The 61214-nt window shown below is 39.5% G+C and overlaps 8 protein-coding genes across 11 annotated transcripts in view; 6 read left to right on the top strand and 2 right to left on the bottom strand.

The window, feature by feature from the left end:
• Positions 1–1303: 1303 nt before the first annotated feature.
• On the top strand, positions 1304–4854 carry LOC147163111 (tubulin beta-4B chain-like). The gene is made up of 5 exons (XM_086094770.1): positions 1304–1449; positions 2395–2503; positions 2587–2697; positions 3533–3777; positions 3887–4854. The coding sequence occupies exons 1-5, from the start codon at positions 1393–1395 to the stop codon at positions 4694–4696; spliced, it is 1332 nt and encodes a 443-aa protein (XP_085950896.1). The 5' UTR covers positions 1304–1392; the 3' UTR covers positions 4697–4854.
• Positions 4855–5893: 1039 nt separating this feature from the next.
• On the top strand, positions 5894–10176 carry zpcx (zona pellucida protein C). The gene is made up of 9 exons (XM_086094769.1): positions 5894–6271; positions 6341–6459; positions 7768–7841; positions 7918–8089; positions 8165–8267; positions 8921–9006; positions 9213–9298; positions 9379–9991; positions 10155–10176. The coding sequence occupies exons 1-9, from the start codon at positions 5894–5896 to the stop codon at positions 10174–10176; spliced, it is 1653 nt and encodes a 550-aa protein (XP_085950895.1).
• Positions 10177–11272: 1096 nt separating this feature from the next.
• pabpc4 (poly(A) binding protein, cytoplasmic 4 (inducible form)) lies at positions 11273–24606 on the top strand. Its single transcript, XM_086095456.1, has 15 exons — positions 11273–11810; positions 15345–15538; positions 16997–17112; positions 17920–18059; positions 19826–19920; positions 20000–20137; positions 20212–20307; positions 20375–20644; positions 21881–21968; positions 22082–22177; positions 23447–23577; positions 23671–23761; positions 23849–23979; positions 24058–24176; positions 24258–24606. The coding sequence occupies exons 1-14, from the start codon at positions 11618–11620 to the stop codon at positions 24157–24159; spliced, it is 1881 nt and encodes a 626-aa protein (XP_085951582.1). The 5' UTR covers positions 11273–11617; the 3' UTR covers positions 24160–24176; positions 24258–24606.
• Positions 24607–25932: 1326 nt separating this feature from the next.
• ppie (peptidylprolyl isomerase E (cyclophilin E)) lies at positions 25933–30679 on the top strand. The gene is made up of 10 exons (XM_086094210.1): positions 25933–26007; positions 26308–26406; positions 26511–26554; positions 26690–26716; positions 26812–26893; positions 27136–27236; positions 27321–27444; positions 29771–29956; positions 30059–30201; positions 30478–30679. The coding sequence occupies exons 1-10, from the start codon at positions 25962–25964 to the stop codon at positions 30544–30546; spliced, it is 921 nt and encodes a 306-aa protein (XP_085950336.1). The 5' UTR covers positions 25933–25961; the 3' UTR covers positions 30547–30679.
• An 845-nt stretch (positions 30680–31524) lies between these two features.
• On the top strand, positions 31525–35376 carry gjb10 (gap junction protein beta 10). 2 transcript variants are annotated; one of them, XM_086095309.1, is made up of 2 exons: positions 31525–31691; positions 32193–35376. In XM_086095309.1, exon 2 carries the CDS (start codon positions 32226–32228, stop codon positions 33003–33005), a length of 780 nt encoding a protein of 259 aa, XP_085951435.1. In that variant the 5' UTR covers positions 31525–31691; positions 32193–32225; the 3' UTR covers positions 33006–35376. The 2 variants fall into 2 exon arrangements, with proteins under 2 accessions (XP_085951435.1, XP_085951436.1); XM_086095310.1 differs by having other exon boundaries at positions 31526–31691; positions 32196–35376.
• A 2343-nt stretch (positions 35377–37719) lies between these two features.
• On the top strand, positions 37720–43036 carry gjb3 (gap junction protein beta 3). Its single transcript, XM_086094583.1, has 2 exons — positions 37720–38115; positions 41352–43036. The coding sequence occupies exon 2, from the start codon at positions 41412–41414 to the stop codon at positions 42273–42275; it is 864 nt and encodes a 287-aa protein (XP_085950709.1). The 5' UTR covers positions 37720–38115; positions 41352–41411; the 3' UTR covers positions 42276–43036.
• Positions 43037–43797: 761 nt separating this feature from the next.
• hmgcl (3-hydroxy-3-methylglutaryl-CoA lyase) lies at positions 43798–49890 on the bottom strand. 3 transcript variants are annotated; one of them, XM_086094582.1, is made up of 11 exons: positions 49600–49890; positions 49384–49486; positions 49157–49320; positions 48379–48462; positions 48184–48291; positions 48000–48095; positions 47765–47913; positions 47610–47673; positions 45881–46069; positions 44894–45019; positions 43798–44616 (listed from the first exon to the last, which is right to left on the bottom strand). In XM_086094582.1, exons 3-11 carry the CDS (start codon positions 49244–49246, stop codon positions 44515–44517), a joined length of 1008 nt encoding a protein of 335 aa, XP_085950708.1. In that variant the 5' UTR covers positions 49247–49320; positions 49384–49486; positions 49600–49890; the 3' UTR covers positions 43798–44514. The 3 variants fall into 3 exon arrangements, with proteins under 3 accessions (XP_085950708.1, XP_085950707.1, XP_085950706.1); XM_086094581.1 differs by having other exon boundaries at positions 49384–49890; XM_086094580.1 differs by having other exon boundaries at positions 49157–49486.
• Positions 49891–58714: 8824 nt separating this feature from the next.
• Positions 58715–61214, bottom strand: part of zbtb8a (zinc finger and BTB domain containing 8A) — a 5262-nt gene continuing 2762 nt past the window's right edge. The window contains exon 4 of the mRNA XM_086095051.1: positions 58715–60227. Within this exon, the coding sequence (XP_085951177.1) occupies positions 59913–60227 (315 nt within the window). The 3' untranslated portion in view covers positions 58715–59912. The remainder of the gene's footprint in view (positions 60228–61214) is intronic.

Below are 61214 nucleotides of genomic sequence, written 5' to 3'. Positions count from 1 at the left end.
AAACACATTGTTGACTTACATCAGGGGACAACAATATTAGAAATAGCTGTGGCGTAGGCTACGTGATGTATTCAATGTCGACGTAAAGAACAGCTACTACATGCCCCTAATACATCATTCACTAAAAACTTTTTTTTAAAAAAAAAAACAAGTTATAACATAAACAGAACAGAACATAAATTATTAAGATATTGACTTACTTAGATGAGAAGACCGACAGAATATAGGAAATATATGTATCGTAAAACAGCTGCACAAACTAGAGCTCAGTATACTGTGCAGATGTACCTAATGTTGTGACCATTAAATGTTCGTCAATGTTTCAGGATGACCATTAAATTATTAACTGGGTTATGCATTATAGTGTAAAAAATGCAATTATATTTAAAATGCCTACTCAGATATTCATATATAACATAATCAATACAGTCAAATAATACATTTTTTTTAAATTAAAATGTGTGTGTTTTTTGTTTTGTTTTGCAATGTGTGTATTAAATAAATAACTTGTAGATCAGGGCTCACCAACATGCATGGCGCCCGCACGACGACCTGAGCAGTCCTCAGGTCTGTCTGTTCGAAAAATAGCTTATGCGGTGGGAGTCGTATAGGACGTGATTGGATAGGAATGTTGAACTGATCATTTCAGAATGTAAAGATTGGCATGCAGCATGATATATAAATAAAATGTTGCATATTGATAAACATGACAAATCATTAACATGATCTGTGTCTCACATAAATTGATGTATTGTTACTAATAGGGCTAATGACATGATTTTAAAAAAACAATACGAGCAAATATATTATTTCACAAGTGTGTATGTGCATTAATCGGGACCCAAGAAGTAGGCTAGCTAGTTTCAAGCAGGTTGGTGGTAAACCAGAATATTGTGCAGTACTGTGGTGCAGTTCACAGTTCAGATATTGTACAGCTACTATATGCAAAATGCTCCCACATGAGCCTTATTCATGCAGCAATTTTTTTAAACGAAAAATGTAGTCATTGATTAAAACATCAGTACGCCATATGTGATGTGTAATTGATGTTGTTATTATTTTATAAGACCGACGTTGTCTTACGCACGATGACTAATTGCATGCTGTAATGATTAATGTTGTCATGCGTGAGTCTCTGTATTCATTACTTTGCGAGAAAAACATCGCTGAAGTGCCTTCTTACAATAGGTCGACGTGAAGGCGTCACCTGCGTGCAAGCTCATACGTGCCCGCGTGCACCTCTGTGACAGGGCCAAGTGCGCGGGTCTGTGTGGTGCTGCTCGGGGGTACTGAAGTTACTTAGAGAAGCTCTGCAACAATCGGGGGGGAAAATAATAGACAGAGATACTGACGAGACGAAAACGTCGTTCATTTCTCGTTTTTGTATCCACAATGAGAGAAATCGTACACATCCAGGCGGGCCAGTGTGGTAACCAGATTGGTGCCAAGGTAACTCGAAAATATTTTAATGATCAGAATTGACCTCAATCGTGAGGACCGAATTATAAATCAAATATATATATTTTAAAAATCGATAAAATACCGGTCATCATGCATTTTTCTGTGTCGTAGCCAATCACCACTCTCCCAAACGTTTATTTATTTATTATTATTATTATTATTATTATTAAACAATTTTTTTAAAATGTTTTATTTATTTTTGTAAATTTTTTTATTAATTTTTTTATTTTATTCCTTGCAAAATTGCTTTTCATTTTAGCAGAAAATATATTAAATTCACAGATCGTACATGCATACCAAGTAATCCATTGAAAGTTATTTGTATATTTACTGATAATATTTGCACATTTTCCACAACTTGTGATTTACAAATTGAATTTGTTAACATGTAAGAAGCTCATTTTTTCATTTTATTTCATATTTCACAGCATCCAGGTTTATTATCGTAGGCGTAGTATTGTATAGAACCAATGCAGCGCATGCAGACAAATTTATCAAATACGTAGTTCTACACTTATTAGCAATTTTGAATATTCATTAGTTCGAGGGGAAAAGGTCAAAGCCTACAAACCCTGAACCTCAGAACTGTGAAGCAGACCTGCTAACCACTTGGCCTATGTGCTCAACCATGTTCATGCTATGTAGTGCTCAATGTCCAGAAATTGAAGGGAATATTGGAAAACAATCTATGTTACGATATTTCAGACTTAATATCGCCAGAATAATAATTTCAATGACAATTCCAAAAAGCAACTCACTTTTTTTCCCTTTCAATTCTCTAGTTACTAAGATTGGTGCCATGTTTAGCTAAAGCAAGAAGGTTGTTCTTCTTCTTGTTCAAGAAGGTTCTGGATCCAATGGTTTTGATGACAAATTACTAATCTTGAGTTTTTGTTAAAGGAGTAACTTTGTGATCCAATTTTGTGTTTGCAGTTCTGGGAAGTTATCAGTGACGAACATGGCGTTGATCCTACAGGGACGTACCATGGAGACAGTGACCTGCAACTGGACAGGATCAATGTTTATTACAATGAGGCAACAGGTTCGTGATAAACAAACACACATATATGGATTTTCTAACTCGTATTATTATTTTTTTAACCTTGTTATCCTTTTTCCGTGTAGGAGGTAAATATGTGCCACGTGCTGTTCTTGTGGACTTGGAACCAGGCACCATGGACTCTGTGAGAGCCGGACCCTTTGGACAGATATTCAGACCTGACAATTTTGTGTTTGGTGAGTAATTTAAAATGATCTATGCTGTATATCATGTTTCTCTAGACACATTTAAGTTCCCAAAGCAAATATTGATGCTCAAGTAGTGGTGTAATCGTGATGATGTGAGGGTTTTTGTAGACTCAAATATGAACGATGTCAGGGTGTTATTGCAAAATATTTGTATAGGATTTACTACTGCATGCAAAAGTGTTCCAGTTTAGATTTGAAAGAAGAATTTGCAAGTGTCAATTGGTGGAAGTCAACACAAAAATGTGCTCTCCAATAAAATGTATAGTCTAGTCTAAATATTGCATTCTAATATCGCGTTTGTGGAATTTGAATAAAGCAGCAAAATCCACCCATTTTTATCCATCTCAGGAGGCAGCCATTTTGCCACTTGCTGTTGAGTGAAAATGACATCACACCAATCATGGCTCAGCTTTAGAAACAGGCGAGTCGTGATTGGTTGTTACTTCAGCCCTGATCTTAGTGTGATGTCAAACATAGCAAGTGGACAAACAAGACAAAATGGCTGCCCCTTGAGATGGAATAAAAACAGATGGATATTCCACAAATGCAATATTCATCAGAATACCGTGTTTAGACTAGTGGCTCTGCGTAGAACATATTGTAAAGAAGTCTGTAGTTTATTAAAGGCAGGTTAAGTTGACAATATGAATGAATGGTTGCATGTCTCAATATGTATCGTGATGACGAGCATCCAGTTGAGGATGTACTTGCTGGGACAGCACCCTGTGACACTGACAGGATAAGCAGTATCTATAGAAAATAGATAAATGGATGTTTATGACTGTTAAATTGGCTAAACCAGGTGTCGCTGCTTCCTCTGTAGGTCAGAGCGGTGCTGGCAACAACTGGGCGAAAGGTCACTACACTGAGGGAGCTGAGGTGGTCGACTCGGTCCTGGATGTGGTGCGCAAAGAATCGGAGAATTGTGACTGCCTGCAAGGGTACCAGCTAACGCACGCTCTCGGGGGTGGAACTGGATCGGGCATGGGAACCCTGCTCATCAGCAAAATTCGTGAAGAGTACCCTGATAGGATCATGAATACGTTTAGCGTGGTGCCCTCTCCCAAGGTAAGCACTCCTTGTAATGCTTTAAAACAAAACAAAAAAAAATATATATATATATATATATATATATATTTGTCTTGGCTAACGATGTTAAAAAAAAATTTGTCATCAGGTGTCAGACACAGTAGTGGAACCCTACAACGCAACTCTCTCTATCCACCAGCTTGTTGAGAACACAGATGAAACCTACTGCATTGACAATGAGGCTCTGTACGACATCTGCTTCCGCACACTCAAACTGACCACGCCCACTTACGGAGACCTGAACCATCTTGTGTCCTCAACCATGAGCGGAGTCACAACCTGCTTGCGCTTCCCAGGCCAGCTCAACGCTGACCTCCGAAAACTGGCTGTCAACATGGTACCTTTCCCTCGATTGCACTTCTTCATGCCCGGTTTTGCCCCCCTGACCAGCAGGGGGAGCCAGCAGTACCGAGCGCTCACGGTACCCGAGCTCACCCAGCAAGCGTTCGATGCCAAGAATATGATGGCGGCGTGCGACCCCCGTCAGGGCCGCTACCTCACAGTTGCCACTGTGTTTCGCGGGCGAATGTCCATGAAGGAAGTGGACGAGCAGATGCTCAATGTCCAGAACAAGAACAGCAGCTACTTTGTCGAATGGATCCCCAACAACGTCAAGACCGCCGTCTGTGACATTCCGCCCCGTGGCCTCAAAATGGCCGTCACCTTCATTGGCAACACCACAGCCATCCAGGAGATGTTCAAACGTATCTCTGAGCAGTTCACAGCCATGCTGCGCCGAAAGGCCTTTCTGCACTGGTACACGGGTGAAGGTATGGATGAGATGGAGTTCACAGAAGCCGAGAGCAACATGAATGATTTGGTGTCCGAGTACCAGCAGTACCAGGACGCTACTGCTGAGGATGAAGGGGAAGGTGAGGAGGAGGCTGAAGAAGACTAAAGCTTGAAGATAATAATGACAATTGGCAAATGAAGAAACCAGCATTGACTGGTCTCCAATGGGACAGGGGACGTTTTGTAAATAAAAAAAGTAACGCTTGTCACATGAAGCAATGTTGATCAAAAAAGTGTCTACATTAAAAAGAGACTTAAGCCCTTTTTCAGAAAACCGTATGCTGTCAGACCTTCATTGTGTACGTGGTGAGGGGCAGGGACCACAAAAGGGAGTAGAAAATGTTCTACAGTATTTGAAAGCGGGATAAGTAATTAAGCGAATGTTATCTCTTCTGTTTGGATTACAACGAACGAACCGGACCGACGACGCACCTCTGCTTCAAGGTATGATGGCGTGTTATGACTTTCGTGCGTAACTTTTTTTGGCATAAATTATCAGAACAACTTATCCTCATTTATATAAATCATTTGACGAAGTCCGGGTTTTTAAAACAGGTGCTCAAGATGCGGCGATAGCTAGCAGCTAGGCTAAAAACACTCCCTATTTACAATGCATGTTGTCTAATTATTTCCGTGCACTTGTGCTGAACCTAGAGACATCAAGGAGGCAAAATCGTCAAAATTAATCCTTCCGACTTTCATACCTTTTTGCGCTAGGTATATTGCATAGGCGAAGTTTCGCCATAGGAGATTGAACTTTGCGAGCATTGTAATTGGTGGTAGGGTTGTGAAGTGTGGTCCCTCTGAGGCACCGTAGTGCGCGTGTTTCAAACTTACGTTGTTGCATTCTAGTAGTTCACCACTAGACGGCACAAGATTTGTTACTGTAAAAGTCCAAATTAGGAGTTCTGTTTTAGACAAGTAGATTGCGTTAAATATATACTTAGCAACTATCATCTAAATTTTGTTTTGAAAAATTGTGTCTGCATGCATAAAATAAACAAGGATAAGCAATATCCTTTAAAAAAAAAAAAAATTCTAGAGAGCAGTTGAATATTTGCAATGACATTACTCATCCATTTTGCAAAAATATGAGTGAATAAATATCACCATGTGTCAAATGAAATTTACTGCAAAATACCATCCAGGTGGTCACTAACATCCATTGGATCGTCATCTTGAATGCCAGCACTGCAGCTTCATTAGTGTAACTGGTAGCAGCTGCCACCACACTGCTTGAGACTATTAGTGGCACATGGGCTCGCACAATCACTAGAGTGGTTGATCCACTTTGAGCTTAGCAATGGCTGTGCTGGAGGTAGTTTTGTGTGTATTTGTAAGTCATCTTATGCTGGTTCAGTCGACAAAAGCTACCTTCTTCCAGAACGTTCTTCCTTTTTCGTATGAAATGAACAATGATCTCACGAGCATCCTCAACCCCTGGAGAGCACGAGTCCCTCCATTTGCGCTGTTCGCTGAGCTCTCTCCTATCGTGAAGGTTCCCACCGTGCAGGTTTACTGTGATGAAAGTGAACTGATTGTACTTGTGGACAAGAAACTGGGTGACGTCACCCTCAACCGAGACGAGATCCAGTTGGGTGATGGTTGCTATAGCAACAGCGAGCTACCAAGGCAGCTGATGTTCACTTACGGATATGATCAATGTGGAACAAGTCATGAAGTGAGTTGACCGAAGCGTGACTGGATAGATTTGGTTTAAATGAGTTTCTGAATCAATATTCTCGAACAGGTGGCGAAGGGCTCGGATATGTTCTCCAATGTTCTCCATTTCAGTCCGAGGAAAGTCTTGAACATGCGGCTCATAGCGTCTACTGTGCATGTTTCCTGTATTCCAAATAGGTACAGTATGTGGACATACTTGAGACTTGAGTGGACATTTTTAGTCAACGCTTTCTTGTAAAATCGAGTAACTCCAATACGGGACTGTAACTGATGTGCGCGTGTGGACAGAAAATGTTTTTATGTTGCAGTTTGTAGGGATGTTCGAATCCAGCACAAATGCACAATTCTTGAGTAGTCACCGATACCAAGTATCGATACTTCTAGTACTTTTGAAACATAAAAATTTCCGCAAAAAAAAAAAAAAGTTAAACACCTGCAGCAAATATACCATTTATCTTTAAAATTGCACGAAATTAATCACAATTTTATTTGTTAAAATTGTAGCGGCTAGCATCATCATCGTGAGTCCCGATGCGTGCCTTGAAATAAGGCCTGGTATCGGTACATGCCCCCATCCCTATCAGTAAGTGATTTAGTGGTGTAGTAGTGTTAATTTTGTCCGCCATTTTTAAATTTAGTCTGTTTTAGTCCAGTTCCTGCTTGTTAGTTTTTATCATAGTTAGTCATCCCGTTTTTATTTAGTCCATTTTTAGTCTACTATAAATCTAGAATTTTGGGCTTTATTTTAATCCAAGAAAACACAATTTTATTCATCTAGTTTTAGTCAGGGTAATCATTTAATCCCTGTATTTTTGTTGTCAGATTTATGTTGAACATTTCGGATCAAAAATTATTTCACGTAAAATGTTCTCATCTTTTTGATGAAAAACAACTCAAAGTATATCAACAAGTGGATACTATGGCTCCATGCTATGAGCTAGTAAATTAGCCAGCATTAGTTTGCGGTCGGATTAACATTATTGTTGGAATGTTTTAGCGGTTGGATTAATGTTTCGTTATAACTATAATTTGCTATTTCTTTTTAACCTTTCACCGGGAATCCACTTTAGCAAAGACAAGATTTTACAAAATCATATAATTTCCGTCTCGTTTTTGTTCATGAACTAAAATGTCCAGTTTTTATTAAGTGAAGTAAATTTTCGTCTCATCTTCATTAGTCGACGAAAATGCATACTGGTTTTGTCTCAATTGTTTTGTTAATGAAGGTTTTAATCTAGTCTCGTTTTAGTCCGGTGAAAAATGTGTGATGACTAAATGTTTGTTTTGTTTTCGTTGACAAAATGAACACCATTTCCTAGGTTTACTCAATCACCCGTTCACTTATGTGGATCTGGTTATTGTTTTCATTTTTTTCAGTGAAAGTACTCTCATAAAAATATAATTGAGGCACCCCAAACTCTAGAGAAATTGAAACCCAGCAGATGTATATAAAAATACAAAGTAGTTCTTGTACGTAATAAATGTGTCTTCCAGGTCAAAAGAACCAAACTTGCCCTATCAAACATTTCCTGATAAAAGCAGTGAATTCAGCATACAAGCAATGAATCGTGAGTACAACACAAATTGGGAATGGCTGGTGTAATCCACGTGCAACGCTAAAAGCCCATCATGTTTGTCCTTCAGCCTCATGGACAAGTGCAGCAGAGTCTAACATCTACATGCGAGGCCAAATCATCAATGTTCAGGTATCTGCTCAAATCAGTCCTCATGAGCAGCTCTTCATCCAGTCCTGCTTCATCTCGTCATCTCCCGAGTCTCGCCATAAACCCCGGCATGTAATCATCATGAATAAAGGGTGAGCAGCCATTGAATGTCAGTTGCACATTATCATTATGATGATTTGTTTAATTGATGCTATTCCTCCTTACAGGTGCGCAGCCCCATCTAGTTCTCCAAATACAGTCATACAATTCCTTGACTCTGACTACTCGCAAGTGAAGTTTGCTCTAAATTCTACTTATTTAATTTCAGAGGTGAGTTGTATTCAAATTAGAAGTGTCAAAATGAGTGTGTTAATTTAAACGCCATTAATATGTTTTAATGTGCGGTCAATGATCGCCACCTGGAAGCCTGTGCTGGGGGAATTCCAGTTGTAACACTGCAGATTTTTAAATTTAGCTGTAATAATAATGCATATGCTTGTGGAGACTGGGGTCAAGTTGTATTTTACAATTTAAAAAATTTGCAGAATTTCACAAGTTACTTTGTTAAAGATTAGATAGCTCTTAATATAAAAAGGAAAAATGCACTGAGCTGTCACCAACGTCTTACAAATGCAATTATGCCATCTAGTGTCAGAAAAATACCAACACAAATCAATATCACTCATTTTTTTACAGTACATCTTTTTTTTTTAAACTAAATTTTATGAATTATTTAAAAATTATTGTATCAATGACTAAAATATGCAGCCATTTTTCCACTTTAATGTTAATATCAAGAGTATGAAACTTACAAATAAAATATTTTATTGTACATTTAGAACTGATAGAAAGTTTCAGATTAATTGCGAGTTAACTATTGAAATCATGCAATTAATTACGGTTACAAGTTTTAATAACCTGACACTCTCCATTTTTTTCCAGTTTACTTATTGACCCTGTGATCTTTTTTCCCCCTCTTGAAGATGTACATCCACTGCAGTGTGCTCATCTCAGACATTGGAATAACAAGTGGCTCTAAATCCTGCAACTTTGACTCTGTCAATTTAAGGTGTTTGCTAAATTATTGTATTTTAATAAATTGGCAGGGTGAATAAATTATGTTGCTTTTTTTATGCCTCACACAGACTTGTTCCACGAGGTAGCTGAAATAAGTTCTGTCTCACAATGCACTGCATTAATCTCAGAGGAAATATGTTAATTGCGCAATCTCTGCTTGTATCCCCCCACATGTGCTTAATTTTGGTTATGTTTCAGATGGGAGGAGCTAAGTGGCAATGTGGAGGTGTGCCGCTGCTGCAACTCGAAGTGTAAAGGCCTGTCTGTCAAGCACCTTCCTCGGGGTCTGTTTATCTAATAATAATAATTATAAAAAATAAATAAATCATTCAACATTCATTGTAAATCCAACTTTTCTCTACAGATTCTAAGGCAGTTGTCAGCACTGGTCCATTAGTCATAGTGCAAAGGCCAGCATCCTCTTTCCCCAAACTAGCCTTGGACTCGATGCAGTCAGATGCTGCCATGCCAGAAGAAGAGAGTGTGATTGACACTTCAGTCGCAAATGAATTCCAGTGGCCCTCTCCACCAGGCGCGGTTGTGGTTGTGAAGCAAGATCCGGTTTCCAGCCTGACGCTCGTGCTACCGACACGGAATGAACGAAGCAACGCCGCAAGCGACGGAGCGTTCAATGAGCTTCAGGTTCCCACCTTGGAACTAGAGTCAAACGCGAATTCTATCAAAGGTCAAAGTGCAAACTTGGCCCCGGACAGGCCTCCACACATAGAAGTGGGAAATGAATTGTGGCAAGATGACAATGTTGTGAAAGGCCAAGAGTGGACAAAGGATGCACAGCCAATACTTAGCTCTAAAATTCAGTTGTCCAAAAATGCTGATGGCTCCAAAACTCTAAGTTATGAGGAAGAAGTGGTGGGACAAGATGGAGGTGCTTTTGGAACACGTGGAATGGATGAACCGGAGTGTAAACTGAGGCGAGCATGGAGAGGACTACGATCTGTTTTTCTGGATTTGTTGAGGTAACTGAGCCTGATGGGCGACACCTGCTCCCATTTTCAACACTCACACGTGCAATCGGCCAACACAATACTGGGCATATACATAATCTAATCAATACGACTGTATATTATTGCTGCTAAACTGTGGTTTTATCTCCCCCCCCCCCCCCCCCACCATTTCCAGGAGGATGGATAAAGTGGAGTAACTGCAACTCTCCAGGCATATTAAAAATATTTATCATTCATTCTTGGTATATTTTTGTTCATTTGTCTACGTATAATTTCCAACATTCAGTTGTAGCAAGACTAATCTCATCACACACAAACATAAAAAAAATGTGTAAACAATTAGTGAGTCGTTAAATGTTCCTTACGACAGGGGACACAAATATGGTTCATATCACTTTTTTTCCAGACTGATCAAATTTCCCAAAAAAAAAAAAAAAGACAGATCATTTTAAAGCACGATCGCTTTATCTTAATCAAGCACCCCCGCCCTAACGTTGATGCAAATAATGGATTTTTTTTATTTTTTTTTATTGTAACTTCTAGTGCCTGATTGTAAAATGGCCACAAGAGGGTGGCCAATACCAGTATCATCTGTTTTAGGCTTAGAAATCGGGCCTGTTATCGGCCGATGTGATACCTGGTACTCTCCCAACACTAGATTTGATTAAATTTGGAGTACAAACCATTTAAAGCACTCAAGGAGAACATTCAAATGTTTGTAAATAGTTTGTACCACTTGTGTGGGCGCTATGAGGTTGTTTTTTTTTCTACACATTTAGTTCAAAGCAATTGTTTAGACTTTTTAGTGAGGAAAATACTTGAATTGGACTCCATTAGACTATACAGTCCGTGTCTATTCTGACCTGTGAAATCCCCTCAAAAATACTTTGATTTGTTTGTTTGTGTTTTTTAATACACGCCAACCACTGTGTGGTAGTATGCCGCTAGCACCTGAAGATGTCGCTATTGGGAGATGGGACGAGGTGAGGATCACATGTCCAGTACCTAGATGCCGTCTAGGGTGCTGACTTGTACGTCAACGCCGCTACCTTGTTGGGTGTGGAAAAGTGTAGCAATCAGCAAAGACTCCTCATTTACTGATGGAGATGTAACAAGTATGGGTTTACAAAATCTTCAGCAACAGAGATAAAAAGGCTCAATGAGGCATCTAGGTATATGTCTATGGTTGGGCCGCACTAGACTACGCATGCGCCGAGGCGTGTTTTCCCCTCCTACCCCATGTTTGACCCTGTAGCCATTTCCCCCGCACATTGCGCACGGTGTATAAAGTACCCACGCTGCCCCCATTCAGTCTCTTTCCACGGCCACAAAACCACCGTGAGTGTCTCACTCACTGTTCTCGAAAAACTTTGAAAAATACATAAAAAATATAAAAATTAAAAAACCATAAAAAGAAACGAAGTGTTTAAATTAAGAAAATATAAGAGTTAAAAAAAAATAGCAAAATTAAAAAAATAGACCTCCGGTCTTAAAAAGAAACACCTTTCTTTTTATTTATTTATTTTTTTGGTTGATCTTTTTTTTAATTTATTTTTTTGAAGCTGTTCCCTTTTTTTGGATCAATAGCCCTCACATCAACGTTTTGAAAGCAAGTTGGCTAAATTAGAGGCTGGAGATATGAACACAGCGACGGGGAGTTATCCGATGGCTTCTCTTTACGTTGGCGACTTGCACCCCGACATCACCGAGGCGATGTTGTACGAAAAATTCAGTCCAGCCGGACCGGTGCTGTCCATTCGGGTCTGCCGAGACATGATCACCCGGCGGTCCTTGGGGTACGCTTATGTCAACTTCTCCCAGCCAGCTGACGGTAAGAATTAAGCCGCTATGTTCTGTTTGCATCACAAATTGAACGCGTAGCTTCAATGTCAACCCGTACATTTAAATTTCCCATTCATGGAACAAGAGCCAGAACTGCTATTTTGCTCAGTATAAAACGCATAATCTTCAAGACAAGTCCTAAAAGTCATTTGACCCACATTAACATGCCTCATTTTTCTATATAAGGTCTGTTTTGACCCCCAAAAGACTGACTTAAGTCATTTAAACTTAGCCACCACATTGCTTGTGTGTTCTGTTCATAGATGGAGATTTTCATTCACAGCCCTATAGTAAAGATTTATGACTCCATGTGCCCAAGATGTGATCAAGTAGCCCAAGCTTGGAGAGTCATCCCTGTTCCTCATATTCATAACGTGTAGAATGCATCTTTTATTATTTTGACACTAACAGTCATGACTGTGGACTGAGCAGTAATGTCAGGTGGCTATATTGTGCGTGGGGGCAGTTTTAAGATTCTTTGTATCAGGCTTCATTGAAACACCTGTCCCAACATATCTCAGCTCCAGTGGGTAACCAAAAGGCGGTAGAGCGATCACTCACAACTGGCTCACTTCCAGAAGTTTTGGTGTCATTGGTTTGAAAGTGTAAAATGAGCCTCTGATGAGATGACACCATTTGTTGTCAGGCCGTACGAGGGGGGGATGGTAGCTTTTGGGCCATCGCACGTAGTCCCGGCACGTGCCTGTGTGACATGTGTTTGCTGCTTTTAAAGAACAGCCAGCGCGTCTGACTTGTTGACAAAAGACTGTCGAGCGGTTTTAGTGGATGGTGGTTTTCTTGGGATCAAGGCTTGCAAAACAAGTTGTCATAAAAAAAATCCTGGACTGTCGCAAAATATATATTTCAAACAAGGAGTGTGCCAAAAAATCGATTCTCATTTAGTACAATTCAGAATCAATTTTAAATGTCCCAAAATCGATTTTATTTTAATTATTTTATACTGTCTTCCCTTTTGTTTATGTGTGCCTTTTATTGGGAGCACTGTTCATGTTGTACCCGATTTGGCCACTTAGGGGCAGTGTGGTTCCACGCGGTCTGATACACTGTTAAGTTGTAGCCACGTTAGATAGAAGGAAAAATTCACGATCAAGTTATTCCAATAAAAGTTCTTTTTTTTTTTCAGCATGGAGCTGTTCCTTTGAGTGATAAAAGTGCCGCGAGTAGCGCACTAATTAGCATTAGCGAGTCAGATTGGAAAAATCACTACGACTCCTTGAACATCTATAAATTGAAGTAAAAATCAGTCAATCAAATCATTTTGAATCAAAAATCGTTCTAATCGAAAATCGATTCTGAATCGAATCGCAGGCCCATAAATCGGAATCGAATCGTGAGACATTCAAAGATTCCCACCCCTGTTTCAAACTCCCCTGGAGACTCTTCTTCCACGCCTTAATGCCCTCCTAGAAGGATTCTTTCGAGGTTATCTATGCAGCTCCATCATCACAGCCATCTTGACGTCATCCACTTCTTCAAACCAGTTCCCCTCGATGACCCCGTCGAGCTTGGGAAACAAAACAAAAATCAGTTCGGAGGTTGCTCCAGCTCAGCAATGTTCGCCCATTGTGATCAGGTGTGTTGTCATGGTGAAGCAGAGACACGTTGTCCGTCCTCTTCTCGCACACTGAATGAAGCGAGCGCCACAAGATCTCTTTGCAGACGTGCTGGTTGATCGCCTGGGAAAGCTCGTAGTTTGGCTTTAAAAACTTTATTTATAAACCAGCCCTGGATCTTTTCTGACACACTTTGTATGTCTCTCCCCATCAATGGTGGAGAATTCTCCACACACACACACACCATGCCAGCACATACCTCTGAGGACCCCTCTCTAAATATAGAACATCTCTCCGAGCTGCAAAAAATCTGCCGGCGCGTTAACATGTTCTTGGAAACGAAGAGACAAAATAAGAGAGAAGTTGTTGTCTTGTTTCACTCAAAGGGGGCGACAAGTACTGTCAGCATACTAAATAATATTTTCCCTTTAAAAGCCAAGACTGAAGTGTCAAAGGCGGGCATGTTTGACAGCTATCACCTCTGAATATACGGTGTGCGAAGTACAATTGCCAGCCAAACTGCTGATGCCAGCAGACGCAAGGCAGCTCTGTTTTGTTTACCAGACACTTTTTTTCTTTTTCTTTTTTGCACCCAGCCTGGCCTCTGCGTGTGTTAATGTGGAGTGAGCGAACAAAAGCATGTTAGGCCTATATAACCACATGGACTTTGGAGCCCTGTCCTATGTTAAGAGTCAGATTATGTGTCGAATGTCAGTGAGCTGAGCTCCATGCAGCAGAAAGTGATTTCAGCTGACGTAACCAAAGGTGCTGTTTAATGCAAACAGATGTCGTCTTCACAGAAGCTGCTGGTGTTATCAGAGGCCCAGTGTGCAAGTATTGTGCCACTGTGAGGCTAACAGCATGTGTTGTGGCAGAGTAGAGGGCCATGTGTTACCAGCTTGATCATTACAGCAGTACCGCCAGCTGCCCCCCCCCCCCCCCCCCGCCCTTAACCCTCCTTTGCACACACACTTTTCCCTGCTGTTTGTACACTGTGTGTCAAAACCTCTGTCCACTGCCAACTGTGAGTGTACAGCAATGGTCAAATGATATTATAAACACTATTTCGTAATAAGGCAACGTGGATGGCTTGATCGTAAAAATAGTTGTCAATGGGGATGCTGTTGACTAAATGTCCTTGATCAACACTGTTGTTACAGTTAGTTATCGACTAATCTGTATTTTAAAAAATATATATAAACGTTAACTCATTCACTGCCATTGACGACTTTAGACGTCAAAAAATCATTTTAACAATTTCTGTTAGTTTAACATTTTTTCCACTTTTAACGAGAGTATGAAAACCTAGAAATAAGTTGTTATTGTATATGTAGAACAGATATAAAATTTGTGATTAATCGTGAGTTAACTATTGAAGTAATGTGATTAATTACAATTTTAAAAAAGTAATCACCCGACGACCTAATTTCTAATCTTTTATTTTATTTTTTTCAAAAACCAAATTTTTAATCTTTTCTTTTCGTTTTAAAAATAATATTTTTTCAAAAAAAGAAAAAATTATTATAATTAGGGCGTCAGGTGATAATTTTTTTTAATTGTAATTAATCGCCTGACTTCAATAGTTCGCTCATGATTAATCACACATTTTATATCTGGTCTAAATGTACAATATATAATAAGCGGAAAAAAATGTTAATCTATCTCTGATATAGAGAATAACTTCTTCAGACTAGCATTTTTTTTGCTGGGCAATTTTATTTTAATTTTATTTTTTATATTTACATCATAATGCATTTTTTTTTGCACTGACTCAATATGTACCTTTGTCTTGATTTAGAAATGATTTACATGATTCAGTACCTCCAACAAGGTTAAGGATCACTGCTTTAAACTATTTGTTTACACTAACATGCTGGCAACAGCACAAAACCACTATTTCTATGTAAACAAGCACCCTTATCCCATCTGTGTGCTTCCCCTCAAACCAGCCGAGCGAGCCTTGGACACCATGAACTTTGATGTGGTGAAAGGAAAGCCAATCAGAATCATGTGGTCCCAGAGAGATCCCTCCCTCAGGAAGTCGGGAGTGGGCAACGTCTTTATCAAGAACCTTGACAAGTCCATTGATAACAAAGCGCTGTATGACACCTTCTCTGCCTTTGGAAACATCCTGTCCTGCAAGGTAGAGTTGCTGTTGTATGTGTGAATATACAGTACTTGTCGATTAAAGTCATCCAAACTATGGCCCGGGGGCCATTTGTGGCCGCCATCCATTTCTAAGTGCAGCATATTCTAAAAATGACATCTGCTACTAACAAATTTATTTATTTATATCCAAATTGCGAAAATATCACATTAATAATTTCCAAGTAGCTGCTTTGAAATTGATCATCTTACGTCAGATTGCTCCTGATTTAGTTCTGAGGATACCACAAATTTAAAAGTGTTAATTCGACCCGTAACTCATTCAAACCCAAAAACGTGTAAATATGTTTTTTAATACTTTGTCCTTCACTCCCAAAAACGTTTTTATATGTTTTTTAAAGTTTTTTTATGCAAGAGCATATAGAAGGTTTTGATGCAGAATCTGACATGAAGAGGTCGCTTAAAGCAATGGTAGTTATTACAGCAACAACAACAAAATGGCCAGCAGGTGGCAGCAGAGTATAAGAGATCAGTTAGGGCTATGTTGCAACAAGCTCTTTTTGCCAGTGTTTTCAACAGAAATATGAATAATGATTAAACTTGGCTATATTCTAATGCTAATTTCTGAAAAACGGAACCAGATACAAATATATATTTTTTCCTGATGAAAGAAGAGACTAATCTTTCTTTTGACAGGTTCCATGTTTTTTATAGCAATAGAACAAAATACTCTGTGGGACTTGCAAAATCAGTCAAAATCCAGTAAAACAGCCAGGAGCGAAGGGGGTTGCTTCAGTGAAAATGGCTGGGAGTCAATGAGTTAAATAGTCAAATTTAACACTGTGACCGAGTGTATTTGGTCCTTATCGAGAATCTTTCCACAGTGTTAAAATATCAGTGTATAATTAACTTAATTAAAAAAAATAATAATAACGCTAATGATATTTTCTGGGGGGTTACTGGGTCTCAACCACCCAAAAATCTTGTAAAATCCTAAACAATTTGCCTTCTAGAAAGGTAACAGTTTTTCAACCCAAAAAAAAACAACACTTGAGTTTGGTATGCTAGATTTAAAGTATTTTGTCTGTTTGTGGTCCGAGCCTTTGAGTAAAAAAAGGTTTGGACACACCTGACGCAGATAGATACAACTGCAGGTGTAAATCAGATGGTAAAATCCAGGTCCAGAAAGTAAATGGTGGACTTGGACACTAATAACGGACTAAAATGACAATCCAAAACAAGAACTGTATCAAAATGTCTGCCATTACAGCACTTTTGACACTATTAGTCTGCATTGTCGTGTACTAGTATTCTGTGACTAACTACAGAAGTCCTAGAATCAAAGGATCAGTCCAATTTTATCAAACCAATTTTTTACCACCGCCAAGCACAAGCATGCAAGTAATGTAACTTTTGAAGTAAATCAAAACCATAAAGTATTTGTCACTTTTTCAAGCATCTGACCATGTACGTACATTCCCTGACTATCTTCTAGGTGGTGTGTGACGAGAATGGCTCCAAGGGCTACGCTTTTGTCCACTTTGAGACGCAGGATGCCGCTGACCGCGCCATAGAGAAAATGAACGGCATGCTTTTGAATGACCGCAAGGTGTGAGTGTTTGATCATTTTATGACTCATCAATCCGTGTATCGTAAAAGAGGAATGTAACGCCAAAAGCTCCGGTGTGTCCGCCTGATTTGTTTCCGTGCGTAACTTGCGAGCCTCAACTTGTTCCGTTGTGCGCCTGTGTGTAGTAAGTTGGTGACGACATAACCTGACTAATGAGCTCATCTCTTGCTTTCGCCAGTGTGAAGATAACCTGTGAATTGATAAATAACCAACTAAAAACGCTGATTTGTTTTTTTCTAGCAGAAGCAATTTCTTGCAGCCTTATTAGTGCAACTCGCTGGTCACCCGTCTGAGTGTGTTTGTGTGTATGACCACGCTTGTGTGTTTTAGTGATGGATCGAATGCAGGAATGCAATACTGGATGGCAGAATGGGAGAGGTCAACATAGCAAGGTATATATGAGAACCTTTGGTCCTCCTCAGCTTTCCTTTGTACTGTGAGACCCTGTTCCACAACCCCTCTGCATCCACTTCATCATCATCATCGTCATCCTCACGATGGACCAACCAAGATGGCACTTGATGGTTGTCACTGTCAAGCATGCCAACATGTCTGCCTGCCTTTGGTGGTATTAACAGCACTGTCATGTATTTTTCATGTTTGGCCCGACGGCGATGATGAAATCTATCTGTGTTTTGTGAATGATTTGATGGTCGGTGTTGATCTCCGACTGGTACATCTGTATGGAAGAAAAAAAAAGACTATCAAGTGTTGGATCCTGGTGAGATTTGCCAAATTAGTCAGGGCTGTTTTAAAAGTGCGTGTCGTTGCTCTTTCTCCATCTTCAGGTTTGTAGGTCGCTTCAAATCCCGCAAGGAGCGGGAGGCCGAGCTTGGCGCCAAAGCCAAAGAGTTCACAAATGTCTACATCAAGAACTTTGGTGACGATATGAATGATGAGCATCTTAAGGAGCTTTTCGACAAATATGGTAAGCAGTTTTTGATGTTTATTGCTTATTTGGCCATCAACCGTTGGGTGCGCTCACGCTCCACCTGGAAGCAAGTGCCTTCAATTCCGTGTCGTATCATTGACGTCATACACACATTTAACTCTTTTACTGCTACACGTTATGCAAAAAACAACCCAGACAGTGCCAGCCGATTTTCAGCATTTTAACTCAGATTTTAACGCAAACAGAATATTGTGTGCTGTGACTACATAAACATGAAAGATCGTGTTCCATTCTTTCATTAGAAAAAAAAAAGTATCTTTCTACCTTATTCTGTTCTGTAGTAATCACCATAGATATAGATAAAGAGAAAACAAGCTATTTGTGAAAAAATAAATTTTCTGCACATCAGTGACTTTGACCCAAATATATATTTTTAGTGACTTTCTGTGAATAAGATTTTATGCGACAAAAGCTTTGATCATTCACGTCATCATTAAAAACGTTCTATTTCATCAGATTTGCCATGTTTCATTGTAATTTCATGCTATTGGGAGCCCATTGAAAAGAGATACAAAGCTGCCATCTGCTGGCCATAGTGTTTTTGATTACACAAGCCCAGTGTGCGCTGCGCAACAAGTTGCACTGCTCATTGAGAGAGAAAAACGTAGTAAACGTCAAGTAACGTTTTTGGCGGCATTCATTTAGATTTTATTATACGTCATTAAACGTTTTTGGCGGTAAACCATAAACTGTATACGTACCAAATCAATTAATATAAAATTAAGAATATTGAATAGGTGAGGTGGCAAGGAAAAAGTAGATATTGTTTTGTAACAAAAAATGGAAAATCGAACATCAACTTTCAGAACCTATTTTGTGCGTAACAGTCATAAACAGTTACTTGGTGAGGAGACCTTATTTTGCCCAGTGCAAGTCTAGCAAAAAGTTCAGTCTAACTGTGCGCATGGGTGAAATTTTCTTACTACATTACTTGTTCCGCATGACGTAGTTACCCCCGCCACCCACCAGCTCATTCTCGTACACGCCTCCTTAAATGGCTTCTTAGTGAACTGCTGCCTTCACGTGCTTTGGGAAAGATGGACCTTACCACTCGTAAACTCCTAATTACGACCGAGTTCTGTTCATGTGATTTTGTTGTTATAGAAAAATTGTGTATGCTACGTAATTGACGGGACACTGACTTGCTATGAATTAAAAGAAGACATTTTTCCCCAAAAAATTCAGATGATCATGTTTCTTAATTTACAGAATATTCTATATATATATATTTTAAATGTAATTAATTGTGTTGAATAAAGAAAGTGCTGTTTATACTTACTCAAATATTACAAAACAAGGACAAAAATAGCAGCATAAATAAAGTATTTTATGGTGTTCTCACTATTGAAAATGGGTGGGGGAATGCAAATCTGCGATAGAATGAATCCGCAAAAGTTGAACCACTGTATTTTGCTAGACTAGCACAGATAGAAGATGGTATTTGCCCCTTTGTGTGCCGTTGGGGGATGGAATGCAGCCAACTCCTGGCCAATCGAAGTGGCTCCTCTCATCCTCTTGAAAATCAGGGCGGTCGAGGCGCCCACAGTTTGACATTGTGAAAGCGGAAATTGACTCATTGGGGTCTAGGCATGAGATTTGCACGCACAACACAAGTTCATATAGTAGGTAGACAGCAAGATTATAATAAATCAAAAACGTCCATGGCATTGAATGAGTTCATTGTTGCAGAGTTGTGTCCGGTCATTCTACTGCCTTTCACTAATTGTGTTTCAATTCTGCAGGCAAAACACTCAGTGTGAAAGTGATGATAGACCCTACTGGCAAATCCAGAGGCTTTGGATTTGTTAGCTATGAAAAGCATGAGGATGCTAACAAGGTAATTTGGTCTCGTGGAATTGTATCAAATGTATTGATTCATCATGTGTTTCCTCTGATGATGATAACTGAATCATTAGGCTGTGGAGGACATGAACGGCACAGACCTCAACGGCAAGACTGTGTTTGTGGGACGAGCTCAGAAGAAAATGGAGCGTCAGGCAGAGCTAAAGCGCAAATTTGAGATGCTAAAACAGGAGCGGATCAGCCGCTATCAGGTCTGCAGGACTCAGTGGTACGATAAGCACGGCTGAGTTCAAGTTTGCTCATGACTGCAATTCTTTGTATTTAGGGAGTTAATCTGTACATCAAGAATCTAGACGACACCATAGATGATGAAAAACTGCGTAAGGAGTTTTCACCTTTCGGGTCCATTACGAGTGCCAAGGTGAGGGATTCCAAAGAGATGAGCTGTGGTTGCTCTGTAGTTAACCACACTGTCACTTTCTTGCCAGGTGATGCTGGAGGAAGGTCGCTCCAAGGGTTTTGGCTTTGTTTGCTTCTCATCCCCCGAGGAGGCCACCAAAGCAGTGACTGAGATGAACGGACGCATCGTCGGCTCCAAACCGCTCTATGTGGCTCTAGCGCAGCGCAAAGAGGAGCGTAAAGCCCATCTCACCAACCAGTACATGCAACGCATCGCTGGCATGAGGGCCATGCCGGCCAACGCCATCATTAATCAGTTCCAACCCACCAGCGGCTACTTCATGCCAACCGTGCCACAGGTACTGTTGTTTATAACAATACTTCACATTTCAACCTTGGACAAAAACATCATCTCCTTTAATTATAACCTATTTGTGACCAACAGTGGTTGGTATGAATGGTTGAAGAAAGCAATTACTTTGTAGAATTACACAGAAATTATAGAAAGAAATGTATTTGGACTTTTCACCCTTAAGCTAGCGGGCCTGCTATTCATTTCTCGCAATCAGTATTGAAATTGATTTCAGGAGAGAAGATTCGATTTTTGTTCGGCATCTTTTAAACAGCAAGCTAGCACAGTTAGCAACAGGCCAAATGAAGAAACTGGCAACATAAACAAAGGGTGGGAATATTGGACTAACCAAGAAGAAAAAGGGGAAACACGGTTTGCTACAAAGCTATTATAAGTTTTAACTCATTGACTGTATTTGACGGCTATAGAAATAATTTAAACTATTTCTAGTAATTTTCCCCCCCCACTTTTGTTAACAAGAGTATGAAAACCGAGAGAGAAAAAATATTGTACATTTCAAACAGATATAAAATGTGTGATTAATCGTGAGTTAACTATTGAAGTCTTGCGATTAATTACAATTTTAAAAAAGTAACCACCTGACGCGATAAAAAATTTTTTTTTTTTTTTGAGGCGTCAGGTGATTACAATTTTTAATCTTAATTAATTGCATGACTTCACTAGTTAACCCACGATTACTCACACATTTTATATCTGTTCTAAATGTACAATAAAAAAAATTATAGGTTTTCATACTCTTGTTAACAAAAGTGGGAAAAAATGTTGAACTAATAATAATAGATCAAATACATTTTTGACGTCTATAGCCGTCAATGGCAGTGAATGAGTCAACCCCCCAAAAAGTTATTGACAATAATATACCAACCAATCATAGCTCAGCTTCAGAAAACATGTGAGCTGTGATTGGTCGTTGTCTGAGAGCTGAGCAACATTGATGTCATCATCAGTCGACAGCAAGTGGCAAAATGGCCGCCGACTAAAATAGATAAAAACGGCTGGATTTTGCTGCTTAACTCTGTAATATTAATCAGAATGTCATGTTTAGACTAGTGAGGTCACATATAACATATTATTGTCAAGAAATGTTTAAGGTTGACTTCCATTTTAACATGTAGTGAAGTTAAATAATGCAGAATGTCTTGAAAACCATGCCGTATTTTCAGCTTTTTTCAGGATTCATCACGATGCGTTTTTTTCTTCTTCATTTTTTCTTACTCATCAGGCACAGAATCGAACGACTTACTACGCACCCAATCAGATGGCCCAAATGCGACCAAATCCTCGGTGGCAACAAGGTGGTAGGGGTCAAGGTGGGCATGTGCAGTAACAACACTAAGTCTAAGAACTTGAAGTTGACTTAAATCAACTTTTTTAGATATGATTATGCTTGCGCCAATCTCATTGTTGATATTTGTGCTCTCAGGCGGTTTCCAGGGGATGCCCAGCTCACTGCGGCAACCAGGTCCACGCACCAACATGAGACATATGTCTCCCAACAGCAACACGCAGGGACCGAGAGGTGGGTTCACAGTGATCCTCACTGGCAGACGGACTGAACATAACATCACTGCGCGTAGACCTGGCTGATTTACAAAAAATAATAATAATAATAAATTAGCGTGTGCTCACTCTGTTATAATACATGTAACAATGTATGAATCCACGGTCTTAACTCATTCACTGCCATTGACGGCTATAAATGGCAAAAATTCATTTGAACTATTTCTATTAGTTTACATTTTTTCTCCACTTTTGTCAACAAGAGTATGAAAACCTAGATTTTTTTTATTGTACATGTAGAACAGATATGAAATTTATGATTTATCGTGAGTTAACTAGTGAAGTCATGCGATTAATTGCGATTAAAAACTTTAATCGCTTGATGCCCCCAATTTGTTTTTTTGTTGTTTTTATTCATTCACTGCCATTGACGTCAAAAATTAATTTTAACTATTTCTATTAGTTTAACATTTCCCCCCACTTTTGTTAACAAGAGTATGAAAACCTAGAATTTTTTATTGTGCATTTAGAACCGATGTAAAATTTGTGATTAATCGTGAGTTAACGACTGAAGTCATGCGATTAATTACAATTAAAAAATGTAATCGCCTCTTGCCCCCAATTTGTAATAATCTTTTTATAAAAATGAATTTATGGCAGTGAATGAGTTAATGGGGAAGTCAACCCAAAAATTGTCTTTACAATAATATGTTGTATGCGTCCCCACTAGTATAAACACGGCATTCTGCTTTATATTTTGTTTGTGGAATATGAATTAAGCAACAGAAGCCACCTGCTTATATCCATCTCACGGGGTGGCCATTTTGTCACTTGCTGTCGACTGAAAATCACATCACAGTTGTTCAGGGATCAGGTGAAAGGCCAATCACGCCTCACCTGTTTTCTGAGTTTGGTCATGTGACGTTTGTCTACACTTTGCGCAATGTTCTCCCAGCTGTCTCTCATTTTGGCTGCATTATGCTGATTGCACAGTTCGTTTCAGTTTTGATCAATCACATCGAGGTTGCTAAATTCATCCAGTTACGTATAGTCCTCACACAAATCACAAAATAAACTGTGTGGTCATTTGACCCGTTTGCCAATCCTGGTTTCTCCCAGTTGGATCTGGTAGATCAGCTTCCACGTCTTGTTTGATTGAACAATCAAGTTTGTGACCGTCTCTGAATGTGTGAGCCCTTCGTAAATAAATTCTTCAGTTACAAATGACACGAGATGGATGGCTATAGTATTCATACTGTACTTTTTTTGTTTTTGTTTTTGTGGGTAGGTTCTGGCCAGACTCTTGGTCCTCGTCCCTCAATGGGTGTACCAGGTCCCCGCACCATGCCGCCTTACAAATATGCCACAGGTGTGCGCAACCCTAATCCACAAGGGGTGCAACCTATTGCCTTACAGCAGGTATTGTCGAAGCAGCAATAATCAATATGCTGTGTTTAAATGTCAAGAGCTATAAAAAAAAATTATTTTTTGTCTTTAATTCGTCCCCTCCAGACTCAGCCAGCTGTGCATGTTCAGGGTCAGGAGCCGCTGACGGCTTCCATGCTGGCTTCTGCACCACCACAGGAGCAGAAGCAGATGCTCGGTAACAATCTGTAGCCTTAGAGTATCAAAGCTTTCAAGTTCAGGATGTTGATTATTCTCCTTCATGCGGTTTTATTGTTCCAAATAGGGGAACGTCTATTCCCGTTGATTCAGGCCATGCACGCCAACCTGGCGGGAAAGATCACAGGCATGCTGCTTGAGATCGACAACTCGGAACTTCTACATATGCTGGAATCTCATGAGTCATTGCGTTCAAAGGTGCGTCACTTGTTGTTGTTGTTTTTTTTCACTCTGGAAGTTTGCGCTCGATGATTGTTGTTGCTTTTCTTGATACAGGTGGAAGAAGCTGTTGCGGTGCTGCAGGCCCACCAAGCAAAGAAAGATGCCACTCAGAAAGTAGGCGGCATGACTAATACCGGTGCCGCTACCACATCCTGAATGGTTAATTCAAACCAGTATGTACAACACATTCGGAATATATTAACAGATACTGTACATCACAAAGTATTGACTAATTGGGTCACTGTGTGTTGCAGATCAGCTTGAACTGTGGAGAGAAACGCTACACTGAAACCAAACAAGTTTAGAACTATTCTGAAGGAAAAAAATCTGGAAAAAAATGTAAAATGTAATTTGAAAACATAATTAAATATTTCAAGAGAAAGTGACAGGTAATTATTTTCTTTATCTAATAGACTGCACAGCAAACACTATGCAGTCATGAAGTAAGACCTTAAGAAACAACTTCTAAAAAGGAAAATGACCCTTGAACTTTTTCTTTGCTTGAAAGTGTTATGTTTAATTTGAAATGGTGGGTTTCTGCATCCCATTTTATTGCTGTATGATGGGTTTGTGGTATTCTCAATAAAGGGGTGATATATGGTTTTAAAAGCCTTGTTTTGTTTGATGTTGTGGAGTGTTTGTTTTGATTCAAATGACACATCACACAACAGGAATGCACTGGACACCCGGTATTTACAGGGGATATGCTAAACTGCAAGTATGCAGGGGTTCACTGTATTAATTTCCCACCGCAAAAATAAAATAAAAAATCACTACAAATGGTTCTACATTTGTAACATTGCAGGTATTTATAAAAGAATACACCTGAATCTCTATACAACATTAATTCATCCATCCATTCAACAATTCATTCATCCGTTTTCTGCATAGCATTCATTTTAAGGGGTGAGCTGGAACCTATTCCTGCTGCCTTTCAGAGGAGAGGCAGGGTGCACCCTGGACTTGTCGCCATAAATTGCAGGGCATTCAGAATAAAAATACCATAGTCATTGCACTATACTTGGCAGTGGAAGACCACATAAATCACATACTGTGCTTAATTAACAAATGTTTGAAGGTATGTAACATGACGGAATAGTGGGGGAGAAGGGAGGTTCAAAATAAACCTACCTAGTACTGTATATGTGGCATTTGATAAACACTTTATACCAGGAGTCTCCAAGTGCGGGGCGAGGCCGGCACCAATTATCACAGTACTGTATATTGAAATTTGGCAGGAAGGAGTTTGGTCGGGTGACAGGCCTACAGTTTGACTCTCTCTGGTGACTGGCTTCGAGTCTCCAAAATTGTATTGTCTTTGTCTTCATTAGTAGGTATGCGGAAAAAAAGCAACATTTGGTTTACTCCTTTGTCTGTCTGTACAACCGACCGCACAGTAAGATGTGACTATTTTATAAGATAATTGATTAGATAAAGGACTTTACGCTGTATGAGATTCAATGGTTACAATACAGGCAAGTGGCTCTTTTGCCGTCCAGCGTCATGTAGGGGGCACGAGGGCTGTGACGTCACGTGCAAAAGGTCAATACAGTAGTAAGGTCAGAATTACAGTTAATATTTGAAAAACAGAGCGTGTCCTAGGCCGCCTGATAACCACAAACACCGCTGTGTAAACTTGTTCATTGTGCTTTGCTGGCTGTGGCGACCCCTGATGGGACAACGTGAAAGTTGCAACAGCATGTATCGTTCTCAGTCTAGGCCAGGAAAAGTGTTGAAAAATGGTAAATAGATTGGTGAATAAACAGAAAAATGTTGGATTCGTTATTGAGGTGAAAAGGGGATACAATTATAGTCATCTTAGTTGTAATTTTTATTTTGAACCGATCGGGGTGTACGACGGTGACGTACTGTAACGTGGTTGGATGATAATTAAAGGCAAGGAGACCGAAGGCGGGCTTTAGTTTTGATCTACCAATCAGGGCGGGGGTCAAAGTTGAATGATACCTTCCAATATGGCGGCCACCAAACGCGTTTTGTATGTTGGTGAGTTGTTCTTCTTATGTCAGCAATATAGTAATAACAAAACGTATTTAGCCGCCTTGAATAAGCGTGCGTGTAAAATATGGAAACCGGCTTGCGTGCGATTAAAACAAAAAACGAATGATTGGGATCAGCACGTAGAAACTTGTTCAGAGCTTCGCAGTTGTTGGGCATTCCCTCGTTTTTCTTTTTGGGGGCATTCCCTAGTTCTGTGACAAATTGAGGGACTTTAAAACAACAACAACAACAACAACAACCTGTTAAATGTGTGCAGTCGTCATTTACCCGCCTCTTTGTTTTTAGGTGGGCTAGCAGAAGAAGTGGACGAGAAAGTGTTGCATGCTGCTTTTATCCCCTTTGGAGACATCACTGATATCCAAATACCATTAGACTATGAGACAGGTACACTTATTCCGCTATCATCTTCTGTGCAATATCTACTGGTTCACATCAATAGTTGTGAACAAACTACAGTCTGTTAATAAATCATTTTGCTCAATTTTCAGAAAAGCACAGGGGATTTGCATTTGTTGAGTTTGAGCTGGCAGAGGTATGTCTGAGTTTACACTTGGATACAAACTGTGATATCGTTACTAAAGTTTTAACTTTTGATGAATACTCGTAATGTGCTTAGTGAACATTCATGATAACCATTGTTTATGTGCCACTTTGTCGCGTTATGCAGGATGCTGCTGCAGCTATTGATAACATGGTGAGTGTGTTGTATTATTGTAGAAGTGGACAGCAATGTGTGAAGGATAAGTCACCATGTAATGATAATTTGTTGTTTTTCAATACCTGTTTCAGAATGAATCTGAGCTTTTTGGTCGGACAGTTCGTGTTAACATTGCCAAGCCAATGAGAATTAAAGAAGGATCCTCTCGACCAGGTGAGTACATGATCACATTATTTGACTTTATATTTCAAAGATATTTTGAAGTTATATTAAGGTAATACAGTATGATATACAATACAATACAAACATAATTAAATGATATTGCGTACAAGTTGTCTGCAATGCAATGATGTATAAGATCCAGCAGGTGTCTGTATTGAGCAACAGAGTGTTTTCCCAATGCTCCGCAACACTTCACGAGGCCTCGTGTAACCAACACTACTCTCTTTCTTCAGTGTGGTCGGATGACGACTGGCTGAAGAAGTTCTCCGGGAAGACTCTAGAAGAAGCTGAGGTGGAGGCGACGGGAGAAGCAGCCAACACTGCTGGACAAGAGGTTGGATGACTTCCTTTCGACAGTGCGGAATTGCGCGACATATGCTTGGAAGCCTCTTGTGATGGGTATCATTTGTCTCTGTAGGCTGAGCCCCCTACTAAAAAGGGCAGAATTAATCCGCAGGTCTACATGGACATCAAGATCGGCAACAAGCCTGCAGGGAGACTTCGCTTCCTCCTTCGGGCAGACATTGTTCCCATGACAGCAGGTCTGTGCATTGCAATAAACAATCCATTCCGGGACACAATTAGGTTCTTCTTCAAGAAACTTTTCCCGTTAGAAATGATGGAGTATTAACCAATCCATTACAGCGCATATTCGCCACAAGTTTGTGTGCCATTGTCCCCCATTAGCCCAAAATCAGTTACTTTTTTATATCAAGAATCAATTTATTTAGTTATGATTGCCATATTTTAAAAGGAAGATGTAAAGTTTGCAACCATAGCTGATAAAGTTAACTTGTAATGAGAATCTTTAACTACAAAGTGTGGGGTATAATGTCAAATGTTTCAACGCTATGGTGGGTGATCACTGCTTTTGATTGATATTTGTATTAGTGCTGTCACGCGATAAAAAAAAAAGAGTCATCTAATTAATAACAGGATTTTTAATTAATTAATTAATCTATTTTAATCTCATATCTGCTAAAGGTCCCCAAATAAAGAATTTGAATTCTAGGACATTACAAAATTGTAGTGTATGACTAATCTACTGAATTCACCAAAAAGAGAAGATTTGAAATCCACATTTTTATTGTTGAAGTGTGCTTTATAAATGAAATTCTAAAGAATAAATTCAAGCACATCAACAAACCAATTAGGCCAGGCATTGTTTTAAAAGATAAGCTAAAATTTGAACAAAATTGAATCTGAACTTCCACAAGCTGAGATTCGGTGTATGGATGGCATGAGATGAATGGATAATAGCTGTGGTGTTTTTTGAGCTAAACTAACAAACTGGTAATCAGGAAAAGTTAGAGGTTAGAAGGAGAGGTTAAAAAAATCTACAGTTACAATATCTGGGTCATTGCCATTTAAAGGCTAGCACTACCAGAATTTTAAAACAACTAGAACGTCCAGAGCCGTCATTTTGAGCCCAATAAGGTTATTACTCACTGTTTTGAGTAGCTAATAAAGCCGCTAATAAATGAAGACAGGTGGTGTTCCTTTATTGATTTCAATTATCAGGCTTTTACTGCCCAAAATGTCATGACTCCATTACATCTAGCAGCCTTTTTTTTTATTATTATTATTATTATTTTACTATAAGCTTTTACTATACCTTGAACGGCGTCGCCACTTCCAGTGGAGCAGTACACGGCTCCTTTTAGCCTGGGGTGGGCTGGCCTCGTTCGGACTGGCTGTCTGAAATTCCCGAGCGATCCAGCGACAGCGACCACTCCTCATGATTCGTCATTGACTTGCCACTTGCGATCAATTGCTTTATTTTTGTTAACACACTAATTTGCACGTGATTAATTAATCTAGGTCAGGGGTGGCCATGTTCGGTCCTTGAGAGCCCCCATCCTGCCTGTTTTCTATGTCTCCCTCCTTCAGTGCAGCTGAATTTAATAATCGTCTCATCAGCACGCTCTCGATTAACGCGTTAAACTGACAACCTTAATTTCTATCAATAACAAGTTGTATTTTTTTTTAAAAATAAATATTGGAACTAATATTTGGTCTAGTAAATAAATGATCCCAGACTGTACAGTGTAAGCTACACCATAAATACAGTTATCGACATACTCAAATCAATTTAAACACATAGGAAGTTTTTATATTGAAAATACGTGTTCCTATTATCAATAACACATTGTATTTTTTGATGTATCGAAGTGTACTTTATCATTGGTCTAATGCTAACAAATGATAGAGATTAATCAAGTACAATTGAAAATTGGTCTAACCAGTTAGATAGATAGATAGGAAGGTAGATAGAATAGGAAATGTGTAATAAAAGCAAAATAATCTACTGATGAAGAGAGCTCCTATTTGAGTACATCTTTATTTCTTTTTCATTAAAAAAAGCAAAACACAATTCAAATTTCACTTACCTACCGGGAGTTGTGAATGTGATTCTCTTTACTACATGGAGGCAAAGGTTCCAGCTGAATTGAACGAACAAATGGAAATAATAAACGAGCACCTCAGACTCTCATTTCATGGGGCGTAATGTCCGCATCCGCAATGTTTGTCCGATTGGAGTTGCTGTAACGTGACGTCATCGGCCACTGGAGGTCTTCCTTCTGCCCAGAGGCTGAACAATTTGCATGTGCTCGCTAACAGCCAATCAGAGTGATCAGCATTTTGCATACTGCAATTGAAGGCACATTCATACAAATCATATCTAAAAAGCAAAATGACTCTTGCTTCTTCATTCACACTTTTAAATGATGCTTTTTATTTCCTGCTTGTATTATGAATATATTTGGCTTTTTTTTTTTTCATGTAACCATGAACCACATTGCCGTTGAGTTGAAATGGTATATCATGAATGCAAACTAACCTGGACGGGATTCATTTATTTCACAGACAATTTCCGCTGCTTATGCACACATGAAAAAGGATTTGGCTACAAAGGGAGCAGCTTTCATCGCATCATTCCTCAGTTCATGTGCCAAGGAGGTGACTTCACCAACCACAACGGCACCGGTGGCAAGTCCATATATGGCAAGAAGTTCGATGATGAAAACTTCGTCCTCAAGCATACCGCTCCAGGTGAAGGGCTCACCTTAGAATATGTTGTCTCGTTATTAATACCGTACACTTTTTAAGCATCACTGGGGACAAGTATCTTAAGTTTGTTTCTGGTGACCACAGGGCAGCTCTCCATGGCCAACTCTGGAACCAACACCAACGGGTCCCAGTTCTTCCTCACCACAGATAAAACAGACTGGCTGGACGGCAAACATGTAGTGTTTGGAGAGCTGGTGGAGGGGATGGACGTGCTTCGGGCAATGGAGGTAAGGGCTAAATGACGAACGCTCACTGAAAAGGAAAGAGTTTTTATGAAAGCATTTTGTGATGCCGGATGGTCTATGAGATAAGTAGGTACGAGAAAGGACATGAGGGAGGGAGAGAGGGTGTGAGAGATGTGCATATGCTAAACACTAATACTATTGACTGCTGTTTTATAAAGGTAGCACTAAAGAACACCAATCACAATTTCACCTGATAATTAAAAAAATTTTTTTATCATTCTCTCTGTTGACAAAAAATCTACAATTTTTATTGTGCAGGCTCTGGGGACAAAAGAAGGCAAGCCGAAGCAGAAAGTCATCATCTCAGACTGTGGAGAATGTGTGTAAATGAAACCGAACCTAATGTGCTCGTTTGAGTTTGCGTGTGAAGGGTGCCATCCTTTACACCTTGAGCCCAAATCTTTTGCTATGTAAATATTTCAATCACCTTTTTTAAAATAAAGAAACTGCAACATTTTGACTCAGTGGTGCATCATGATAAAAATATTCAGTGACAACTGTTTCTCTGTGGCTACATACCAGATTAGCTACATGTTATGTGCAGAATGTTTAAAAAAACAACAGTAAAATCCTCAAAATTGTTGATTTTTTTTAATGCACTCAAATGAATATATATTTTAAAAAGTAAACATTTCTTACTCCTTTGCAGAAAGTAAAGAAAACAATTATGTATCTTTGTTGGTCATTATTTGATCAACTGAAAAATGTTTGAGGATTTTAGCTTCCCTGTGAATCACTAATGCTTAGTTGTATGACAAATGTTTCTGAGAACTTTTTCACCTCTGTGGCACAAAAGGGACTAACATCTGGCACCAGAGAACTGGTTTTCTGACCCATGACCTGTTTTTATGATATAAAAAAAAAGAAAATATTAATCTCCAAACTAATTCCACAAATTATAATTTCTTTTTATACTCAAAATGCCAACTTTCCCCACTAGGTAGAGCAATTTTACTGCAATTGTGCCCATAACATCTGTTTGTGTGTTGGAGTGCATGGGGGGAGAGTATATTTTATAGTTAAATTACTACAACTATTACAGTATATATATATAAAAAAATCACGTTTGTAATTTGATTAATTGTTTTTATAGGCAGCATTTATTCCATAACTTAAATTTGTGAACGTAACGGTATGTTTTTTTTGTTTTTTAAAGTTGAAAGCAATCTTTCTAGGAAAGCCCCTCAAACCTCTTGTTGCTTACTTCCCCCCCCTCCCTACGCGCATTGCTGCAGACTTACGGGGGAAAAGGAATAACAAAAACACGAAATAAGTAAACGCGTCTTGTAGCTTGGATGAACGAACAGTGTTGGAATGGTTGCCGCTGCCACACCTGGACAGGCAGGTTGCATTTTGCAAAGACGTGGTAAAGGAACAGCTCCACCCTCCCCGCAGTCGTCGGTCCTGTTGACAACTGCTCAGATTCCCTTGTTGGCGAGCTTCATCCGACTTCTACTCCGCCGCGCTGCTCTGTAAGTAGCCAAGTCAGATTACTAAAATAATGTTGTTTGGGTTTTGACGTCTTTTCGAACATTTCTGTGAAGATCGTTAAGCAAGTGCTGACGTTTGAAAGCAGCTAATTTGCGTGTCTTGCTTAATACCCACGTTACAGACGACTGAACGGGTTCCGTGAACGCAACTTGACTGAAAGTGTTTCCACTCGAGAACGATTCTTCCAATATTTATGATCGGTTCCCGGTTATAGTGTCATTTTCACCCATTTTGTGACTTTGTTTAAAAAAAAAAAGTTAGGCTGCCTACATGAGACCACGGTTTCCCAATCTTGTTCAGCTGTAGGCCTCTGATTCATCGTGGAGACACGTACATACAGATGTGGCATAATGTTAAAAATCGAATGAATTAATAATAAAACATGTGAAAATGCGGCTTTCTTGATCAACAAAAAATAAATTGACATGGATTTTTGGTGCCAGTGTTTTGTTCCCCTTCTTAAACTTTTCCACTTTCATCAGCAGGAAGAAAGAAACAGCAAAAAGTTCTTTACCATGAACTGGGGTTTCCTCCAGGGCCTCCTGAGCGGGGTCAACAAGTACTCCACCGCTTTCGGGCGAGTATGGCTGTCCATCGTGTTCGTTTTCAGAGTGCTGGTGTTCGTGGTGGCGGCCGAGAAGGTTTGGGGTGACGAGCAGAAGGATTTCAAATGTAACACGGCCCAGCCGGGTTGCCACAACGTCTGCTACGACCACTTCTTCCCCGTGTCCCACGTGAGGCTGTGGGCCTTGCAGCTCATCTTCGTCACCTGCCCCTCGTTCCTGGTGGTGATGCACGTGGCCTACCGGGAAGACCGCGAGCGCAAGAACCGCCTCAAGTACCCTAGTAGCCCTCGCCTCTACCAGAACACGGGCAAGAAGCGCGGCGGCCTGTGGTGGACCTACGTCATGACTCTGGTCTTCAAAGTCGTCGTGGACACCACCTTCGTCTACCTCCTTTACCACATCTACGAGGGCTATGACTTCCCCTCGCTCATCAAGTGCGAACAGAAGCCGTGTCCCAACACGGTGGACTGCTTCATCGCCCGGCCCACCGAGAAAAAAATCTTCACCATCTTCATGGTGGTCACCAGCCTGGTTTGCATCCTCCTCTCCGTTATAGAGATCGTCTACCTGGTGGGCAAACGCTGCTACGAGATCTTCACCGGCGTCCATCACACTCGCCACATTATGGCCACCAGTGGCAGCAACTTGATGAAGGCAAACGCTCTGAATATGCCCAAAAAGAACACGCCGCAAACCCCTGCTCCAGCGTATAGCGTGGCAGTATCTTGAAATATCGTTTTGTTTTTTTCAGACAGACTTCATAAGGCAGACGCTTTTTTTTTTTGTCGTCTTAAGACAATCTGCAGTCTGTCTGGAATTTTTAGGTTCTTGCCCTGCGATGGCAGACGGTCACGATAGTGTTTTTAGTGGCAGTTTGAGAGACAAAGGAAGTCAAGAAGCGGGCTTTGAGACCATTACTTGAGTCAGTCTGTGATTTGGAGACACACGCATTACACATCCACGTGGTTTGTGTGTAAGATTTTCCTCTCTGTCTAGTGCCAAACCTACAAATGTTTTCATTCCATTTGTACAGTTTTTTTCAATTCACGCATACACTGCATGGACACATCTCTTGGGACACCTCTCTTAATCCAGTTAATCGGAGATTGGGCTCTCCTCCTCCTTTTGCGTCGCTGAATCTTAATTCTTCTAAATTAATGAATACATGATGTTCTTCAAACAGAGTGGGAGCAAATCAAAAGCACATGGTTGGGGGAGAACTTCAAAGCACTGAGCTGAGAACGGCTTTGGACTTCCATTTTCTTGATCAGCTTTGGGTAAAATTAGCAATCAGGTGAAGGGGAAGTCAACCCCCCTCCCAAAATTCTTGACACTTAATATGTTCTATGCAGCCCCACTAGTTTAAGTAAGTTGTTCTGGTTAATATTGAAACAGTAGAATATGAGTTAAGCAGCAAAATCCAGCCGTTTTTTATTAATGTCAAAAGACGGTCATTTTACCACTTCAAGTGAAAATGAAATCACAGTTGCTCAGGTAACAACCAATCACAGCTCAGCTACAGAAAACAGGTGAGCTGTGATTGGTTATTGCCTGAACCCTGAGCAACTGCGATGTCATCTTCAGTGATGAGATGGATAAAAACTGTTAGATTTTGCTTTATGACTAATATTCCACAAATGTAATATTAATCAGAATGTCGTGTTTAGACTAGTGAGGTCACATATATAAGAAATTATTGTCAAGAAATGTTAAAGGTTGGCTTCCCCTTTTGATGGTTTTGAGGTTGGAGGTTTGAATCTCGTTCCTGGCCTTCATGTGTGAAGATTGCACGGGTTTTCTCCAGCTTCCTCCCAAATCCCCAAAACATGTGTGTTTGCTAAGTGAAGACTCTAAATTCCGTAGTTGATGAACAATCAGTTTAGGTTGTAGCCTGCAAAAAGTCGGCTCCGATAGACTCCAGATCTTTGAATTTTCAGAACCTTGTTTCTATGCTAGTGTTGTCCTACTCAACTTCTCAAAGCTGATTTAATTTACTAGTTGAGATAAAACCAACTGCTGTTTGCACCCAAGTAGTGTACTTTACTCCATTTTGCATCAGTTGCTGTAATTAATCGCTCAACAATCTGTGATTTCCCAACGATAATTTAATTGTGAAACTCTCATGCTAACCACCATCAAACACCCTCTGATGAACTAAAACAGAGACTGTGAGCCAAGAGTAATTATTGAAGTATCTAAGTCAGTGGTTTTCAACCTGAGTTGGTTGGAACCCAGGGTATTTGGCAAAGGTCAAGACACACACCTGACTCCGATGATTTGTGATGACACACCCCACTTGGCCATTATTGGCTGCAAGAGATCACACTACATTGCTTGGCCTATCTGTGCTGCAGGGAATAAAGTGCGCTCAGTAGTCAACTTATGGCTTTTGTGATGGTATGTCGTGTAATTGCTTTAGTATTGTAATAGCTTATATTAACTATGTTGAGAAACAAAAAAAAGAAAGTGGTCGGACAAATATATGTAATATGAATTCACACTAAATGGAACGTATGGTGTTCCACAGGGTTCAATTCTGGGGCTGCTGCTGTTTTAATTGTTTCTGCTTACCCCTGGGTTCCATCTTTAAAAAAAACAAAACAAAAAAAACCCAATGGTGGTTGTTTTGAAGTGCCCTATAAATAATAGAGTTGAGTGATGGGAGTCAATGTCCTAACTGCATGATTTGCAATGCCAAGTTGAGCAATTATAGTCCAGCACAACTCGCTATCTAGCGAAAACTAAAGGTAAGAACTGAATTCAAGCTGAAGAGAGTCCGATTCGACGAAAAGGCAACCATCCCTGTTCATTTTGTTAACCAATAAATCCTATATCTATTTCTGGAATTTGGAAAAAACAAAAAACATTTTCCTTCTCAATAAAATTCACACAGGAAACTGGTGGGGTTAATAATTTTAAGAACCACTGATCTAAGTGTTTGTGTCCCAAAACTTTACACATATAATGTTTATATGTGTACATTTGCTTACACTGTTTTACACTGTTTGTAATTTATCACCACTTTTGTATGAAAGATGCAAGTTTTTACTCTTAAGATGTTCAGGATGTCTTTATTTTCATTAAATAAGATTGTTTTCCACTTTTTGAGTCTCATCCTGCTTTGTTGGTAGAAAAACACTTTTGGGGGTTCTGCTCATGTTGTGCCATTTTTATCCGCTCTGTTGGCTGGAGTAACATCCTTGTTATTTAGGCAGATTGGTACCATGAGTCGGAAAAAAGGGAGGAGCTTTGTGCTCCTTGGTTTGAGTCATCCCACTGACGTGCAGGCCCACCCAATGTAGGAATTCTATGCCTGTCGATTGATTATTTCTTTATTTGCACTGGGAAGTTGCTTGAGACTGAGTGTAAAAGTAAATGTTATATCACAAAAATGCTCACACTTCACTACATGCTATGTTTATGTATTGCTCAACGCTTGATGTAAAAATACAAGCAAACGCTAGTAAATGTTTGCACTTGTTTAGCTAAAAATCTCAACAATCTTCTCACTTCCCGGCGTAAGCTTCTTTTCATCCTGGTTTTATATTTCCTGGCTCCTCCAATTCAACATGTTGTGACTTTGTGTGGGTTGATCTTGTCGAAACAAGTTGGAAGAAGTTGAATAAATTGGTGCATTCCTCTAGGTGTGTCCAAACAGACTGACTAGACCAGTTCTTCAATTGGAGCCAAAAAGCAAGCTCTCTCGACTTCATATAAAGATCACTGTTTGTTTAGTTGTAATAAAGCGACTGTATTCGCTCGCGCAAGCGTCACAAGTCACTTTGGATTTCTGGTGATCTTCTGTGAGTTTTAGCTCACGGCTGCTAGACCTTGAGGGGGGGGGGGGGGGTGTTTGATCTTTCAGAATTCCTCATTTGGCTGACAGGACGCACATTATTGTTTACTTAACCTGAAACCTTTGAGCAACTCCTCCCCCAATTTCAAAAGCCTCAATGTTTTATGCAGACAGGAAGTGTGCCATGTTTTTTCAAAGTGTGTGAGAAGGATGTAAAAATATTTTCAGTCTTGGCACGCTCATGCAGGCTTCCTGGTAACATTGGACCAGTTTCCGTATTGTATCACTGTCCTCCCCCATCTTTGGATGTATGGGGTTGCTTGAAAGTTTTTGTCAGCTTAGAGAATCCTTTGTGGCACTTGACTGAATTTGAAATGAATAGTGAGCAAATAAAAGTAATTTTTGCTACATTAATACCAGACTATTATGATAAACATGTCTGAAAACAAGCTCCAGTGTACAAGTGTTGACATGCTCACGAAATCAAGTTTGCACATTGTATTAATTTACCCTTTACTGATGACACGGATGATGATGAAGCTCCATAGACAAGACAACACTTGCTGCCTTTTGACATGTTTAGTGATCTTTTCACACTTCAGAAGTATTTGGACAATGGAAGCGTTATTAAGATTTTGCCTTTATACTGTAGACTTTCAACTTTAATTTGACAGGATTCACAAAAAAATGGTATTTATTATACCATTTAGGAACAAGGACCATTTTATGCCGATTGCCTACATGTCCAGGGACTCATATTTGACAAAATTGTAAATGTAACCTACTGTATATACCTTTGACATAATTGCAACTATCTATCTATCTATCTATCTATGTATGTATCTATCTATCTATCTATCTATCTATCTATCTATCTATCTATCTATCTAAACCTCCTTAACTTGAAACTTTTATCTGATTTATATGTCATTTTAAATTGTATGTATGGGGCCTAATCTCAAAGATTCCACTGAAAAAAAGAGGAAAGGAAAATACAGTGATGGGTCACAAAAACGCACTCAAGTGGATACCCTTGGAAATTTTCATCAAACACCTGTTGTGAAATTTGCCATTCTGCTCCTAAAGTGATGAATCATTCAACAGTAGGACTTGAGTTAAAAAATGAAGCGTCATCTTGATGTTTCATCCAAAAGCCAAATGCCCCTAATGACAATTCCGAGTTTACGTCAAGAGTCAAAATGGCGGACAATTTGGTGAAAAGCATTGGCCGTCGGATCATTGTAATTTGATTTGTGAGGATTATTTTGATTTCAAAATGTGATTAGACGTCGTTTGACTACTGCAACAATTTACTTGGTTTGTATGCTAGTCACAGGCAAAAGCAATACAATGCGCTGTTTGCTTTCTCCTGGTAAAGGAAACATTACATTGCGTTTCATCGCGGAAATATCAGAAATACCCGGATGTTCGAAATTGTCAATATCATACACTATTGTGAGTAACTTGATGACGCACAGCCAGACTCACAGAGGGAACACAAAACCAACCTGCTGTTCAATGCCAGCTCTTTTGGATAGGTAAAAAAAAAAGAAAAAAGTATTCATTGGAGGGTGTGTCCGTCTCGGTGAGTGCATGAAGCAAGTGGAAACAAGTCAGGACAAAAGAAGACTTTGGTTGCTGGTACACAGAGAGCAAACAATACATGATTACAAACACATACCTTTGCTTAAGCGCAAGCATTTCCAACCTGAAAAGATAAAAGTGGAAATTGGTGTTAAGGGTCATAATGTAATTAACATCTTCTAAATAATATTCTTAGTCTGAAGTGTGCGCTGTGTATTGTGAACAGGAGTGTGAGCGAAGAGGGAGGAACATCTGGGCTTGCTGCAGTCTGTCTTCTTCTTTTTGGGTTTTTTAACCACACCCACGGACGCATTTCTCAAGCCTGCGCTCCTCTACCTGCCCGCATTGCCGCTCTTTGTGTTTCACGGCGAAAAAGGACCGTCAAATATTCAACAAATGTGCTGGCAACACGTTTAATCGATCGTCTTCTTCGCCACAAATGGACTGAGACGACTTTGGGTAAGACGAGAGTTCAATTTAATCCTCCCCTGGTGCGTTTGTGTCCGCCATGTAAAGTCGCGAATCTCACAAATCCTGTTGTTGCGTTACACGTTTTTCTACGTTTTATGCGACCTGTGTTATAAACTAGAATCGATCGGACCAAGAAAACGAGAGTTAGGTTCAAGTAGGAGTCGTTTATGGATTCTGAATACATTTTAGTGACAGCATTAGATGAATATGGGCTATAGGCCTACTTTACGAAATATGAATTTAGACTTTAAGTCAATATTATATAAGGCTTGTCTGTGTGAGTTAAAGATACTTAGACTAAAGTGACTTTAAGTCAAGTTATTAGGGAAAAAAAGTGGGGTTGAGAAAAAAAAACGTAAATAGAAACTAAGTGTGCCTCCAATGCCAGGCCTGAGAGTAATGAACGTTTCTCATGTAATGTAAATGTATTCTAAATTACGCAATTACATAGATGAAATTTACTGTACGGCAACAGAAGGCCAAATTTACCTGATGTTATGTAAATGTAAGTTTTTGAATCTTTGTTATTGTTATTGTTGTTATTTTTTGTTTAAATAATGTCCACTCTAATTAATGTCTGTGACATGTACTTTATGTGTCAACACACACAAAAAACACATAACTTTTTGTTATATAGGCTAACTTTTGGTTAAATAAGGGTTTCATTTCAAGGTGAGCTGGTTTTGACTAGCATAGCCTATTAATGTTCTTGTAACATTGCTTAATGTCAGGAAACTGATCAACTGTCACCAAAATGTATATAGCCACTCATGCCCACTTCAACCTCTGGAAATATCACATTGATCACCCCAATAATTTGGATTTTATGGACGTTAAGCCCTTCCCCTTCATTTTCACTAACTATAAAGAAAAAGCTTAAAGTTGAAGCCAACCTTAAACATTTCTTCATATATTATATGTGACCTCACTAGTCTAACTATGACATTGTGATTAATATTACATTTGCGGAATAAGAGTTATGAAGAAAAATCCAGCCGTTTTTTAAATCCATATCAGGGGGCGGCCATTTTGCCACTTGCTGTCAAAGATAACATCACAGTTGCTCACGGCTCAGGCAACGGCCAATCACAGCTCACCTGTTTTCTGAAGCTGAGCTGTGATTGGTTGTTACCGGAAACCTGAGCAACTGTTACGTCAAAATGGCCACCCCCTGAGATTGATAAAAATGACTCCGTTTTGCTGCTTAACTCATATTCCACTAACACAATCTTAACCAGATTACCATATTTAGACTAGTGGGGCTGCATAGAACACATTTGGGGGGTTGACTTCCCCTTTAACACTGCTTAACATCAGAAAACAGTGATTAATCATCTCCAAAATAAATGTGGACATATGTACTTATGCCCACTTAAACCTCTGAAATACAATGATCGCCTCAATATTAGAATTTTATGGACGTTAAGCATTTTTCTATTAAGCCACATGAAGCTTCTGTATGAGTGCTTGTAGAAAACAAGACGATAACGTACATAAAACCTCAATTATTGGGGCGATTATTGTAACATTTTCAGAGGTTTAAGTGGGTATGAGTTCTCATGAATTAATGAATTTTGGTAACAATTGATCGTAGTTTATAGGGCTGGTATTGATTATAATTTACTCAATTGATTCTATTTAGATTCACAAAAGATTGATTTAGATTTTTTTCTGATTTGATTCGCTTCAATTCAGTCCAATATGGATTAATTATGGAACATGAATTCTTCTTAAATACCAGGGACATGATTAAAAACTCCACAAACTTAAAATTCCAAATAAAATTTTGCGAAGGCAGTAACTGGTTAAATTATTTTATTTACATTTTTTTATGAAAATAATCACTTAAGTGTTACACAAACATTGACATCAGCAAGGATGAGATGAAAATATTTTCATAATTCTAATTCAATAATTGTAAATATAAATGAAAACAATTTTGAAATGTCTGAAAGTGCATAAATGTAAGAAAATACTTTTAAATTAATGTGAACAGTAAATTTCAAGAAAATAGTTAGATACAAAAAAATGGCGTTTAAAATTCTTATGAATGTGGAGATACAAGATATGTTAAATTAATTGCTTCACGGTTTTATGAATCAATTTCAGGCTTGAAAAGGAAAATCGATTGTTTGATTTATTTTTTTAACCCGGCCCTAGTAGTTTTAAGACATGAACTCATTCACTGCCATTGACGGCTATAGACGTAAAAAATCAATTTGAACAATTTCTATTAGTTTCACATTTTTTCCACTATTGTTAACAAGAGTATGAAAACCTAGGAAAAAAATGTATTGTACATTAAGAACAGATATAAAATTCGTGATTAATCTTGAGTTAACTACTGAAGTCATGTGATTAATTACAATTTAAAAAATGATGCCCCTAATAAAAAAAAGAAAAGTAAAGATTATTAAAAATTAGAGGCATCAGACAATTACATTTTTTAATTGTAATTCATCGCATGACTTCAATAGTTAACTCACGATTAATCACAAATTTTATATCCGTTCTAAATGTACAATAAAAAAATTCTAGATTGTCACACTCAAAAAAATGTGAAACTAATATGAATGAGTTAAGCTTTGGCGTTTTAGGCTGTCCCTTGTTTTGTTGCTACATGGGGTTGGATTAATGATGCATTCGAGGATGGTCGGAAGTTGGACTTGTCAGAGTTCAAACTAGGAAGTGTACGGGAACGCCCCTTTGAACTCGGAAATTCCACTTGCGAAGTCGGGGGGAAAAAAGCTCACCGAAGAACTACAAGTGACGTCACTCTACAATGGCACAAACTGTGAATGGTAAAACACAATTTACTCGAGTATAAAACTAGATCATTCGTAAATATTCGACGTAACTCCACGTACGTGACAATACGCCGCTATCTCCCTGCATGAAATGATACGATGAAATACTGAACTGTATGGAATGCTTGTGAAATAAGATAAAAACAATAAATGAAGCAAAATTGCGAGAAGGTAAGTTTGCTGGTGGTCAAAATGAGTTTTGAGGACCAAAATATAAAACAATTGATCACTATCCGCCATTTTGGTTGTTTACTTTCGCCTCGAACGCTTTCAGGTCGGAACTGGGAAAGAACAACTCGGATATAACCGACTTCCGACCATCCTCGAACGCAGCATATGTTACCGAGTTGCAACGTATGTTCGCAGTGGTCCTTGCTGAATTAATTATTCTAACGTGTCCTCTGGTTGCCCTTCAAGCCAGAACCTTGCAAAGAATAAGAACTTCAACGTAGACACATCTGCCCAACTGCCCAAGTCATGGACTGGAAGACTTTCCAAGCCCTCCTGAGTGGGGTGAACAAATACTCCACAGCCTTTGGGCGCATCTGGCTCTCGGTGGTGTTTGTGTTCCGAGTGATGGTGTACGTGGTGGCGGCCGAACGGGTGTGGGGCGACGAGCAGAAGGACTTCGACTGCAACACCAAGCAGCCGGGATGCGCCAACGTCTGCTACGACCACTACTTCCCCATCTCCCACATCCGCCTGTGGGCGCTGCAGCTGATATTCATCAGCTGCCCGTCCTTCATGGTGGTCATGCACGTGGCCTACCGTGACGACCGCGAGCGCAAGCACACGGCCAAGCACGGCGAGACCACCAAGCTGTACCACAACACGGGCAAGAAGCACGGCGGCCTGTGGTGGACCTACCTGATCAGCCTCTTTGTCAAGACGGGCATCGAGGTGGCCTTCCTCTACATCCTCCACCACGTCTACGACAGCTTCTACCTGCCCAGGCTGGTCAAGTGCGAGGTGTCGCCTTGCCCCAACGTGGTGGACTGCTACATCGGACATCCCACCGAGAAGAAAGTCTTCACCTACTTCATGGTGGGCGCTTCTGCGCTCTGCATCGTCCTCAACTTCTGCGAGATCATTTACCTCATCTCCAAGAGACTCGTGCGAATTGCCAACAAGATGCAGAAGCGCAAACTCAACCTGCCCGTGGCCCGGGACAACTACATGGACGACCTATTCAACACCTGCCTGCAGCCTCCGCCCATGGCGGACCTGGAGGATAAGCCGCCATCCTTCAAATCTGCAAACAAGCCAGAGTTCAGATTTTCCACAGTGCAGTTCGAAGACAAGATTCGGGCCTCTGCTCCAAATTTGTTCACTCCTTGTTGAGAGCCAAACCAAAAACGAAAAAAAAAGAAAAAGACTGCCGGTGAAAACCATCAGTTGTGCTTGGGCTGTGACTCATTTGCAGGCTTAAAAACACATCAAGCGCGATGGGCCAAATCATAGTGTGTGTAAGTTGAGTCACTGAGCACTGGACTATGCTGTGAGCCTCTGCCTCCACAACTTGAATTTGTGTTTCCATGTCAACCTCCACAACATTTACATATCATCTACAGCAGGGTTTCTTTTTGGAATACAATCAAGGTTATTGAGCGGACGGAAGGGAGATCCTTCAAGATGTTAGATAAGCCTTGCCATTCCTCTGTACATTTCATCCAGCTTTTCAATGTAAATCTGATGTGCAAGCAGCAGAGTCAGTGGAAAGTGGTAATGATTCTGGAATGTGGGCGCACCACTGTGGTTGAGAACTACTTGAAAGTATGTTAACTGGCTCAAAACTCGTTTTTAACTTCTTCTCTTTTTGGGGCCGGGTGTGCGTCTCGGGACAAAGTGAATGTATTTCCTTATCTAAAGCCTCAGCGGGAACATTCATGACTTCCGAACAGGCAGCCTCTCATTTTGCATTTGTTTGGGCTTTGCAGTCAACAACCACGCCTTCTCCAAGACCACTGTTGATTTAAATCAGCCGAAAGGAATGCTGCTGTTCGTGCTGTGTTGCCTAATGCTACAATCACACTAGAATTGTGTAAGATATGTAATTTTGACAAGTTGTTTATTTTTATACATATTAAATTTATTGAACATGATGACTCTGGTCTATTTATTATCTATCTATCTATCTATCCATCCATCCATCCATCTTGTACAATAATCGGCCAAAAGTTTGGACACACACTTCTCATTCAATGTGTTTGTTTTATTCTCATGACTATTTACATTGCAGATCTCACTGAAGACATCAAAACTAAGAATGAACTCACGTGGAGTTATGTACTTAACAAAAAAAAAGAAGAAGGTGAAATAACTGAAAGCATGTTTTATATTCCAGTTTCTTCAAAATAGCCACCTTTTGCTCTGATTACGGCTTTGCACACTCGGCGTTCTCGCCTCTGGGAACTCCTTCAAAACTGTTGGGGGGAAAAACATTTCAGGTGACGACTCTTGAAGCTCATCGAGGGAATTCCAAAAGTGTGCAAAAAAAAATCATCAGAGCAAAGAGTGACTATTTTGAAGAAGGTAGAATATAAAACACGTGTTCAATTATTTCACTTTTTTTTTAAGTACACAACTCCACGTGAGTTAATTCATAGTTTTGATGCCTTCAGTGAGAATCTACAACGTAAATAGTCATGAAAATACAGAAAATGCATTACATGAGGTGTCCAAATTTTGTCCTGTACTGTGTATCTTATATTAAATAAACCGTACACATAGTGACGTGGTCATTTAACTGAGCAGCGGCAACTCAGCTAGTTATCGTTTTATTTTTGTCTGTTAGAAGCTTGCAGTAAGAATCTCAGTTTGCCTGTCGGACAGGTTCTTGTAAGGTGCGGCATAGGAAAAAAAGAGTGCAATGACTGAATCACTTCTTTAACAATTCACAAAAAATGACTGAAGTGTTGGTATAAAAAAAAAAGGGAAAAACTTGGTAGCTTAAAATCTGTGAGTCCTTAAACATGATAAATGATCTTAACTTCTACTGTTTATAATGCATCAAAAACTTACTGAAAATTTTTAAATGGACCAAATAGTATTTATTTATATCATTCACAAGTTTGATATATATGTACATGTGGACAGCATTCTCTCAAATAAATAGACAAACTTTTAATTCTGCATAAAAAGAAAAAAATCACAATCACAGAAAAAAAAAAGCCAGCTGAAATAATAAAAATCCAGATTTCAGGACCAACCGAACATTTCAACAGTGAGTTGGATCCATCATACTCACATTTTTACTCAACTTCCTGTCAAGTCACATTAGTATCATTGAAAATACAACAGAGGAAGGCATCACCTCTTTTGATAGTCAGTATAATAAGACTGGCTCTATTGAAAGGCACTGTTGGAGCAATGCCATCATTATTCCGTCAAATATTTCCAACACATCATCATCATCATCATCATCATCATCATCATCATCATCATCATCATCATCATCATCACTTAGTGACATATCAGACCAAAACCAAAACCTGACAGGGAGCAAGAGAACACTTGGTTTCGACTTTGTGTGTACTGATGAAAAGTGCAGAGTGGGAAAGTCCTCACTGTTGAACCTTTCCTACAGTTTGCAGGTTGCTTGTGCCACTTTCGAACTGGTTTTCTTGTTAAGGCTTCGACAAATGAAAGCTCCTGCATCCATCAGCTTGCTGAGGTCCACTCCCTGGGAACGAAAGATAATTTTTAATACAAACATGGCTTGAGGTCATTTTAAGGTAATAATTAAGATGATTAGCTGATATAACATTGTCAAAATACAGGATGTTCCCTATAATTGACCATCGTTTTAATGATTAATTATTGGATTGGGGGGAAAAAAAGGCAAAACATTGAACAAACATTCAAATTAAGTTTTCCATTAAACATCACGTTAAAATTGTAGATAATTGAAGTGAGCCACACACAAAATAATGACGCTGCAGACAAACACAACTACTAACAGTTTGAATGCCAAGTCCATGAAGCATGTAGACGACATCTTCAGTCGCAACATTCCCGGAGGCACCCTGTGCGTAAGGGCAACCGCCTAACCCAGAAACGGAAGAGTCCACCACACTCACTCCCATCTACAGGAAAAAGAGATTCGTGACAGGAAACACCAATAACAAACATGAACCATAGTCACAACTTTAGGTACGTCTGAGAGTCTATATGATACATTTATGAGCACCATTAATAGTCGTTTAACGTTTGCAGCCCCGCTGTATCGCAGATTTTTCATCAAAGGTTTATAGCTTTGAAGTAACAAATAAAGCTTCATGACACACTTGTGATATTTTTGGACTCCTCTACATGGCATTCTTGGTTTAAAGATGCAGTGGAAATTGAATCCATTTCCACTGCACTCGCCTTAAGATTTAAACCAAGAGCACCATCTAGAGGAGTAAATAAATATCACAAATGCTTCATGAAGCTTTATTTTCCCATCACCAGTTTTTACAGTATGTCAGAATTCAGAAATGCAGCATCCTTCAGTCACTTCCGCAATTTTTTTCTTTCTTTTTTTCTTTGAAACCTGAGATGGTTAGGACTGCCATCTAAATTGTGGTAATACTTGACAACACCGTACGGCATTTTTATAGCACAATAGAGCAGGAAGCAAGTCCAAAATGAACAGTGCCATGTTAACACAGGCAACACATCACAGTGATGACGTGGACTGGACAAAAATGTCCAATATGGCATCGTACCGTCATTATTTTGATACTTAATCGGCTTAATTTTCCCCCGCAGGGAATCAGATGCCATTGATATTCACACTATTGATGTTCATACGCACTGCCTAATTGAATGAAGGACAATAACTTATTAGTGGCGTGTTGCTATTTGTGTCAGTTTTACAGAAACTGGGAGTGACAAATGAACAAGCGTGAAGCAACCCGCTTATTTGGAAAACCGTGCGAGCAAGATCATGAGAAACAACAAACCTGCAAAGCCACAAGGATATTAGCGAGGGCCTGCCCGTACGTGTCGTGACAGTGCACCGCCAGGGCGTTGACTGGCACCTCGCGGCTCACCGCTGCCAGCATTTCCTGCATGCTGCCTGGCGTGCCCACTCCAATTGTGTCACCGAGGGAAATCTCATAACAGCCCATTGAGTACAGACGCTTTGCTACCTGCAGAGAGACAAGCAATGTAGGAGCTGGTACCGTGATTATGTTAGCATCACATGAAATGACATTTATTGTTAGCGGTCACATGTCGGGGTACATTGACGTCAGGGTTCTAAAGTATGGAAGTGTATTGCATTCACTTTTTTGGGGGGAGATTAGTTTTTTTGTGTAATAAAAAAAACAAGTTTTTCTGAATACTGTATTTTTTTCTGTTTTACTGATTTTTTTTCTGTCCAAAAAAAATCTTCCGAAAAATTTGTCAGAAAAAAAACAGGATTTTTTTGTATTTAAAACAGAAAAAAATATCAGATAAACAGAGCACCAGCTTTTGTTTTTCGGATTTTTATTCATTTATTTTTTTTACCTCTGAACTCCAAGTGACTTGTTACAGAGTCGCTAATGGCGGACACTTTCCCGCATACCTCCAACACCTTCGACTCGATGACTTACTGGCTCAGTTAAGGTGTGCTGTAATTAACGCAGTAGGTGATGTTTTATGCTCTTTTTTACTGTATACTATCATTCCAATGTAAGAGATATCATTTTATGGAGCATGTCAATCGATCGGCATTATTTTAGTAAGCTAACAGTAAACAGTTAAGTTTTTACAGAAGCGCATTGCATGCGGGAAAGTGTTCGGCATTAGCGAGTCTGCAACAAATCACTTGGAGTTCAGAGGTAAAATAAATAAATAAATAAAAAATACTCAGAAAAACAGAAGCTGGTGCTGAATATTTTTTTCCCAGTTTATTTTTTAAAAAAAAATCCCAGTTTTTGTCAGTAATTCCCCCCCCCCCCCATTTTTCTTTTCTGTTTTTCAGATTTTTTTAAATGACAGAAACAGAAAAAGATATTCAGAAAACCAAAAAGTAAAAAAAGAAAAAAACACCAAAAAAAAACCTCAAGTCAAGTATGATAAAAAGTTATAGTTAGCACATAGTCGTCTACCCATGACAAACTTTTATTTTAACATGTTATTAGACAACACTTTTCATTTCACGCCGCTGCCTTTGGTCGTCGCCGCCGGTGCTGAGGTGCTTCTGATAAGAATCTTTTCAGACTAGCAGCTATCAGAATTGCTGCAGCTAGCAAGAATAATTACAGTTCTCTTTCACAACAAGCTAATTTTTGCACTCTTGGAGCCACATAGAAGACTGTGTCACCTTGTTAGCTGGACGTTTAGCTGCTACACAGAGCGTTACAGGCAGCCGCAGAAGACAGGAAAATCCAAAGTCCTCTGTAAATTGGCCAATAGGAAGGCGAGATATCAAAAACACGTGATTAGCGTGGACTAGTCAACTAATTGGTTCAAATCGACCAATTTTTTTTTTTTTGAAAGGATAACATTAAGTGTATTACTGTATGTTATATGCACACAGGAAAAGCTCAGGTCTATATTTGTCAAATGGCTTACTCCTTCTTGGACATTTTGGTTTAAGAAATTGGAATGTCTACTTTTGTAAAATTGTGTCTTCACCCCTCATAAGAAAAATGGATGTAAATTTGAAGGCTTGTTAAAGTGAGGATTAAAGTGAGAACGTACTTGTGCAACTTTTTCAGGCGGAACCTTGCCTTCATATGGGCAGCCAAGGACACAAGACACATAGCTGAAGGGACAACAAAAAGATTTCCGTTCAATGACAAATCAGCCAATTTTGAATATGTAAAAAGTTTGTTTTAAGCTGCCGGCCATCTTACCCTCTTACAGGCACGCCAGCATCTTTCGCCGCTTTCACGACCTCGTCAAAGCGCCGCAAACTTTCATCCACTGAGCAGTTTATATTCTTTTTACTGAACAGTTCAGACGCTGCACCAAATATGGCAACCTCAGAGGCGCCGGCCTTCACCTGTGATGAAGTCATAGGAGCAAAACACAATTGTAAGTACTACGTATGGCAAAGGAACTGACGGAGAAAGTGTGCTCGATACCCACAGCAGCTTGGAAGCCCTTGAGGTTGGGGGTGAGGACCGGGTAAGACACCCCAGGTTTCTTATGGATCCCTTTCATCACCGCAACCTGGTCCGCCATCTGTAACAGGGAACAGCAAAAGGGAAATCAATGTGTTATGTACATGTGCAGGCATGACACCATTTTGCATGAGGGAGAACAAACGTACTTGTGGAACCCACTTGGGCGACACAAAACTGGTCGCTTCTACTACTGACAGCCCTGACTCTGACAGCATGTCTATCAAATGGATTTTGGTCTCTGTTGGAACAATAGTCTGGCAAGGAAACAGTAAAATTGTTATTTTTAGTAAAACCTGAAACAGAGATACATTGGGTAAACATAACATACTATAATAGACCACCTTTTCATTCTGAAGTCCATCTCTGGGTCCCACCTCCACGATTTTTACCCTCTCCGGGAGGGTTTGAGCTGCTCTCACGCCAGCCTACACATAAATAAATAAAAAACACATCACTTTAAAAAGAGCCTGTCAGGATCCATGTAAAAGTGAAGAATTTTCCCTTCCCCTCTCATACTTCCTTCAAATTTTGACATGTTGCTTGGAAAATAATATTTGCGGAAAACCATGATCTTTATCTGTATGAACCACAAGAGGTGGATAGGTTTATACCTTCCTGCCAGTTAATGTAAGATATATATTTTTTGTGACTTTGTTGTACGCCATTGGCACAAATAGATAGCAAAGATATTTTGGTAATGAATAAAATACAACGTTTTGAAAAAATGTATTGGCAATGGATACTTTCCGCGGCACCCCGAACACTGGTGCAACTCAGCAATCCATGTACAATATAATCAACGGAAACTGTACTGGTACACAGTTTTTACATTTAGATACATTTAGAAATTACTATCGTAGTGTGGGGAGACAGAACTTCCATCAAAGCACAAACTGTATTCCAATTTGGTAATAAAACGTTTTTTATTCCACGCATGTGTCTATATATAGAGTGCACATTCAGATGTTGGAGAGTTATTTTCTACTTTCATTTACGGAATGTTCCTTTCGTTTCAAAGTGAGAGAAAAATTGCAATAGATGTCAGTCACAAAAGCGGCAGTTTAAAGACAACCTCTTTAACCTGCTGGCCGATTAAATCCACACGGAAAGTGCTCTCACCTTCGATGCGGAGCTGAACGACAAGAACTGTTGTCCCATTGTTGCAGAGCTAAAAGCACTTCTGTTTACAAGCCTCCACACGGCCGCCATGTTGGTCCGGTCTCAGGTCTGTTTTCTTCTGCAGAAACTCCTGCTTGGCCTGATGGGCAGCGCTTGGGCGCCCTCTGGCGGTCACAACTTGGTTGACGCACTCATTGGCCAAATTTATTTTGTTAATCTTGACAAACCTCCTCGCTCCTCAGTCCTCGTTTAATTTAACAAAGACAATCCATCCATTTTCCGAACCACTTATTCCTCGCCCCTCTCAAAATAGACAATAAGTAATTTCACCTGGAAACAACATGAAATCGGGAGAGTCACCCTCCCCCGCGCCATGCTCTAGTCATTCACCAGTCACATTCAAAAGTTTTGATCGTTCCTTTAGGAACTTAACGGAGGCTTACCTTGCTTTCTTTATAGGCGTTTCATATTGCTCGGCAGAGAGCCAGCCGCCATTCTACGTCACTACGCACCGAATGTGTTGCGACGTAAAAAAAAAAAGAAAAGAATGGCGACGTACGTCCAAATTAAGTTTCTATAAAATGTTTTAAACTCAAAAAGTTTTTTTGAAAAATGAATCTCATAGTTATGTTGGTAACAACCAAATAAATAATATAGAGCAATCTTGTCATGACAGTCGGGGTTCCTTTTAAGATATATGTTCTCAAAGAGTTATATATTGCTCGGCAGAGAGCCAGCCGCCATTCTACGTCACTACGCACCGAATGCGTTGTGACGTAAAAAAACCAAAACATGGCGGCGTTATGTTGGTAACAACCAAATAAATAATATAGAGCAATCTTGTCATAACAGTTGGGGTTCCTTTTAAGATATGTGCTCTCCAATAGTTAATTGCATTGCTACCCTATTGCATGTATGTATGTTACATAACAGTTCATTTGACTCTTTGTTCCTTTGTATTAAACCACTTCTTTCACACTGCCAGACAGGCAGGTTGTGTGTAGTTATTCCTCCGTCATAACAGCAATTTATGACCGGTTTATTGATTCTGAAACTAGTCGGATGCAATACTACTGCTTTCGCTGCGCCCCGGCTAAATGTCATCCTCATTCAAGTGGAACACGTAATCCTTGTCATATGAAACTTTGCGTACGTTATCCGATCGTTGCTTACGCCTGCAGTTTGCGTCGCGATGTGTCGCACTCTTGCACAAATTGCACCACTGCTTACGTTGACACTCTCTAGCTTTGTGTCCTTTTCGGCCACATTTAATTTAAAGCACACCATGTCGGCACTTTCGGTTTTCTTACTTGGTTGGACTTGTGGTTTCATGACATTGTCCTCTGATGCTGACCCTCTCATCTTTGCAGTGTCTTTGTAGCTTCGTAGTTTTGTCTTGAACTCAGCAAAACTAATTGCTATATCACTTTGAGTTACGTGGACAGAGAATAATTGAAAAGATTCAGGCAGCCCTTTTAATACTATTGAAAACAGCAATCCGTCGCTCAATGTCTCACCGGTATTTCGGAGTGCTGTGATGGTCTCTGCCCATATAATATATTCAGTGACAGTGACACTCTTAATTGTTAGACTTCTGGAGCGATGTCAGCACTGTGTAGAGGTTGACAATGCGTGGCTTGCCTACGCCCGCATAATAGTTCCTTAACATTTGCAGTGCTTTTCGTCCATCATCTGCCGCCTTTCGCATCACCGGCGATAAACTTTTGCCATCCAAAAATTGTACACTGTAATTTTGGAGAGAGGTAAATATAATCCACAAAAGTCATGTAAAATGTACCTAATTACTTTAGACAGCAAATAAATTACAAAATATAGGGTACATTTAACTCACAATATCTAATATATAACAATAAACAGATAAAAACGGATTGAAACATACACAGAAAAATGTAGTAAAATATACCCAACAGCCATCCCTCTACTGCGGTATATGCGCATGTGAAATCTCCGAATGAGGTTGTGAACTTCTACTCGCCGACTCCGCCGCCGGACTCGACTTGAGATAAGCTAAGACCAGTCGGTTTACCTTATCTCAAGTCGAGTCGAGTCAACAAACCGATGAAACAGAACAAAAACAAATGGCGCCTGGAGTAACCGAACACAGACAATTGAAATTGAAAGACGGTATCCTTTCAGAGAGAGAAATAAACCAGAGTATTTAAATGAATACATATGTGGTGATGAAGATGAGGAAAGTGATTATCACATTTTCACCAATGTTGACTACTGTTATCGGTTAATGTGTGACATACCTGTAACATACAAAGAAGCCATAACCTCATCCACCGCAAGGCAATGGGCCGAGGCTATGAATGAAGAGATGCAGTCGCAACACATTTACCCTGACCGGTTTACCCAGATAAAGCGATATAGAAGGATGTGACAAATACAAAGCACGTTATGTTGCAAAGGGATATAACCAAACGATGGGTGTAGATTACGATGAGACATTTTCACCCACTGCAAATATAACTAGCATTAGTGCTAATGCAAAAAGCAGTACAAGACAACCTGATTTTACATCAGATGGATGTCAAGACAGCATACTTGAAAGCACCAATCGACTGTGATATTTACATTGAACAACCAGAGGGCTATTAAATCAAATCAAACACAGGAGACAAATTGGTGAATAAGTTGCAAAAGTCACTTTATGGACTAAAACAGTCCGGCAGAAATTGGAACAAAATGCTGCATGAATATTTGGACAAAATCTAATTTGTGCAAACACCAGCTGATCATTGTGTTTACACAAAAGTAAACAATGGTGAGAAAGTGATTATAGTAATAGGGTTGATGATTTGATTATTGCTGCAAGCAATGAAAAAGTATTGATGGAAGTGAAAGGAATCATGGCAGCAAAATTTAAGATATCGATTTTGCACGGAGTGAGAAGTGTATAAAAATGGCAAAGAAAGTATGTAACTTGAAAAGTTCTACATGTACAGTCCTGCTCACCATTATTGGCACCCATGAAGGTTAAGTACATAATGTGGAATATCTTCGGGGGGAAAATAATCAACTAAAATATATATTTTTTTATAGAGAACAATAAACACTGGGCCGAAAAAATTTAAAAGTTCAAGTTGTCACTGGTATTGGCACCCTTTCCTGTAAATCAGTATGAAAACACATTTTGACTCACCTTTAGTAAATCACAAATGTGAATTAATTCCCCGTTCAAAATGGTATGTGCCCAATTGACATGAATTAACCGATGAATGATAACTGTGATGTTTTAAAAAGCCATCTGTTTTCCCCTTTTCCTTTGTCACAATCGTGTAAACAAAGGAGCTGTCTGAGGACATCAGAAGTGCTATAATTCGCAAACACAAGACCTCCAAAGGGTATAGAGCCATCTCCAAAGACTTTGCTAGCCCTGTTTCAGCAGTGCGTAATGTTATTAAGAAGTTTGACGAGCATGGAACTGTCAAGAACCTCCGTGGACGCGGGAGGAAGAGAGAAATTGATGACAGAAGTCTTCGACGGTTGGTGCGAATGGTGGAAAAAAAACACTACGTTAAACTTCCAAAGACCTGAAAGCCAACCTGGAACAGTCTGGGATCATGGTTTCAAGAAGTACCATACGCCACACACTGAACCAAAAACAGGGCTTCATGGGTGAAAACCATTCCTGAGACAGACATAAAAAAGAAGGGCTAACTTTTGCCAAGGAGTACCTGGACAAACCACAATTCTTTTGGGAAAATGTTCTGTGGACGGATGAAACAAAAATAAAGAGTTTTTCCGCAATGCACGTCAACAGTTTGTTTACAGACAGCGCAATTAAGCTTCCAAGGCAAAGAACAACCTACAGTTAACTCATTCGCTGCCATTGACGGCTACAGACGTCAAAAATTCATTTGAACTATTTCTATTAGTTTAACATTTTTTTCCTACTTTTTGTTAACAAGAGTATGAAAACCTAGATTTTTTAATTATACATTTAGAACAGATATAACATGTGTGATTAATTGTGACTTAATTAGTGAAGTCATGCGATTAATTACGATTAAAAATTTTAATCGCCTGATGCCCCGAATTTTCAATAATCTTTAAGTCGCGTCAGGCGATTAACATTTTTTATTGTAATTAATCGCATTACTTCAATAGTTAACTCATGATTAATCACACATTTTATATCTGCTCTAAATGTACAATATATTTTTTTTCTAGGTTTTCAAACTCTTGTTAACAAAAGTGGGGAAAAAAATGTTAAACTAATAGAAATAATTCAAATGAATTTTTTCAGTTTCGGAGTGATTGAGGGGGCGTTCCCCTCCCAGCGCCGCACCTGCGGCACATCAACTAGTTAGGGCTTTATAAGGACTCAGACGCCGACTGGACGACGTTGGATGATTCTCTATGATTACAGACGCAGTCAAGTGTTTTGCTAAACCTTTTTGCTACAGTATAGTGTTGCTCTACTCTTGTCTTAGTTTTGCTAATCGTTTTTGTGTTTTTACCCTTTTTTTTGGCTGTAGTCTTCTCACATTTGTATTCATAGTCCCTGAGTTGATATTTACGGTGTTCTGTTACCTTGCCTTTCGCAACCGTCTTGTGTTTTTTTTCTTCTTCCATTTTTGTATCCTGGCTTTGTCCAGCGTTTTTTATTTTATTTTGGACTGCAATAAATCTTTTTTATGTCCTCACTGTTGCCCGTAACTTTGGGATCCATCTCTCCAGTCACTACTGGACCCTGACACGGCAAAGTGCAAGAAGCTAAGAGATGGCTACAAGAAGCTGTCATCACTGCCAAAGGGTGTGCAACCAAATATCAAAGAGGGGTGCCATTGTTGCTGCACATTCTGTTTTTTATTTCTTCTTTGGAATTACACTATGCAAGTTGAAAAACAATTTCCTTTGTGAAATTACTTTGGACATCCAATTAAAAGGTCCTGATTATATAAATTCGGTACATTTCAATTTATTTCCGAAGATATTGTAGAGATCATGAAAAAAAAAGAAGGGATGCCAGTAACAGTGAGCAGGACTGTACGACTGTAAACCAAGAATGACGCCATGTGAACAAAAACTTGACTATACTGAGGACGCCGAAGAGATGTGTGATGTCAGGAAATACAGAGAAGCTGTGGGTAGCTTAATTTATTTAACTACTTGCACAAGACCTGACTTGAGTTTTGTAGTGAGTAAGTTATCGCAATACTTTGCTACACCAACAGAAGATCAATGGTCTACAGTAAAACATGTACTAAGTAACTTAAAGGGTACGATGGACAAGGAACTTTGCTTCACTAAATGTGATGAGAAACTACAAGCATACAGTGATGCTGATTGGGCAGCTGACACGAGTGACAGACGAAGCACAACAAGTTACTGTATTAGCTTGAACAATATCGGTCCTATTGTTTCATGGAAGACTAAGAAACAATCTACCGCTGCATTGTCCACATGTGAGGCAGAGTATATGTATGGCTCTAGCTGCCTTTGACTCGTTGTTCCTTTGTATTAAAGTTCCCACTTCTTCCACACTGTCAGACAGGCAGGTGGTGTGTAGTTATTCCTCCGTCATTACAGCAATATATTAGCGGTTTGTTGATCCTGAAACTAGTCGGACGCAATACTACTGCTGCGTAGTACCACTCTGCCAACATTTTTTTTTTTTTAAATCATGACTATAAATAGATAGTAGCTCTCTGACAATAATAAACAATACAAAGAAGGGGGACATTAGGCAACCCTGTCTGAGCCCTCTATTGATAAAGAATCTGAATGGACACTGCAGGCTGCAGGATGCTAACTGAACATGCAGGTACAACAACCAGGTTTTTTCCCCCCTCTCTCTCCTGGGGCTAAGGCAGGGATAGGCAAGTTCGGTCCTAAAGAGCCGCAGTCCTGCATGTTTTCGGTGTCTCTTGCCTGCAACCCAGGTGTTTCAAATCATCAGCTCAAAATTACGTTCTGCAGGAGCCTCTCAGTTGTGTTTGAGGAGGGAGACATCAAAATCATGCAGGACTGCGGCTCTCTAGGACCGAACTTGCCTAACCCTGGGCTAAGGGGTAACTTGACCAATATGTAGAGGGTCTGAGAAATATTCGAGTTGTGGGATTTCACCTGACTGCTGCTAGCCTGAGTCCACTGCAATCAAATGTTGACGCCATATTACGCCTGACAGAGTTGTAATGCCCAGCTCAACCATCCTTCTTGGGGAAGATGACCTTCTACTTGCTTCTTCCGCAACTACTGCGAGTCTGCAATACCACTGCGTACCCTCCCAAAGCAGGACCCCCTGGTCCTGCTCCATCATGGTACTAAGCGGCCAGAGGCATTCGAGTCAAGGTCGCTCACTTCTGTTGAACAAAGGTATTCCGTCGGGGAGAGAGAGGCTCTGGCCTATGTTGAGGCCTGCGAAAGGTGGCTCATGTACCTGTATAGATGGTATTCACATGACGTCATGTGCCACACATTGTGTGACATTCACAGGTGTATGGAATGTCGAATGTGAACTAACAAAGGAGTGTCCGGAGAGAAATGCAAGGATAAATCAATAAGATTTCCAACCGGCAAAGTCTACCAAAGTGTGTTCTGACCATTTTAATTAAAGTGAGTATTAATGTAAGATGGTTGAAATGCATTTTATCGTAATGCGATCGTGATACACAGTATGTGACCTGCTCTGGCTAGCTCTGGCTAATAGATTGAGTGGTCAAAAGTTTTGGTTCTGAGATTTCTCCAAATACCCTCAAGGTCTTCATTTTCTTTTCCCAGCAGAGCAAAAGTTGAAAATGTAGTCAAAGTATATGAAAATGAGTGATGAGTCAACAATGTTGTTGTTGTAGTAACATGTTAGTGCCTGTAGCTAGCGCGCTCGGGGAACGAGCTAACTTGGTCTCAAAACCTGAGATTGTTCACCTCTGTTTTGTGGAAAACACTACTTCACCTTTATATTTTTATGCAGGATCGTGAGTGGTCGGCGGCAACAATGAATACACAGAGACTTGATATGCTTTGCTAAAACAACTGTGTCTTTTATTCCCCGCAAACAGCAATCAACATTTATACTGTGCTAGGATAATCGTACGTTTTATCCCCCGCAAACAGTAATCAACACCTGCGCTGTGCTAGAATGAATATACCTTTCATTCCCCGCAAACAGCAACAATCACATCTCTATTTGCTAGAATGGTTATACCTTTCATTCCCCGCAAACAGTCGATTTGCTAGAATTATTGTAGCTTTTATTCCCCGCAAACAGCAATAATCACAACTTGCTTTGCTAGAATTATTGTACCTTTTATTCCCCGCAAACAGCAATCAATACACTACAATGTTAAGCAGCATAATATGATGATCATCGGCGCTTACCTTGACACTAGACCGGGGAGCCTAAGGTCCGGGTGAAGCGAGCTGCAACAACGGCTGGGCAATCGTACGTGTTCCACAGCGGACTCCGTCCGGACCGTGTGCCGCTCCGTCTTTTATTCGTTAGCAAAAAGTTGTGAGCGTGAGAAACCGGGCTCTCCAAGCCCTCTCCCAGACACTCTCGAAAACATGTTTGCGAAGCAGGGAAGGCTGTAGTATAAACAAGGAAGAGTTCCCAGACTGATCCCGCCCTTTATTTACAAATTGTTAGGCACCTGGATTCATACAACAGTTCAGGACAACAACATATCCTTATATAAGAGGTTACATGAGGACATATCAAACCATGTTTTTTTTCCCCCTTCAACCTTTAATTCACAAATAATAAATGTTCATAGCAGTTGAAAGTACAGAAGATGCAAAAACGTCCGCGTTTTGGGAATCGAGCCATCCTACCTCACAGGATACATGAATGTCGCCCTTGAGTCCGGTCCAGACAGTAACACCGGCAAGTGTTTGTAATCCAATTGATTTCATTAATCAAACAACGTTTCAATGTGTACCGCTCCAAGGAAAGTTGAACTAAACCTTCCGCATACGTCTTCTTTACACAAGTAACGTTTAGAGGAAGCTGAGGATGACATTATCAATAACAAAAACACATTTGATGGAAGCACGGCTTAGAACGCTGAAAACTTGCCACACCATATGGAGTCGACTGGCGAGATCACATCATCCTGTGACGTCAATGAATACCATCAATAGACGGTACACGCCAGATGAATTACTTGGCTCTCTCAGTACAATCCCAACGCTCAAGTCATGCCTGCCATTAATAACGTAATGGCGGACTTGCTCTCCCACTCCCCCCTAGCTCTGCAGTAACTGGCCAAACAAGAAAGAAAATGACACAGATGGCTACGGGCAACAATATGATCTTTACTGAATATGTAGAGACTTTTTTTTTTTTACATGCTCGTGCGATAACAATCTGAAGACGCCCCTTCAGCTCCAGGATAAGCTAACTCGTTATTGTAGCAATGCCAAATGTTTTTGTATTTATACTGTACAACCAAGTTCCTTCTACCATATATCCCCCCTTTTGGGATTGACCAACCCAAACCAACCAGAGGGTCAAGCGGAAAACCTCCTTGGAAGGTGTTGTTATGAGTCATGTTTACCCGCGGGATTGTGTACGTCATAGAAATGAGTCGGAAAAGAATCTCCCCCTGTACGGGGTCAAATCAAACAAATCTCAACACATACCTGAATTAATCATGATGCACACTTAAAATGTTTGTAATTACATCCTCGTCATGTAATCCCTACAGTGCCAATCTGTCTAGAATGCGCTTTCACATCAGTAGGCCAATTAAGTGGTACATTTTGAAGTGAACTGTGCTGAATCACACTGAGCTACTTTGCACAACTTCTCCTTGCATAATGGCAAAATACATTTACTTCTGCAGGGTCAAATGTTGCCATTTGGGATTGTTACATGTCAATATTGCTAAAGTAACTTAGCAATTCTTCCCTATCCCGTCTCTTTTATTAATTTGGCATAGTGGAAGAAATGTACCCACTGTAACTATGAAACCCTCCAAACGGGGAACCTTGGAATAGGGACTTGACAGCGTAAAAAACTCCATGTGGCATCCAAGCCCATCATTCGAAAAGTGCTGACCTGCAAAGGTGTTGGAGGAACTTGCACCCTTCCACAGGGTCAAGGGTGAGCTCTCATAATGTCTGCTTGACGAGGGGGCTTTGTACAGTGGGCCCAACCATCTGAAGGTCTCACATTTTAACCATGATCCATTCACTTTGATGTATCGAGTATGGAGGACCCAAACTGCCAAAATTCTAAATAAATAAATAAATGACTAAAAGTGAAAATAAAAACAGATATAAAAATATAATTTGAAAATTAAATCCCCCAAAATAAAAAAATATATAAATGGAAATAAAAACAGTTATATATACATATATATATATATACACATACATTTGTATTAAATTTTTGAATTTTATTTTTTATATTCGTTTTTATTTTCACTTTCATTTATTAATTTTGAATGGTGGCAGTTTTGGTCCTCCATATTATGGAGCATTGTTGTCAACTGCAATTTGTCCCCAAAATGTATTTTACATATGAAACTGTAAATTGTTACTTGAATTAATATAACAATATTTTTAGGATGAAATTTCCAGCCATGGGAAGTTTACAAAAATATATTTAATGTGTCCAAAAGTAAAAAACAAAAAACAAAAACACTTTTAATTGGCTTAGCATCATAGTGCATATTACAAGGTAGCATTGCAATGACATGGTAAAAACAGACATTTTCATATTTTTCAGTTCTTCATTAAATAGTCCTCTGTAATTTTACACGTTCAACCAACGTATCTTGAAGCTGAATCTTCAAAAGTAAAAAATAGTTTTTCCATTTATACAAAAATTTTATATAACTCAAACAGTTGATCATTTAAAGGGGACCTCAACCCAAAAAAGATTCTTGAAAATAATATTTTATACGTGACCTCACCAGTGTAAACATGACAATCTGATTAATATTACATTTGTGGAATATGAGTTAGGTAGCAAAATCCAGCCATTCTTATCCATCTCACGGGGCGGCCATTTTGCCACCAATCACAGCTCAGCTTCAGAAAACAGGTGAGCTGTGATTGGTCGTTGCCTGAGCCCTGAGCAACATTGATGTCATCTTCAGTCGACAGCAATTGGCAAAGTGGCCGCCCCCTGAGATAGACAAAAACGGCTGGATTTTGCTTCATAACTCATATTCCACAAATGTAATATTAATCAGATTGTCATGTTTACACTAGTGAGGTCACGTATAAAATATTATTTACGGTTGAATTCCATTTTAAACACAGCAAAGGAAACACTCAAGTTGCATGCTTTAGATACTGCATATACATATACTTAAGGAGCTTCTCACAAAAGTAAAAAGATCTCAGTAAATGGAAAAATACAGCGTATCATAGTCAAGGCATGGTTATATATATGAAATTTGTTGCCCTTTGCATTAATCAGCACCCATGAAGTATCTCTCAGTTTCAAAAAGTTGGTGAAGTTTTGTAGATATATGTTGAGCGAAGTTATATTGTTTACGCTTTTCACCAGATATTCGGTTCTCCAAAAAGTTCCCCACATAAAAAGCTCAATTTTTCCACAACCGTCTCCTCCGGTTTTTGAAATGTTTTACTGCAGTTTGAGTTTAAGTGGGCATTCCAACCAGACTTCGCATTTTGACACATTATAATTTTGGTTGAAATCTTGCCAGATTGCTAATGGGATCACACCTTTGAAGCCTACATTTTCAGGCATGACTTTAACATGCTCACCCGCTGCTAATATTTACACATGCACGCAAACACGTTTGGTCCAATTTCACTGCAGCTCCTCATCACTATCATCCACTTGTTGAATGATGAGATCAGCGCCGGAGTCTTCGGCCAAGTCGTCGTCATCGGTTGCCATCCAGGCCTGATTACTCTGCTCCTCCTCACCGTCCACACCCAGTAAGAGGGCCGGCTCCTCATTGCTTCCGTCCAGACTTTCCATGGGCACAGTGTCACGGCCAACTTCGTGGACGCACAAAGGGCACATGCGGTAACGCCGTGTGCCCTCACACACCACTTGACCAGAGTCTTCAGTTACCGGACACTTGCACCTCCTGCATACCAGTTTCCTGGCTTGATGAATCTGAAAACAAGTGGCACACATCACATAGTATTGTTATTTGGTTTGGTATTCTGTATCTGCTACTGTACGCTATATGGACAGAAATATAGAGACAGGCTTCTCAAATAATTGTACTATAGGTTAAGGTCAGGGCCAGGGTTAGGGTCAGCAACTTTTCCTGTCAAAAGAGCCATTTTAAGCCAAATTTAAAAAAAAACTCAAAACATTTAAAGATTGTTATGAAGGAAAGTGTTAGCCGAATGAGCTAATTGGAGCTGCAGCATAACACAAAATTATGCAGCATACAATACTTTGACATTCATTTTCTTCGACCTTTCGTCTTTTACCGTAATTTTTGTGTGTAATTTTTCATACTTTGTTTGTCAGACTTTTTGTTGTTGTTGATTTTTCTGCCTTTCTGTCAAACTTCTGCCATTTTTGGCAATTTTATGGACATAAGGTCATTTTCTGTGTCCTTCCTTTTTTGGGACATTTAATGGCTATTTTTGAACATCTTTCATCATTTTTGGTAGAGACTTCATGGTAATTTTCAGGATTTCTTCTCTTGTTTGTGCACATTTTATAGTTACTTTTTGAACTGTTTATTTTCTGCCTTTTATTTTTTATTATTATTAAATTTTCTGACTTTTTAGCAATTATTTAAAAAAATTATGGTAATTTTCTTCTTTTATTTTTTGACCTTTGAGGTTACATTTTGAACATTTTATTTTCTGCCTCTTTTATTCAATTCTCTGACATTTTGAGCAAATTCATGAACATTTTATGTTTTATTTATTATTATACAGTAATTTATGTTCACTTTTTGGACATTTTTAGGTAATTAGAAAAAAAAATTCTGATAACTAAAAAAAATATGGACTATGATATTTTTAAAAATATTTAATTATTCATTTTTTTAACTAAAGCATTAATTAAATGAATTAATAACAATTATTTTATCTAAAAAGTATAAATAAATATATATATATATATTTTTTAAGCGATCCA

Source organism: Leptonotus elevatus, chromosome 14, assembly GCF_054856555.1.
Source record: "Leptonotus elevatus isolate MCC_2025b chromosome 14, RoL_Lele_1.0, whole genome shotgun sequence".
NCBI classification, from domain to species: Eukaryota; Metazoa; Chordata; class Actinopteri; order Syngnathiformes; family Syngnathidae; genus Leptonotus; species Leptonotus elevatus.
The sequence above is the reverse complement of the archived record's forward strand: the minus strand, read 5'-3'. Positions and strand labels throughout refer to the sequence as shown.

Coding starts and splice junctions, on each gene's coding strand:
- zpcx (XM_086094769.1), top strand. CDS start 5,894: ATGGCTGTGCTGGAGGTAGTTTTGTGTGTATTTGTAAGTCATCTTATG. Junction 6,460..7,767: donor ATTCCAAATAGGTACAGTAT/GTGGACATACTT, acceptor TGTGTCTTCCAG/GTCAAAAGAACCAAACTTGC. Junction 9,992..10,154: donor GTTTTTCTGGATTTGTTGAG/GTAACTGAGCCT, acceptor CACCATTTCCAG/GAGGATGGATAAAGTGGAGT.
- gjb3 (XM_086094583.1), top strand. CDS start 41,412: ATGGACTGGAAGACTTTCCAAGCCCTCCTGAGTGGGGTGAACAAATAC.
- LOC147163111 (XM_086094770.1), top strand. CDS start 1,393: ATGAGAGAAATCGTACACATCCAGGCGGGCCAGTGTGGTAACCAGATT. Junction 2,504..2,586: donor TTATTACAATGAGGCAACAG/GTTCGTGATAAA, acceptor TTTTCCGTGTAG/GAGGTAAATATGTGCCACGT. Junction 3,778..3,886: donor GCGTGGTGCCCTCTCCCAAG/GTAAGCACTCCT, acceptor ATTTGTCATCAG/GTGTCAGACACAGTAGTGGA.
- ppie (XM_086094210.1), top strand. CDS start 25,962: ATGATACCTTCCAATATGGCGGCCACCAAACGCGTTTTGTATGTTG. Junction 26,555..26,689: donor TTGAGTTTGAGCTGGCAGAG/GTATGTCTGAGT, acceptor CGCGTTATGCAG/GATGCTGCTGCAGCTATTGA. Junction 30,202..30,477: donor ACGTGCTTCGGGCAATGGAG/GTAAGGGCTAAA, acceptor TTTATTGTGCAG/GCTCTGGGGACAAAAGAAGG.
- gjb10 (XM_086095309.1), top strand. CDS start 32,226: ATGAACTGGGGTTTCCTCCAGGGCCTCCTGAGCGGGGTCAACAAGTAC.
- hmgcl (XM_086094581.1), bottom strand. CDS start 49,246: ATGGCGGCCGTGTGGAGGCTTGTAAACAGAAGTGCTTTTAGCTCTGCA. Junction 47,674..47,764: donor GCTGGCGTGCCTGTAAGAGG/GTAAGATGGCCG, acceptor TTGTCCCTTCAG/CTATGTGTCTTGTGTCCTTG. Junction 45,020..45,880: donor ATATCCTTGTGGCTTTGCAG/GTTTGTTGTTTC, acceptor TTTTTCCTGTAG/ATGGGAGTGAGTGTGGTGGA.
- pabpc4 (XM_086095456.1), top strand. CDS start 11,618: ATGAACACAGCGACGGGGAGTTATCCGATGGCTTCTCTTTACGTTGGC. Junction 11,811..15,344: donor CTTCTCCCAGCCAGCTGACG/GTAAGAATTAAG, acceptor CCCTCAAACCAG/CCGAGCGAGCCTTGGACACC. Junction 17,113..17,919: donor CTTTTGAATGACCGCAAGGT/GTGAGTGTTTGA, acceptor CTCCATCTTCAG/GTTTGTAGGTCGCTTCAAAT.